At 40.2% G+C, this 72089-nt stretch overlaps 2 protein-coding genes across 2 annotated transcripts; both read right to left on the bottom strand.

Annotated features, from left to right (window-relative positions):
• Positions 1-5093: 5093 nt before the first annotated feature.
• Positions 5094-50221, bottom strand: PGGT1B (protein geranylgeranyltransferase type I subunit beta; the record flags this gene model as incomplete). The annotated part of the gene is given in 10 exon segments (XM_082013323.1): positions 5094-5140; positions 5143-5274; positions 10066-10174; positions 10445-10629; positions 12206-12251; positions 18607-18739; positions 20967-21118; positions 30028-30095; positions 41575-41693; positions 50070-50221. Coding segments are annotated over 10 exon segments (1143 nt in total).
• A 325-nt stretch (positions 50222-50546) lies between these two features.
• On the bottom strand, positions 50547-60197 carry CCDC112 (coiled-coil domain containing 112; the record flags this gene model as incomplete). Its single annotated transcript, XM_082013103.1, has 10 exons — positions 50547-50577; positions 50659-50777; positions 51395-51490; positions 52215-52631; positions 53363-53753; positions 54349-54424; positions 55769-55858; positions 57678-57799; positions 59558-59673; positions 60147-60197. The coding sequence occupies 10 exons, from the start codon at positions 60195-60197 to the stop codon at positions 50547-50549; spliced, it is 1509 nt and encodes a 502-aa protein (XP_081869229.1).
• Between the last annotated feature and the right edge of the window lie 11892 nt (positions 60198-72089).

Raw genomic sequence — 72089 nt, forward strand, 5'->3', positions numbered from 1 at the left:
GCTGTCCCTGTGTCACTCCTGACAGTTGCTGGTCTAAGCTGCTGCGGAAGAGCAGCCCTGACACAAGTTCTCTGGGCAGTAGGTTTACACAGATGCCTTTCAGCACGATGCTCCTCCACAACGAGTCTGAAGTTAAAGGAGGCTGTAACAGTATAATAAGCAGTATGGAGGTCAGGTCCAGGATTAAAATGAAATTTTGTAAAGTGAGCCTATTTTAGTAAGGGATGGTCACAATTTAAAGAAGGTTGCTAAAAGAAGACTTCTGGACAGCATAACAGCAAATAAATATAGCCCTGTGCTTAGGGAAACCTTTAAATTATCCAAAGGCAGCATGCAATTTCAACAGCAGTCCTGCACATTCAGCTTTTTAGGCAGCATAAGCACCACTCCTTTCCCACGAGCACTCAAGAAGGCTGACGAACAACAGAAAGCTGTGCCTTGACTTCTATTCTGTCATTTTCACGTCAAGTTGTCCTTTTGCAGGTTTCCCATAAAAAGATAAGGTGGGATCCTTCCTCCCAGGGTGAGGCAGAGCCTCTACCCCATGTGCTGTAGCAGAGATCTGGATGTAACCCCAGGGATGGCTCTTGCAGAAATAGCTTCATGAAACCCCCTGTGCTCTCGCAGACCGCGAGCACGTGAGCCGCTTGGTTTGACCGGTGCACAGGGTAGCGCCTGGTCCTTGTACCAGAGCCTGGCTCTCATCACCGTTACGAGTTAACACGGAAGCCACCTTCACACACACACGACTAAAACTGTCTAAACACAGGTTTCCACATGCGTATCTCCCTCCTTTCATTTGTGAATTTAACATAAACAACCTAATCTGGCACGTTGAAAGCTCTTTCCTTACCAAAAACCATTTCCCCTCCTGTGCACATTTTTAAATTCTCCAAGTGAGAGGTTGCAGATTGTTCTCACACAGACTTTCTCTTCCTTGATGAACTTCCCGTTTTTACTGAGAGGTAGGACTGTTTCCTTCCTCGGGACCCTGCTTGTTCTCCAGTGATAATGGCCACTTCTGTCCAGTCCCAATCCCAAGTACAGAGCCTGTACCTACAGATGGACATCTTAAAGCATGTCTTCACAATGCAGTTGTCAAGTAAGGCACTTTGCCAGTGCCTCAAAAACAAAGCAGTAGTGCTGGGATTTGCTGCCTTTGGTGGGTTCAGCTTGAAAACTGTTGGAGGTTGTCACTTCTGTGCCCTTGGGAAGATGCTGTGTGGGCATCACCCAGAACATATGACTAGTTTGCAAAAAAACCCCACCCCACAAGAGCTACAGCTCACAAGGAATAGTAGGAGTATTCCTGCTTCCCAAAGCATCAGTTCATTGATTTTTATTAAATTCAGAAACTGATCACGCAAATAGAGACCAGGAAGACAAAGGTTTTAACATGGTGGGCTTAAAGTATAAATCTACGACATCTATTACTCATCAGAGTAATTTAATATTCATTTAGTATAAAAATTGTATTTTCTTCTCTTTTACCCAGTGCTTGTCTAAACGGAGACCACTTATTAAGTGGTCTCTACGTGCAACAGTAGAACAAGACCTTTTCAGAACAACAGCAGTATCTAACACCAACCTAAACAGACCAATATTCTCATTTAACTGATTAATTTTGGAGACATTTTCCATTTAGTTGCAGCAATAGGATCTGCTTACGTGGAGGTCTCTCTCCTTCTCATGTCCTGACATCTTCTACATCCACAGGGGCATCAATAGTGGGGTTCTTCCAGAATGCAAGAAGACGGGCTGTCCAAAAAGGCACTGACTTTGGAAATCATTGTTCCTTTCCCCCTACACAAGGCAACCCCAAACTGAATGTCTGAGGACTCTCTACAAAGATGAAATTTATTTTTTTTTATGGACACTGTTGTTTCTATGGGGGATTTCATTATTGATACTGGCTTCCATGGAGAACAGCATATTTGATGTAGCTTCTTCAGCTCCTCTCGGGTTGTCTTTGCTACAGAGCATTAGAGCATCGAGCAAGGTAGATTTAGTATGTGCTTCAACATACATAGTCCAGGTATTTCTCCAATGCCTAATTTACTCATCAGTTTTTTTCACAGCTGATGATTGTTCCATTTAGAAAAAAAATTCTCAAGATGAAAAGTTCATAAATATGAACATACTTCTGTATGTTGAACATTCTTCCAAAATGGTGTTAACGTATCTGCCTGCAGCTATGTACAAATCAAGATGCAGTGAAAGCCCTAATGACAATGTTTAAAACCTCAGTCCTCAAATCCTATTGAAAGGATACATTTAACTTCCTTTGTTCAACAAGACAACTCAAAGCTGTTTTTCTGGAAGAGGAGGTAGAACCACAGACATAGTTTGTGAGCCTTTCAGATAAGGTAGGGGCACCCAGCTGGCATACATTCGTCAGCCTGAGCCAACATCAGCAAGCTTTGAGTGCTGCTGAAGATTGCAGAAGGCATTAATTTTATAAATACATTCTTGATAAACAGCAAGAATTATGGAGCAGGTCTGTTGTACAACAGCATTGCTGGAACAGCAACAGGTTGTGGCAGTGTAGCCATTCTGCATAGTGCAAGCCCTGACAGCCAAGATTTTTTACATCCTCAAGCACATGGTGAAGCCATTTCATTTATTATTTAGGTTCAGCCTCAGCAATGTAAAGCTCTGTGGTCAACACAGAATTATTACAGGTGGATAATAATAATGTGGTTTGCTGCTTCTAGCTACGTTTAAGCCTCACAGCTCACATTTAATTTTTAGCTGCATTTGAACGTCTCAGTTTTAAAAGAAATTTTAGGTTATGGACTCCTTATCTGCGAAACTGTTGTCCGTCGCTTTTTCATTTAACATTTTTCTAGTCAGAAGACATGATAACCACAAAAATGGGAGAAGCAATGTAATCTAACTACACAGTCAGAATCGAAATGTCTGCTACACAGGAACATTAATGTTCACCATTTGTTTGCTTGACATCAACTGGGGCATTAAGAATGGCAAATCATGCATGCAGAGTTGGTTAGTAGCACAGATTTTTGTCAACTTAAAAAAGATTAAAGATTTCAAATCAATTAAAGTAATTAGATTCTCAGTGTGGGGTGAAGGCATACACATTTTGCTGGCTTCAGAACAAACTTTGGGAGTTAATGGGAAACAAATATGCCTCCTGCAGCCTTTCGAAACGGGTAACTCTGCTGTCAACATTCAGCTTGAAAAAAATGTTATTTAGCTTGGAAAAAACCCCAAAAGTTGTACAATAACTGGGAGCCAAAGAAATGTGAAATGTAAAATCTGTATAAACAACCCAAGGTAGCTTACAAATACAGAAAAAAAGCAAGAAATATGAGCTGTTTTTTGAAGCAGAACACTGTTAAATTACTTTCCATGAGAAATTAACTTGTTATTCACAGAACGTTTCACTGTTGTCCCCTTAATTCTGCTTCTCTATCCTGATGTCCCTCACAGATAAGAACCTGGTCACAGATAGGGAAATTCAGGAGTCATTTTAGGACTCAGTTTAGGATTTTGCAAGTACAGATTTGCCCCAAGACAGTCAAATACATCATTTCTCACGAAGCCAAGCAAGAAAGTATCAATATGTAGGCTGTTTCCCAGCAGAGACTTAGAGCACCTTCAACTCTTCTGAAATCCAAAGCTGCCTCTTCTAACAGGGGATGTAGTAAACACTAAAAAACTCGTAGACAGTTCTCCAACAAGGCAAAGAGACATGGGTAAGGATGGGTAGCTACAATTACATCTCATCTTCATTCTACTACTCCTCTACTCTTTTCTCTTGCACTGCATTGTAAAACTAGAATCACAGTTATTCCTGAAGCTCTTTTTGCTGACTGAAAGGGTGTATATTCTGCCTCTTTGGGCTCAGCAGTGACAAATGGATTGCTTAATCTGGCTTGAGAGGTCTTCAGTTTTCTGTGTTTGGAAGTCCTTTATAAAGCAGAATGACTGGCAAGTAGAAAGACATCCTGGTGTCTACTGCATGCCTGAAAGGCACAGACTGACCTGCCACAAATGCAACAGCTTGCCAAGTTATCTGCTTTGATTCTGAGCAGCATTTCAAGCATAGGAAGTAAGCTGCCACTACTACTAAATGAGCTAAGAATGTTCACATCTCTCTAACAGTGAACCACTGCCACTTAGCTTAAAGCCCAACATTTCATTCTTTACACAGAATGGTTAAGAAACTTGGAATTATTTCACACTAAATATAGGGATATGTATTTTAATACATATTATAAATGCATTATGGAATACATGGGGGAAATATGTATTAAAAATAATCAGTGCAGTTGTACAGTTTTAATGTATTGCAAAGGTTGGATTTCAGAAACAGCTTCTACTGCTACTCTCGCACACAGCTACTCTTCCAAAAGTCTGTGTTGAGTATCTCTTACTGCCATACATCAATACAGCACACTCTCATTGAATTTCACATGAAGAGAATATTTCAGGATGAAAACTCTTTGTCTGGCTAACGATCCACTGCATCTCTGTAGATGCTACTCAGAACAATTATGAAATCCATTTAGTAAGACCACACAACTTTAAAAGTCCAGTATATTGAATAAAATAATTTTATTTGTTTGCTGTTTTTTTTTAACAAAGTTTATGGAATCTGAAAGTAGACGATAGAAGATAACTTTTAACTGAGACTTAATATGGGAGATTCTCTACCCAAAAATATGTCAAACACTAAGATCATAAAGAACTCCAAAGTTCTGTGCTATACTGTATGATACGTGAACGGGTTTTGAAAATACTTTCCCATTATATATTTTGACACAGTATGCACAAATTTAAAAAAATAAAATAAAAGTGAAGTTTAAACGCCTCAAGGGATTTCTTAGCAGTAAAGCCATCTGAAGAGCCATTTACAATCTGCGGTGACAAACTTCTATATAATCAAAATATTCCCTATTTTTAACAATGCAGAATAACCTGCTGAAGGCAACTCCCTATCGAAATGATGCCAGCAACACAGATCTGATTGTGTGACTCCAGCACTTAAAAAAGCACATTGGTTATACATGGCTTTTAACCTTGGGCTACAATTATGCTACCAGAACTAAATTCAAGTTTAAAATCAGTCATGTAGAGAGGTGTGTGTTGTCTGAACACTGTTTAGAGTCCTTGTTTTCCAGATTTGATGAAGGTGGTGAAGGCGCTCTGAGGTCCTTGTGCTTACATTCAGGGCGGGATGAACTTTGCGGATACCAGATTCTCCGATTAACGACAAACCGCAGATCCCAAAGTAGGCATGTAAAGCATCTGAAAGAAGAATGGGAAAGGAAAAAGAAAGTTATGTCAGGCTGAAACAGCCAAGTGTTCCTGGATTCCAACACCCCTGAATAATTACAGCCAAGGTAAACAAACAGGTGCTACATTTTAAACTTGAGTTTTAACAGAAGAAATAAATTTCTGCCCAAAGCCACCAGCGTGAACTGATAGTCTGCAGTCTCTAAAACTAGATTCTAGTTTTGTTTTACAACAATTCTTGTCCACTACTTTATTTCCTCTGAGTGCTCATACCAAACAGCAAAAGAATTTGAGCACCTGGAAACAATTTCTGTCTACAAAGCAAATTTTTTTTGTCAAACATGAAAGAATTTTTTGGCTGATTACTTGATGAACAGCTGACTACTGAAACACCAAAATTAGTGCCAATAGCTGCCAAACAGCAAGATTTAGAAGTATGAAAGAAGTCATTAATTTATCTAGCTTCCTCCCTTCCTGAGAGAATACCCCAAGGATAGGAATTCATGAGGTGGCTTGATAAGCTGTAGCAGATGGCTGCCACCAAAAAGGGATGCTCTTATTCCCCTGTCCCATGCTGTTCCTGCTGCCTACCTTCTACCAGCACTACAGCTTGGTGAACACCCTCCATGACCTAAAGCAATTGAAAAAACATGGAAGAAAGTTAACCCAAGTAGAAGAAAATGGACAGTTTTCTTACATTTTAGTGAATTCAACTGGATTGCAGGTTTTGATATATACCAAAGCTAGTGCAAAAAGGAGAAAGGACATGCCAGCCGTACTTGGGGAAGGCTGAGAGGAAAAGAAGTGAGCCTGCCTCCTCCGGGCAGCAGCAAGCCATTAGATTGGATTATCTGCCCTTGAAAGCACAGGCTAAAGATGGAAAGAGGATGTGAACTTAATGTCTCCTTACAAACTCTCAACACTTAGTAATCTTCCAGACGTGTCAGTAGATTCAATCCTAAAATGATGTTACAAGAAGGTATCTGGATAGAGAGACTGTGAAAGAAGGCTTCTGCTTATCAGCATTAACATGCAGACAAAAGCATGCTGAGCAGATACTTTCTGCAGGGTCAGCACAGGTTGTATGTCAGGCAAGGAGACCTCAACTTCAGGAAATACAGTATATTAACCCCTGTGGGCAGCTGCACTGATACCCACTAAAAAACATATACAAACCTAATTTCCTGTACATGGCTATTTGCTGGGTTTAACCATAAAGTTCAACAGTTGGGCAAATCCATGCTAACTCAATACTTGTTAGTTCTAGCCAACACACATATATGCAGCTTGTGTACTCCTTTGTTTCAAGCTATGAAATACACTGAGTTTTTCAAGGTCCAAAAACATAGAACCAAACATTTTGTTTCATAAGTAACTCACAAATACAGAATGCAGCATGCAACCTCACAACTGCTGCCTTAAAAAAGTAACAAAGTAACGTGTGCTTATGCTTCTACCAGATCAAATCTCACTTCAGTGTTTTACATGTAGTAATTGTGCACACTCATTTTCACCCTCTCACTCTTCTATGTTAAATCTTTTGATCTTTCTCTTGCATAACTGTAATTCACATGTGCTTCCAACTCTCTTATATTGCATATCATTTAAAGATAACAAGTGAGATGCATGAGAGTTGCAGCACAACCTCCTGGGGCATGCAGCAGTACACCTAGCAATTTCAAAGAAAAAATTATTTAAATATAGTCATGAGTTGTGCACAAGTCTGGAAAAAACCCCAAGTGGCTTAGGTATGTGTTCTAGGCAAATGTTGTGGATTAACCCCAGTGGGCAGCTAAGCACCTCACAGCCGCTTGCTCGCTTCCCCCCCTCTACCCACAGTGGGAGAAGAGGAAAGGAAGAGTAAAAGTGAGGAAACTCGTAGGTCGAGATAACGACAGTTTATAGGGAAAGAAAAAGCTGTGGGTGCAAGCAAAGCAAAATAAGGAATTTGTTCACTACGTCCCACTGGCAGGCAGGTGGGTGTTCAGCCACTTCCCGGAAAGCAGAGCTTTGTCATGCATAATGGTCAGCTGGAAGACAAACGCTGTAACTCCAAACGTCCCCCACTTCCTCCTTCTTCTCCCAGCTGTTACTGCTGCGCATAATGCCGTGTGGTATGGGGTACCCCTGTGGTCAGTGGGGGTCAGTTGTCCCGCCTGTGCCCCATCCCAGCTTCTTGCACACCCCCAGTCTGCTCGCTTAGCAGGGCAGCATCGGAAACAGAAAAGACCTTTACACTGTGTACGCACTGCTCCACAACAGCTAGAACATCAGTGTGTTATCAACACTGTTTTGGTCACAAATCCAACACACAGCACCATACAGGCTTCAAAGCAGAAAATGAACTCCACACTTAATGTGGTTTAATGTTTGCAACAAGTAGTATTAACACAAGGTAGCAGATCTAACCGCTTAACATGAAAGACCTGGAAAAAAAGATACTTATCAGTCACTTGTAAACAATGAACAGAACAAATACAATAGGTGTTCAGTTCTGTTTTGAAGTATGAATCTCCCTAAGCCAGTGTCCATGCCTGCTTTATAAAACAGTAATAATCCTACTACTACAATGATATTCAGAAGATTTTTCAGATAAAAGCCTTTCCTGTATTTGACAACCTGTAGATCACTCTAAACAAAACAACAGTCACGTCCTCATTCACTTTGTTATGCTCATGTTTTCAGAGGATTACTGGCATTTAAGAGTCTTTTGACTTTTGAAATTTATATACAAAGGCAAGAAAGTTTTCTAAGCTCACTGCTCAATAAGGACATTGGTCCAAACACTATTTTAAAGCAAGAAAAAGTGTTAAATAATGCTACTGGTCTCCAGAACCAACAATGTATTGATGTCTGTTAGCATGGGAACATCAGGGCTACAAAAAAATATTTCCCTGAATCATCAGTAGTGAAAAGTTACTTGCAACTTCTGAAGTCCATATAATATATAGATTATCACAAGCAGGTTTCTGCAATTTCTTCTAGTTTTCTTCCTAAGAATGTTATTGCAAAGACAAGTTGACTATCCAAATTTAAACAGAGCTTTTATAAAGCAGGACCTACAGAAATGCAAATTCTGAATTTATCTTGGACAGCATCTTTGAAAAAAATGACATTCTTAATTTGCAAATATTTACTGGAATATTCTGTCACATCTGAGTTTTGCAACAAAACCAAATTGAGGCCACTGTTATCAGCTTTACAAATGCCAAATGTTTCCACGAGGGTGAATCATTTCTGTCCATATTCAGCCTCAAGAGAACTATTAACTCATTTGCAAGATTACCCATACCGCTCTCATCACCTTCACATTTTGCATTTACACTGGAGTCAAGAGGACTGTGTACATTTAACCAACAGCAGGCTTTTGAGAACAATGGAGCTGCACAGATGCTTCATGTTAGTAAAGTGTAAAATCTATATTGTAGAAACATACAACAATAAAAAGACAGCTTGCCTTTCAGATACTAGACTGAGCTTTTAGGAAGCTCAGCTGTGTATGTATGACAATGAAATCACAGTTCCATAGAAACAATCTTTGCAATGCTGCATTTATAGTGATTCTTCACATTACAACTGCATGAACTTTTTACTCTTTCCTTCAAAACGTGAACACAGACTTATGTCACCATCTGCCTGAGGAAAGAATGCTGCAATAAGCCCACCTACCACAACAAAACAAAAGAGACCGTAAAAGCTTACTTTATAGGAAACAGCAGTATTCAGGCTGGAACACCACACAAATCAAAGGAAAACAGCTTTATTAGTAGTCTTGCCTTTCTCACATCTTATCTCAAACAATCACAGCTATGCTAAAAGGTTAAGGAACTTTGCACATGACTGGGTTTTTAAACAGATTTTTTAATTTCTAGCTCACTAACTAAATAGTTTGTCAAGATAAACAGAAATATTTCCTCCAAGTAATACTGACTGATCTATATAATGCAGAATAAATACAGCTAAGTCCTCAGGAATCCTAAGCTGGTTTTCAAGGCAGTGATGAGGGGAGCACATCTATCACAAGCACTGTGTTTTCAGTGTGGGTCCACCTTGAAGAATTCTCAACTGTTGTTCAAAATGAAATGATGAAAGGACAAAGTATCAGGCACTGATTCTGAGCAGACTCGTTCTTTATCATGACTAAATTTTTATTGTATTTGGTCAGTTTATAGATTGTTTATCTTTCCTGTAGAAAATGCCACTGGGCAATGCTACTGGCACGAAGTTCGTTTTCACAAGTTTGCAACACCTTCGTTGAATTCTAGCATCTTTTAAAATTATTTCAAATTAAAAGATTATAGCATCCACTTCCGAAAGGATAATAGTTAGTTTTCAGATATCCTGCATGTAACTGCTATGTGTAACTGCAGTCTGTAAACTTTGACTCTTTTTACATACATCAGTGACTTCTGAATAAGCTTAAAGGATTCCTTTGTTAAGGTCAAATGTTTTGAAATATTTCACTCAGATGATTTACAGAAGATACCTACTGCACAATATTGCCTTTAACTAGAACAGTTAAAACATATATCGAAGGGTTTGCCCAGCTCGAAATAGACAGTGATACTCTTTTAGCAATAGTGTAAACAACAACAGTTCATTTGCTCTGTGGCTGAACAATGAAAAACTATACCTTCCTTTTTCCACTTAAATCATGAAAATTTCCTATTTTAAGGTTTCTTTCTTTCCATTTGTTGAAGGAGACTGAGGAGAAAAGTTCCTTTACACTTCTCAGACATCTGACTGCTGGAATGTGTTTCTAGCTTAGAACACACTCATTGTAATTTTGAAAGGTAAATTTACCTGGATGGCTATCTGGCCACTTGGCAAATCCACCAACAAGGCGATCTTGAGTTGACAGGATGTAATTTCGGTTTTTCTCAAAATTTGTATATTGGAATATGTTCAAGAGCTGAAAAGAAATTACACCATTACAGTAATATACTAAATCTTAGCATATTTTTAACACTAAAATATAGTGCCTATTTATGAGATAAGCAGTGATAGCAATCTGGTAAACCTCCATATCCTACATTTTTGCAAGATGAAAGACCTTTATAGCGATCTGTGCATATTCATGCACTTGTGCCAAATATGTAACTGTTTTAAGCTAAGAAAAGGTATGATGCTTAAAGAAATCAAAACAAACCAACAACTATCCTGTAGCTGTTCTGTATACTACCTTCAGTGTTGCTCCCACCCAGAAGGAATAGCAAGTGTCTACAGGTTTGTTGGGTCGTCCATGGTAGCCATTCTGTTGTCTCATTATACACCACCTTCTTATTCTGTTCAGTTCTTTTTCTGAAAAAACTTCCTCCAGTTTACCCATCAAATACAGCGATGCAATACCACAGAATGTAGAGCCACCTGTGAAGAGAGGGTTGTTTCTGCAATGTTTTGATACCCAGATCTTCACTGAAGCCTGTATGATCTCAGTCAGAACTTTAACTAGGGCAGTAACAATTAAATCAATGGGTTTTTAAAAGTATGAAAGTGTTACTTTTAAGTCTAAAATCCAAATAAATAAAACCACTTTAGTTCAACACATATGTCAAAGGGGAAAAAAACTCAACCCAACTCTTGCACAAATAAACCTGAATTCATTTTCTTAGAGCTGGATTGCCTCAACGATGTGCAATTTACATTACACAGCAGTCCCAAAATAAGTAAATTGCAATGCAACAGAAAACATTTCTTCATATGTAACTTAAAAAAGACAGCTATTGAGATGCCAGCAGAGTGAAGCAGAGATGCCAAAGCCAGTCTCAGACACAATCCCCCAGAGGCCATAAACATACAGAATTGTCTGATGAACAGAAAGCCAAAAAAAAAAAAAAAGGTTTGGTTAATACTGTGAAAAGACTGCCAGACTCTCATCATTGCAATATACACAAATTACTCTTCTAAGGAATTTTTTGTTGTCAGGGAAACTCCATGGTAAAATTTGGAACTAGAAGAGAAATTTATGTTCTTTGTCTGTGTATCATGGCCATCACTTTTTAAAGCCCATCAAAACTCATTCTGAGTCTATTACCTGATATGATAAATTTACAGCCTGTGAAAGGCTGTAAGAAAGCTGTTGATACAAGACTGCGGGCCCAAAGTTCCTTACACTATTCTAGTGCTAGAAGACCCCAGGTACTCTAAGGTTATTTTCATTCTGATGCCGAAACCCAGCAGGTGAAGGATGCTGAAGTAATGCTACCTGTTATCACTAGCATTCTACAGTAACTTAGTTAAAATATACCCCTAGGTATTTAAAAAAATTAGTTAAGTTTTTCAACTTTATCCATCCTGCAGGAAGAAAACAGATGGAATCCTCTCAAAACTCAATACTAAGGATAAAGCTAGAAAACATTCAATAGATTTCATATCAGTCACACAAAAGTCAATAGCTTCTCTGTGACAAGCAGACCACTACTTCATAGCACAGAAACAGTTTGCCTAAAAATGTTAGTCCCTTGGGAATTCCTATCTTTACAACTACCAACTGTTCACAAAAACTAACTGCTACTTCAAGATTTGAATCCCCAATGGATGCTGTAATCTATCAGCGGAAATGTTTCTAGGTTTTGTGAAAAGCTGCTGAAATTGGAGATTATCATGTGCATTGCACAAAATCTCTTGCAGATAAATCCACAGAGTAGCAATGGTACATGTGGAAAAAGTTGCTCTGTCAGCAGAGATAAGAACTACAGCCAACACATTCAACAAAACATTCATGAGGTAAGATTAATGGAGTGCATATAGTAAGAACCCGTCTGGTCTGATATTAAGCTGGAACTAAGGGAAGAAGACAGATGATACTCTGGAAGCATGTTTTGGATTTGCTCCTCCTCATCCCACTTTCTTAAAATCAGAAAAGAAGGAAAGGCATGACATACTCCACACCTCTTACAGTCTTTTCAAGCCCAGTCTTAAAAATAGGTTTTTAACATCTTACCGTGAGATTCCAGTCCAGCTCCCTGTGCCAGGCCGTTATCATAAGACTGAAGAAAAAAAAACCCACAAACCAGTTACTTTAGAACCACATCACTTTCACAGACAATGCAATTTCTCAGTTTACTAGCAAAATTATCATCAGATCATAACCACCATTTAACCTGATTAAATTCTGAACCTACGCCTCAAAAAGCTCTTGGCACAAAACAGTTAACAAATCATCCTTGTTTCAATGCAGGCAGCTTTTATGACTTTCATGGACTTAATTTTAGTTGCTATGTATGTTGAAAGTCTGAAAATGGGTAAACATGTCTTTGCCAAGCAGGGAAAGCATGTGATGGAGATAATCATTAAAGAAAAAAAAAACCCCAAAAACCATTTTTGTCTTTTTAAAACGAGAAAACGGGTATGAAATTCCAAACAAAATGAAATGGATAAATTAAATCTGTCTCTATCCCAAAAGCTGCTTAAAATACAAAAAGGCAAAATGCAAGGTACTACTGTGTATACAATACTCAAGTACAAGAAATTCTTTAGGAAGAAGCAAGGACCTCAGGCTTTAAAAAACCTGAAGACCCTGGGAGGAGAAGAGGACACCAAAAGTGACAACATAATAAAGCGTATTATTGGACTAAACTTAACCTGCCCTATAAAATATTACTGTTAAAAAATGCCTTAACAATGTCGAAAAATCACTTTGTTAAGTGAAAGAAAAAGGCAAAGCTCAAGTCTGATGAATGAAGCACCAAGAATATTATAGAACAGGTCTGTTACCAGCAATCTAGATGCAGATGATACTGTATATATAGGAATCTTTCTTCCCTAAAAATTCATTAGCTCATTTTGCATGATAAGAAATAAGAGATCACACTAAGTTATTCATAAAATGGAAAATGTTTATTCTACAAGGGTTCACAGAATACTTACTAAATTACCACTGGACAAATACCAAAACTATTCAGTAGGAAAAAAAAATTAAGTTTAACTTTTCAAATAAAATTACACATTCTACGTCTTCTATATTAACTGCTCAATTAATAATTGGTTCAAAATTTGATCAGACCGTTAGAAAGCAAATTTAACTTGCCAGCTCCCCACCCTCCTCCAATTACTCATGTGTTCTCCAAAACATTTAACTACGTAGGTAGTAGATAGAGGACACTTTGACAGACCACTAATGACTCCCATAACCCTAACCAAAGAACAGCTACAGGAGCTAGCATTTCTTTAGGAATGACCTATGGATTATTACGTGGATCTGTTCTCAAGGCTGACATTGAGAAGAAAAAAGGAAACAGAAGCAGACACAGAAGCTACATGAAAACTGTATTCCTCAGTTTTTGAGTTGTTGCTACAAGTTGAAGCAACTAAAAAGATTAATATCTGATACATACAATTCAAGCTGCAGCTTGACCTTCTAAAGTTTGAACCAGTCAATTTTAAGTAATCTCTAGGAACATCTGAATGTTAAAACATACAGTGTAAACTCTTCACACTGTCTTTTAAGAACACAATGCAAATGTGTTACCACACTCCACAGACCCACTAATTGCTAAGCAAAGGCAAGCTGATTAGCAAAGCTATGCTGGCAAAGCTAATTAACTCTACAAACAGTAATTGTAAGAGGAGGTGGTTTGCTTTATGTATGACAAAGTAATTAGCTACGGAGAAAAGCTGTTAAGTGGGCATCCCAGACAGTGTACTATGTTGGGCTGTACAATTAGCTTGAAATTTTAATAGACAATAGTTGACCTTTGTCTGACTGGTGCCTATTTACTTACAGACAGCAGCTGCTCTCTGGGGACTCATGGGCATTAAAGTAGGGAAATATTTTTGTTTCTTTGTCCTTTTGAAAAGTCCCAGGAAATTATATGCGAAAGAGGCTCTAGGTTACTGCAACATAAAAACTGCATAATTAAACACTATCCCCAGGAAATGTGTAAATCCAATTGGGTACAATCTTTGCTTCACAGTCTGAAAGTTTCACAACCAGCTTAATTGTATCAATGGACTCATATACCTGCATTTCAAGAGGACTCTACTACACTAAAAGCAGCAGATGCTATCCTTAAGCTTCTTGCAATATTGCTACTTAAAAAACAAATTTGTGGTAAACCAAGCAATGCTGCAAAAGGCAGTGTATTTTAGAGTCTGTGGAAGTCATTCAAAATTTCAGCATGTGTCTGTTGTTTTTCTGACTTTTGAATGTGAAAGCCAAAAATCAACCTATGCTGGTAAAAATTGTGTGACTGGAACCTGACTATTTCACTGACAATAAAACTGATGCAGAATTATTTTTGTGACCAGTATTATATAAGCACTTTTCAGTAAAGAGATACAAAGAGGGCTATCCGTTCTGTATGAAGATTCAATTCTTTTTAACACACTTCCTATTCCAAACCAAGGAACACCATTACAATCTTCTGCTGTTCTTGACATGCCTAACGAGAATAAAACCTAAAAAAAAGAATAAATTCCAAAGAATAAGCTAAAAAATCCAAAAGCTTATTACAAAGATTACTGTATTTAACCAGCCGTGTTACTCTCCATCGAGATTAGTTGCACTTCACATGTATTCCAATTTGAATAACTGAAAAAAGTTTGTGAACTATAACTTGCTTCATCTATGCACAAATGAGGACATATAATACTAAAACAAAACCACACCATCCTGTCACAGAAGTTTACTACTGAGCAATGCGGTCTCTTTTGTTTTATAATTAATGGAAGCACCAGAATGAGGTGATTTTGTAGCAAAACAGGATTAAGCATTTGCAAGAAAGTCTATACCAATTCACTGTATCATTAGTTACACAAGGAATAACAAATGAAATAATCTCAAATAGAGTTTACTTTGAATTGTAATATATAGAGGTTATTTTTAGCACTATCTACAAAACCTTAACAGGAGAAATCAAGCTAACATTCTTGGACACCACATTTCACATTTGCTGTATTTAAGAAATACACTTTAAGAAAATACTTGGTTCATGTGATAGGTAATCAAATTGGAATACATCTCAAGAAGGATCATGGAAAGAGATAAATGCGAGGAAGGAACAATCACCACTGTGAAATGACTTTCACAAAGGGCTACTCCCCTAGCGTTTGAGACTTCTACAGACATCTTTGACTCTACCATGTGACCAAGCGGGACACAAAAGATTTTGTCTATTTGCCTAGAAGTGCCTGACACTTTGCAACCTCATTAGTGCACTGAAATACGGGTCTGACCAAACAGTGGCACACTCAGAAAACCCAGATAAAACTAGTGTACATGTGCATACCAACTCTGCAGTGAATTAACAGTACACCAACATTTTAAAAGAAGTTCTACTGAACACAGAGTATAGTCAAGCTACCAATTCACAGTAAACCTGGGCAAAAATACAGCATCTCTCGTTACATGTTAGTACATGCTAAGACAACTACTGCATACAGAAAACTGTTTACAGGATCTCTTTAAGCTACTTTCTGAGGTAGGAAAAGACACTGTCTCGATGATAAGCCACAGTGTCTTCTGGACTTCAGCTATGCCCAGAGCCCAGTTTTACTTCACTGGTCAACTGAAGCCCTTCCAAGAGGTCTTGTCCTGTTCAGGCTTCAATTTTTTTACATTTTTTTTTAAAGTGGTGTCAATTTTCCCAGTAGGAACATAAGAATTGGAATTTGCAGGTACAAGGATTAGGGCTAAGCAAACTATAAATTTCTTCAAGATCACTGCATACAGTAAATCTCCAGTGCCATTTCAAAGCTTCAAACTTCCAAAAAATCTCCACTTGCCTGTTCTATCAATGCCTCATATGATGCTCTCTAGTTTTTGTCTTGCAGATAATTGCTCCTTGCTCATTTCATCTTTTCATTGCTACTTATAACTTTACATACCTCTGTCACGCTCCACTTAATCATGTCATTTCCAGAATGAAGAGTCCTAGTATATCAACCTTTTACACAAGCTGGTTTGTATTTCTGATGATTCAACTCCATTTTCTCTGTACGCTTCCTAGCTCCACCATACCCTCTGGGATCTAAACTGCCCTCAAGTGTGCAAAATGCTAACAGTTGATGTGATGTATAGAACAACACTATGAGGATTCTGCTCTTTGGTTTTGTTCTCTATTCTTTCTTAATATTTGATTCTCCCATTGTATCTCTGCTCAGCTATCTGATTTAAGGCTAATCTCAGTAAAGACAAAGGTCCAGCAAGGATCAGAGGATGAAGAACCCTCCTGACCTAATCAGTGAAAAGTGAGCTCCCTGACTTGGTTGCTCCCTCAGACAGTGAAAGGAGAATGGATAAATCATTGTCCCTGGGTGAAATCCACGGAGAGGATTCAGCAGGTATATTCTTACCCTGGAAACCCCTGCTAATTCAAGTGGCTACTAACTACTGGGGTACAGGGGCACCTATGGGATACAGGGGAAGAAAATTCTGGGATTATATAAAACCTGTTAGGGGGTGTTTTCTGGGGAATGCAGGTGTATGCACAACTTATTATGGGATGGCTAGGGAAAGGACCAAGCAGACTGGGGAGGAACAAGCAAGGCAAAACAGAACGAAAAAGGGGATAAAAGGTACTAGTAGAGTGTGAACAGACTGCTGGTCCATATGCTTGTATGACTGAGCTCTGCCCTTGATCATCTTGATCGGTCCAAGATTTATTAAAACCTATTTTTAGCTATCTTCTGCAGACATGCACTAGCTGTCCTGAGTGTGCACGCATATGAATGCTAGCAAACTTTAGGCCCAAATAGCTGTTGGGTAAGACAGGCGGTCTGAGTACCAGCAACTGGAGTGGGACCACGAATCTCAGGGGCTTGTAGGCTGACCTGACGTAAGTGGGGGAGAAGACACAGGTCGTAGGGGACAGTTGGTGGATGGACTATCACCACCAAGCACAGCATCAAGGCTTTCTCTTTTTTTCCACTTCACCACCCACCAGCAAGTAGGCTGGGGATGGGGAGAAGTTGAGAGGGGACACAGCCAGGACAGCTGAATCCAACAGGCCAAAGGGATATTCCATGTGTTGTAACCTCATGCTCAGCAATAAAACTGGGGTAGCAGAAGAAGAAGGGGTGGGGAGGAGGGCGGTGTCTGCCAAGGTGGCTGATGCCTGGAGACTGGCTGGGCATCAGTGTGCCTGTGGGAGGTGGCGAGTGACTGATTTGCCTTTGCATCACTTGTTATTTTCGTCTTTTCTTCACTTTCTTTACCTTGATCTATGAGTTTTCTTGCCTTTGCTCTGCCTATTCTCTCCCCTGTCCTGCTGAGGGGTGTTGGGAGGAGTAAGCACACTAGAAACATATTAAAAGGCTTTAAAAGCAATGTAGGTGTGATACTATAAAGTTTTGTTCATACTTTCAATTCCAGTATGCAGGCTAATGTCTGCATTTCATATATGAAAGCACTACATATAAATTAGACTGATTTCAAATTTTTTAAAAAAAAGAACATATGAAGACAATTATGTTCCTAACCAGTCTATGGCAGAGTGCAAGAAACCTTCTTATGATGTACAGTAAGAAATGCTTATGCATCTACGTACCTCCTTAAAAAAATAAACAAAAAATAAAAACCAATTTGGTCTGAAGCAGGAGATCAAGTCTTTTTTAGACTTGGTTCGCACTTAAATTTTACAATCTCACTGCTGGCAGCAACTACTAAGACACTGGTTTACAACAAAAGCTGCATGTCCTCATAAATTCAGCTCTTTTTTTATGGACCAGAGTAGTTTTCAAGATTACTCAGCTTCTTTGAAAAACATTTATTTTAATCTTGGAAAATTAAACTAATTTAAACTAATGAAAACATCATGAAAAAACCTGAAAACTCTTTTGCTCAAACCAAGTACGAAGACAGCTTGCACAGACACTGAAAAAATTATGTATATACTAGTATTGTCATTCATTCCAAAAATCTAATAAATAAATAATGAAGTGCATATCTGGAAACACTTATTAAGCTTGAACTGATGTAAATAATTAGTTTTTCCTTTGATTCTGTATATCATTTTAAAAGCAGGACTACAGTTCATTGAAATGTGAGAATTTTATTGATGCAGTGCTTTATTCAGACACCTTTTCCTAAGTTATAGGAACATCAGGCCCCAGTTTTCAAAAACTGGCTTGCAATTCTAAATTCAGTTTTAAAGAAAAAAGATCAGGTTTAAGTGGCAGTGAACAAACACACTAAATGGAATTATCTTGCTAGCACACACGTTACAATGAAAATAAAAATGCAAAAAACAATGTACTTTTTCATTTTCAACTTTCTAAAGTAGTAACAGAAAGAAAAAAATTACCACAGCATTTCAATTTGGATGGAGGTTCTTTTTAGTCATAGTTAAGAAATGAAGCCAGTAACTTTAAAATGCAGTAAGAAATAACACTGCGCATACTCACCATACTTCTTCTAATGTAGTCTATTGCTTTTTTCATATCCATGCCTGACCAGTTATTGAGCATGTAGCAGATGCAGGAAGCACAGTACACAAACCTCATATCATTCTCACTTCCCTCCAGCACTGCACAGAAACTGAAAGAAAAGTTTCCGTCATTATACACTTGTATAGCCTGTTGTATCAGAAAACATGATAAGCAGTTCAAGGAATTGCATCATTTTTCCGTCAAAAATTAGTGACTTCTATTTACAGTGTTCACATAATCCAAAGATATGCTAGATTTTCTTTTTAGAAGATGTGATTCTAACTAAGCCAAGCAAAATGAATAGAACTATTGACATTTAGGGGCTTTACTGCTTTATTGCTTTATTTCCAGCAATGTAATGACACTGGTCTTTAATTATTCAAAGATGTTAATGCTTACAGTTTTTCACCTATCACAGTATGTACTGATGTATGAGTTACCATTTTAACACTTACTGTTTTGGGCAGAATTTTTTGCCTTCCTAGAAATCTTAATAGCTCACAAGGCTTTCATTCCTGACTGCAACTTCAGGATCAGTTTCTCATGTATGTGCAAATGCAATTGTCATTACTACCAGTTCTAATACAGCTGATGAAAATTACCTACAATCCATTTTTTTATTTCTTATGGCTATAATCTTTCCAAACTATATGAACATTTTGAAGTTGCTGTATCTGGGTTACCTAGGTACAATCCTGTGCTCTCTTAGAGACTCTTAAAATGAAGATGGAGGCTGTGATTTGCTGCCTGACAAGCCTCCATTCGGTTCAAAGAGCTGGTTAGTATATTTTGATGACTTAATCACTTGCAAGAAGCCAGCACAATAGAATATTTTGATGAGTCCTCCTGACAAATCTCTTCTAAAAAAGAAAAAAAAAAAGGTATTTCTGACTTTACAGTCTTCTATGCACAACTATCACCACTATGACACTCCCTCTTTGACCTTGCAATTCAAGTATGTACCTCATTATCTTCTTGCATAGAAAAGCCTCCAACATTTACTGGGAGATACTTTCATCTCTCCTAACCCCAATGACGACAGGCCCTGCTCTCTGCAGCTCAGAGAATATAAAACACAGGGTCATGTATGTATCAGTCTGTACATTAAAACCACACACGATACAAACATTTAGAAGAGGTTAATGGCATGAAGCTTATTACTGTAATCAGGCAAGATGACAAGTAACCACTTCAAGATGCTAGTGGGTTGGGAGAAACTCTCTCCTTTCACATGTATTTTTAAAACAAAAATCATCCAGCATATAATAGGAATGCTTGGAGCAATGGAACAGGCACAAGCACCGCCACATGCTTCAAAAAACTGCAAACTATAGCAGATCAACAAATACATGTATATGTATCTGTACACATACATTAGGACTTGGCCCATTAAGGTCAATCTGCTGTTATAAAATCACAGAAAACTGTACATCATTCTGGAACTTTGTGGGTTTTTTTTCTTTCTAGAAACACATGCAACACTGCATTTTTTATAGTGGTGTTATGAAAAAAAGTTTCAATTATAGAAGATGTCTAGGTGATACACAGCCGATTTAACGAAAACAAAACCTTTCTTAACGCGTAAAGGATAACAGCAATTTCTTTGTGAAGTAAATGATAATTCCTTCAGGAACATTTCTATAATTCTGCATTTCTTAAAGTACTCTTTCAAAAATGACATTTGGTAAGATTTAACTACATAGACAGATCATGTGCTCTAGCAGAAGTTTCCATTAGCTACCAGCTTCAGTCTGCATTGAAAAAAACAACCACCACCACCAAGAAGATGATCAAAGAGTATATACAATCTATCAAAAAATGGACAGATCTCACAATGAAGTGTAGTAATATTATAGTCGTATTACAAGTAATATACAGGCTAATTCATCGATAGTGATATCTTGCATCTCTCAAAACTAAATAAAGCCCATCCTCCCACAAAGCAGATAAAACATCATCATAGTAGTAGTGTTCCAGGGTCCTGCAAAAAAGAGAGAATATAAACACAGAAATCCTCACTTATTTGAAGGACAGAGCAAAAAAACTATCCTCAAGACATAAACCATTACATTAATTTTCCAGTAATAAGTATTTACAGTTTTAAGCAAGTATCATCATTCTCCAATACAAAAACAAACCTATACACAAAGTGCTCTTTGGTCCTGTACACTGGCATGTGTTCTATGACTGACACTGATTACTCACCAAAGTATTTTCTAACAGAAAGAGAAAATTACATAACTAATTTAATAAAAAACATGTTTCTTATGTTTTATTCCACATCTGGGTTTTCTATTAACCTTCAAGAGACTTGTAGAATATAAAATATCTTTTACCTTCCATCCTCCAGCTGGAGAGCTTTCAGTCCTGCCAGTATGGCATCTTTATTTACTCGACTTAAATCATCTCCGAGAATAACCAGACATGACAGACCTGTGTAAGTCATTGCTATGTGGCCACTATCATAGGGATGAGATATACCTGGACCCTAGAAAAAAGGGGTGAAAAGTAATAATATTGTAACATCATAAGACCTTATATTACAGTCAAGCATTCATTTAAAATATAATAAAAACTAAGAGGTAAACAAAGTTCTCGTCCCTTCACTCATTATGGTTGAACTGAAGGCATCCTACCCAGCTCTTCTAATCAAAGTAAGCTACTGCACAGCTACCCTTGTAAACAGTTGGTCAGTAAGAAGCTTAGGAAAAAAGCTTTGCCAAGAGTGATACTTATGCAAGAGTTAAACAAAAAGATGGGATGTGCTCAACTGTATCTAAGTGTACACACCACTGGGCATTAGCTTCCTGGCAGCTGGGATAAACACTGCTGAAGAGCCAAACCTCTAGAGCAAAAGGACAGTCTTCAACAGATTAGATTGTAAAGTCTTCAACAAAAACTTTACAAGCTAATGATCTACAAGTAGAAAGCAGTGGCAGGCATTATTAGTAATGTCTCTGTCATTGAAACAATATCAAATTAGCCTCTCGTGTACTTTCACCTCTACTTTAAAACAATAATTAGAGCTTAAACAAAGTATTTACATAGCAAATAATGTCAAATGAGAAGCTAAAATGAGAGTTAAATGCTGACTAGTCACATGACGCATATCACAATAATGGGTGGGGGACTGATAGAGCTGCAGTAAAATTACTATTTTTCCTCATGATATTTTAAAGGCATATCCTGCCCTGTACCACTTCATGAAAACAGAAACCACGTGTAACAAGATGACTTTGGATACTTGGAATGGTTCAGACTGGAGCAACTGGAAGACAACTATTTTAAAAAGGATAAAAGCCATTTCAATACTGAGTAGCAGAGACACAGTTTTAAAATCACATTTTACTAGCATTATTGGCTAGTCAGTTGCCATTTTCATTTTGCAATTCACCCTAAAAACACATGCAAAAAACAGCAGAAAACCAAATTTAAGATTATGTTATGTGTAATTGGTATTTTTCAGGCAAGTCAAGCTTATTTCCAATGTCAAAAAGCTTTGCTTCTAATAAGAAACTGGGAGAAAAATACTTATTACCCACTAGACAGCAAGGGACTGTTCTCACTCTAGGGAATCAAACACAGTTGTGAAAGGGAGGCAGAAAACAAGGTGAAAGTGGCTGCAGCAGCACTGAAAAAGTTCGAGCTATGCTGAGGGAAGAGGAATAAGAGAGTGAGCGCTGCGAGTTAAGCCTCCTCTCCCTCATTTCCAGCCCTGGACTCTTGGTTGAGAGAGGGAACCGATCCCAACAGCTCCCACTCCTGCCCATCACCATCTCCTGCCCTGTGTGTGCATCCCCCAGTCATGCACACACAATCACAGAGTGGTGGAGGCTGGCTGGGACCTCTGGAGGTCCTCTGGTCCAAACCCCTGCTCAAGCAGGGTCACCTAGAGTTGGGTGCACAGGACCATGTCCTGACAGCTTTTGAAAATCTCTAGGGATGGAGACTCCACCACCCCTCTGGCAACCTCTGACAGTACTTGATCACCCTCACAGTAAAAAAGTGTTTCCTGATGTTCAGAGGGACCCTCCTGTGTTTCAGTGTGTGCCCACTGCCTCTAGTCCTGTCACTGGGCACCACTGAAAAGAGCCTGGCTCTGTCCTCTTGCACCCTCCCTGCAGGTATTTATACATTGATGAGATACCCCTGAGCCCTCTCTTCTCCAGCTGAACAGTCCCAGCTGCCTCAGCCTTTCACCTTCCTGGGAGATGCACCAGTCCCAGACAGACTTACCCATGGGGAACCCCACAGATGGAGGACAGCTGTGACCTCAAACAGCTTAGAAAAAGCTACTGCAGTCATGAAGCATATTTTTCTAACTTGAGTGGATGACAGGCTCTAATCCCAGAAGGAATAACTTGGCCTATCATGCCAATTTTAGGAATCTTAAATCTAACAGAACCAAAAATCTTCCTTTCAGACTACCTTCCCCTTAAAAAACTTATTATAAGCAGCTTAACTCTTATGATGCATCAATTTATTTCAAATGCAGAATTCTGTTCCAAAAATCCAGACATACAGGGTGATACAAATTCGCCTGGATGCAGAGAAGTATTGAGTTTAATGTAATTGATTAATTTACTTTGAAGCAAAGCAAGTATCTATTCTAAAAAGCCAAATTTCAACTACTTCTTGCCCTAAAAGGGTTCTCAATGTTCCAGATCTGTAGCTAAAGCTTCTCAAATTTGTCAAAGTAAGACAAACACTAGTAAAAAAAAAATACCTGGAACAGTTCTCCGACATTAGGACCAACTGCTTACAAAACATCCCAGCAGTTCCTGTCAGCAACTATGAAGAAAACCACATTTCCAGACATCTATATAACTGAAGTTAAACTGGAATGAGAGGAACACTTAATTACTTCCTACTTGGAATAACCTAGGGCAGGGGAAGTGCAGAAGATGCCTCTGCTCATTTCACACAAATACACTGAAAATGTTGGAATCTGTAAATCAATGTTCACTGTTCACCACTGCTGTTTACACACTTTTACAGGTAATTCATCTCCAAATCAATACTGACACCAGGAATAACTGAGCAGTAATAGATATAGTGAAAGAATTCAACTTTACATTTGAAAATATTATTCCCAGAGGAAGATTACATTCACTAAGCAAGGAAGGTTTACTCTAAAGATATTCAGACTTGCTTTTCAAAACCGTATTTATGAAAACTCTACCCAAGTTTTCATACTATTACAAACGTGCTTGGGCATTCAGGAAATCTTCTAAGGCATCTATAGTTCTCAAACAACATTCTCCTTCTAGTGACAATTTTCACTACATAAAGTAACTGAAAATGCTGCTTCACAAGATTTAAAAATTTTTTTAAATTGTACTTTTCTATACACATACTAATTCCATAGTGCCTGTAAAGCTTTGGTAGACTACTAACATGTTTAAATGACTGGGGCCTTATTTTTTAGTGAATTCTATATTTTAGTATTTCCGTTACACTATTACTCACTGCAGTAAAAACAGGCTGCAGACAAAGTGTTACAAGCACATATACTGTATGCTCATCAAATTAAGTAATACCATCCTCCCCAAACAAATCATATCAATCAATACAGCACCTGGACAATGTACAAATTCCATCTGTACTTCCTTTTCTATGCAAACATTTCAACATGTAGCTGTAGCACACTGCTTTTCCAAATACAGGGTTTCAGCAACACCAGAGCTGTATAAAATTTTGCAAGACTGGTGGTTTTAATGAAGAGGACAAGCTATACTTATATGATGCATATAAACCAAACAATAGTGTCTGCTGTTTGTACATAAAATCATGAAGTTCACAGCTAAATAGTACTGCCATTTGCTTCTGTCCTTGAACAAAAACCAAATATTTAGGTACAAGTAATGCAGAAAAGGTTGTTAGGGTATGTGATTTTGAAATGTCATTATGTGAGGAATCAAGGAGATAGTCTCAGCATTCAAGAACAGCTGCTTGTAGGTCACACATTTCTCTTATCACAGAATTATCATGTGGCAAGTAATTAAATTCTTTATACAATAAGTTGGTATACTGCTAGACATCTTGATATGTAACTACTAAAAAAGGAGTTGGACAGAGGGTCCAACATACTGGTATGCAGCCAATGTCTTGCAAACATTTGTTTTATGGCCAAAAATCTCTACCAATATGTCCAATATTTCAATAAAATTAAATGAAATACAGAAGGATCAGAATCAAATATGAGATCATACAGGAATTACTACAAGGCATATTCACAGAGGCCAACATGATGTTTCATATGTATAATTACTGTAGGATTTTGGAAGCTTTTAAGAGCCTAACAGATCTTTGTCCACCATATGTGGTTTTAAAAAAATAAATAAAGGAGATAAAATTATCCACCAGAACAGTAACAGAAGAATAATACATGCTGTAAGCTAACCATAATTGTTCAAATTGTAAGTGTGCTGGAATTCACTTTATCTTCTTGGCTCCATGCAATTAGTTCAAGCTCACTGTGATACTACTTATCAAAGTTTATGTTGTACCTGTACACACCAATACATATGTGACACACGAATGCAACAAAACACCTGAGGCCAAGTAACAGGACATTTCTGAGGGGACAACAACCAGAGTAACTGGTCATTTCAGACCAAAAAAACCCCAAAATACCCAAGAAAATAATACTTTTTTTGCACAAAATTGTGAATTCATAAAATTTGTAAAAACTGGCCCTGTGACAATTTGATATCACAAAGTCGGACTGGAACGGCTTCTCCAAGTGCAAAAGATTACAGCAAGTCTCAAAGGTTTCATGACATAATTCTAATACCTTTAAAATTTGCATGGTTGGGAAGAAGTGTTGCTAGACTGCCTCTACTATGAAGGACCAAGTAATTCAGATGTTGTGTACAAGTTTCTCCCAAATTTATCAAAGACACGATAGTCAAAGCACCTGATTTTTAACTAGCATCTTCAGACTTGGTAAAAAGAAGTTCCTTCTTAAGTTCTGTATTATGAACAAAGCCTGCTTTTAGAGAAATGTAACTATTTCTGCCGCACAGACACTGCAGACTAAAGCAACAGCAGCAACTAAGCAAACTGTGAGCCTAAAGCACAAAAAACCACTGCTGCCACCACCTCAAACTGTGAGCTTCAGGGGCCAAGGACACAGAGATAAACAGAATGAAGTTATGTTAAGAATGGCTGAAGTTACATCTCAAAAACTAGCAACAAGAAAGCTGTTGAACTGTGGATGGATTGTTAAGCACTGGTGAGGCTGCACCTCGCATACGGTGTTCAATTTTGGGCCCCTCGCTACAGGAAGGACATTGAGGTGCTGGAGCATGTCCAGAGAAGGGCAAGGGAGCTGGTGAGAGGTCTGGAGAACAAGTCTTATGAGGAGCAGCTGAAGGAACTGGGATTTAGTCTGGAGAAGAGGAGGCTGAGGGGAGACCTTATCACTCTCTACAACTACCTGAAAGGGGGTTGTGGCGATGTGGGTGTTGGTCTCTTCTCTGAAGTAACAAGTGATAGGATGAGAGAAAATGGCCTCAAGTTGCTCCAGGGGAGGTTTAGATTGGACATTAGGAAAAATTTCTTCAGCAAAAGGGTTCTCAAGCATTGGAAGAGGCTGCCCAGGGAAGTGGTGGAGTCACCATTATTGGAGGTGTTCAAAAAACATGTAGATGTGGCACTTTGGGACATGGTTTAGTGGGCATGATGGTGTTGGGTTGACAGTTGGACTTGATCTTAGAGGTCTTTCACAACCTTAATGATTCTATGATTCTAAGCACTTAGACTAAGCAACCAGAAGAAATACACTTAATCCAGTAAGGTTAGGTCTACATGCAGGAGTAATACAATCAGGAGTGGGTCTGGAGGGCAGAACAGTAGGTGCTGCGGTACCAGTGCTCACATTGTATACATTTCACAACTTGTGCCAGCTGCAGTTTGGCTCCGTGGACTAACGGAGTTGTTCATTCAGTTGGTTCAGTTCCATACAAAAGGAGCCCAGTCTGTGTGTCTTGCTCTTTAGGAGCAAGTACATTAAACTGCTCTTATAAAGTACTCTCTACTGATCTGAACTAATACACTGGTGCAGACATACTCTGAGAAGACAACAGTGGGGATACAGCCAGGTCCTGTTCTCTCTATAAACTTCACCTTTTGTGATAACTAGTTTGTAGGTCACACAGGAAACAGATTAACTTGGATCTCAGTGACAAGAGTAAAGCAGTTCTGCTCTGTGGGCGTTACCATCATGGTCTCCACAACCTGAGCCTTCCTTAAAAGAATTAACACTTAAAGATGCAAGGTGAGGGGAAGCTTTCAAACATTTAAAACTGGTTCAGTGATGTGATAATGTTCCCTATCACATCATCCAGAACAGCTATTTAAACATAACTCATGGTCACCAACAATTCCTGCTGACCCCTGCAAAGAGGGCTAAGAAACTCTCTCTGCTGCAAAAACACTCCAAACACTAATAAAGAATCTACTAAGCATATTCCTACACAGGCAGAGTCACACTTTCAAAAAACTTTATTCTCACACCTGGCATCAGTGTTACAAACACAGATTGTTTCAGCCTTGAGAAAATATAATTCTGTGTTGGGAACACAAAGCATATCTTTTTTTCCCCCAAAGTGAAAAGCATATGGTATTTACTGCAATCTTACATAAAAGTTCCAGGTATTGGCTTTCAATCTAGCCCCCAAAACTGATTTGTAACTCTTTAAGGAGACTGAAAAGACCTAGGCACATCTGAAATTCCAAGGAGACTGTTCATCCCCTAAAAAGCTATCTTATAATCCAGTAATATCAAATTCTCTTTAAATGCAGTGATAGAAGCAGCACTCTTAGGGTTCATTTACAGTTAAGATTGTTAAAGCTTGTTAAGACTGTGTGTGGTGAATTGGTCAAGTGGGTATGGTTTGCTTCACTTTTGCTACAGCCTCAAAGAGCTGCATAGACACTACCATCAAACACTGAAAGGGCAACAGCTTAAAAAAACCCACAACTCCAAACCAAAACCAAATGAGCTGGTAACATTTAGTAAAGTTGGAAATTCCAACATATCCCTTGCTTTTTTCTATTATTTTGAAAGGTCCCTAGTGACAGAAGAGATTTGGCTACCTCCAGTATGGCACTTTCTCAGAGTTCAAGAATGAAATCACTGTAGTGGCATGTAATAAATAGTAACTGTCAATGCAAATACAAAACACTTACAGGCTTTTTCAAAAATTATTTTTCAAAACATAGATTTAACAGAACATTTTTAAATGATGAATAAAGAAAAATGACAAGACCTTAAACATAGTTCAAAGTCACCACAGTGGATTTCCAAGTCTTTCTTTCTCTGAGTTATTTCAGAACATTTTAGGGTAACAGTGCTGGAAATACTTTAAACCTCTGTATGCCAAAAAATTGAGCAGATATGATGACTCTAATGCAGATGCAATAAAAAAAAGTATTGCAATGCTTGAGCAATAAGCACATCCATCTGCAACCAGTTTTCTAGAGATGATGACCTTGTAAGCTAATTTCCACAGGTTACATAATTCCACCCCTCTGTCCCGTCTGCAGATCAGCTAAAACATTATAAGACACTGATAGGCTGCAACACACGTCCTGAAAAGAGAGTATTTAAGTGTAAATCATGTACTATTGGAAGTTGAGAGTTAAATTAAAACACCAGAAAATGCTGGGAAGGGATAATGACACTTTGCCAATCTTACAGACTTTTTGTCTTCAGGGGCTTTTGCAAGATCTCAGAACTACATCCAGAACTCACTCTTGAAGTTGTATACACTGGGGAGGATTTGAAAGGGGTTCCCACAAGCATGCACTGATTTAACGTACTATACCAAATGGCACTGACCCAAAGCTTTGAGGAAACATGACTGATACATTTTTATTAACTCAGTTTGGTAAAATTATGGCTTCATCCATTTTATAATGCTGTTATGCCACAATAATAGCATGACAACCTCAACTTCTTTAGGTGACTTATCAATCACCTTCCTTATGAGTAAACCCACTCTTTTTCTTATACTACTATACCGAAACTATTGACTACTATTTTGTGTTTAAATTTTATTTTCAAAAAAGTATCTCAGCAAGTCACCACTGTAGATCCCAAATTGTTTTAGTTTTTAAGCAGAAGTTTTCCTTTTTTCCTTCAAGCTCAGCAGGTTGTTTGGATTGCCACTAAGAGTAATTCAAATTAAAACAGATGATGAATGCATCTTGCTACTACAGTCCAAGATCACTGCAGATACCATCTATAGTGTATAACAGGGTAATTACCCAAACAAAACAAGAGACAAATTACCTTGCCTGTCACATGCTGCTGTAGTACCCAGTGTAGAGATATAAAAAACCCTTTTCACAATTATTTTACCCTTGTTAGAAAGAACAACCTCTGACTATTACTGCTATGAGTACTTGACTGACTTGCAATGCAATGAGGCATGTGGTGTTATTACTCCACTGTACATTAACATTCCCACAAGTTATTCAGAAGCATAAAGTTATGCTGTTAAGAATAAATAAAAATAAGGCCACAACAGGCTGCTGTACTACCTTTATACTCAAGTTAGTTTGCCAGAATTTTTACACTAAGGACTGTCATTGAGTATTCAGATGTCCATGCTTGCTTTCAATTTCAGATCCCAAGATTAATTCATTAATTTATATTTAAAATCTTGCTATCTGTCCACTACAAAAATGAAAGACACTGTGAGAATTTAGTGCTCTTCACTCTCAAACACAGGACAGAAATACTGTTACCTCCTTCACAGTCCTTCCTGCACACTGGCATCTGCTTCCCTCTTTCAACCGTATCAGACCTTCTGCATCATCTTCAGCATCCTCTGCTAACCTCCTTTCTCTCTTGCATTAAGGGCACTTTCTTTTCATATACAGATTTAACCCTCTTGAACCTTAGTTCCATGGGCTTCAAAGCATCCTCTCTTACAGTCACAACAAACTGCGATGAGCAGATCCTAGCCTATGTTTGAGTGAATACCAGATGCAATCAAATAGGCATGTTCCATCACAGGAAGAGGAACACCGAAGAACAGCATGTGCTGCACCACTTAATACAGAGCTATTCTGCCCTGCTCTACCAGGTGAATATTCTTGAGTTAGTTTCCCTACTTCAGTAACAGATCAGAGAAGGGGGAGAGTGCACTGAGACAAGCCACAATTTGTACGTCCATTTCTTCACTGTCCTGGAAACTCAAGTGGAACCATTTTAGTATGTTTCTTATGCATGTTTCTCAAAAGCTCTGCAAACATTTCAGTGTATTAACAGTGCAAAAATTCCTGCCTTCCAGATACTCCATAATTATGCAGTTAATATAAAAAAAGACGTAAGATCATTTATCGCCTAATTGAAAATACTTCACACACACACATTTAACTGACCTTGGAGGGATTGAATGGCATCCCTAAATAGGAAGAGCCTCTGAATCCACAGCGATCCAAGTTTGATCCTGGAAAAGATAAAAAAAAAAGACTGAACTAACTTGCTTTGCTGAAACACTCATTATAAACCTTAATTCTCTAGTCAAGACCAAGACCTGTTACTTCAACACTATTCACAGTATTACTAGAGTTTGCATGTGTCTCTTAGTATGTTCCCAACCTCAGTTTTGTTATCATTCTGATTAATCAAAAAAACAAAACAAAGAAAACAACAAGTAAACTTGATCCTGCTGTAATGACAAAGCAACATATTTTTTTCATTTGGTAGAAATATAGTGTTCATATCAGCACAGAATTGTCTTCCATGCTCACCAAAAAAAAAAAAAAAAAGAAAAAAAAAAGGACTGCTCCCCTGGAAAAGTGCCCAGAACTAACAGATTTTTTTTCCTTCTCTGGATTCCTGCCTGGTAAAACTGTCAGTTGCCAAGCAGAATTGTTTTAAGATACTTTGCAACATGTACAAGGACAAACAGTTTGCAGTTTTAAGCCAGCACTGATCTAACTCAATACTGTCAGAGTGAAACAGTTAAAATAATGTGAAAGGCAACTTTTTAATTGTAGCCATTTTTCTCTCACCCAAAACACAAAAAAACTGTAGCTATCAAACATTTCTGTTAGTAATTCAGTATAATATGTTTTAAAAGTGTCATAGTACCCGGGCATGCAGCATACAGAAGTGTGCACCACACACTGTCTAGAGCTAAGTACAGGTTTGCAGGCCTCATCTGCTTGTGCATGGCAAAAAGTTAATTACCTTACTCCTCAGTCTCTGAAAGTAAAAGCCTAATGAGTGCCACAGTTCAACAGCACTTGGGTGTTCTTAAATTCTCTCCCCCTTTTTTTCCCCAGCTCTTCAGCTGTTAATCTAAAAATCCCATGGATTTAAGGGTAAATTGCACCAGACTAACCAACCAAGAACAGTTATAAAGCTAAAAGTCCTAAAAAACATCATTATGCAACGTGGTCTACCAGTTCTGGTGTCATTTATCAGCACATCAACTTCTAATTTTAAATACATACTGCATGTACGCAACGTATAAACTAGAAGCTTTTACCAGTCTAAATACTTCAACGTGGTTAAAATATGCAAGTTTCTCTACCAGACAATTCTTTGGATGTAATTTACATGGAGTGAACTATTATTTAACAGAAAAAAACCCACCTGCAATTCTCCACTTTCTCCACCTTTCAATCAAAAGTATTTTTCAATAATTCTACAGGTGTAATGAAAGCCATTTCAGCCTGCATTAAAAACTAGCATGCAGTAGTCATACCCACAAAGAGAAAACAGAAAGAGTATCTGTATTTGTAGACAAAAAAATGCATAACTTGTATTTCGTTACACTCTACATCTTCACAGCAGACAATGTTTGTCTGTTAGCTCCTAGAGTCAAAGACTTGCATTTCATGTTGCAACAGGGTCTGGAAAGCACAGTAAATATCAGTCTTAAGGACTAATCTAAGGTCCTGAAGGAGACTGCCCAAAAAGCATCACAATTTGAAAAATTACACAATGTGAATGAATCAGTGAGAACGAGAATTCCTACATCTTAAATACCAGTTTTCCTAGGTGACATTGTCAAAAAATCGCCATTCACTTTGTCCACTTTCAGTAAAAATAAATCTGTGTCTTAAGTCCTTAAGTAAACTACAAAATTCACTTTGAAATGGCACTAAAGTGGAAACTCTTCATCCAGAAAACAGTTGCCAGCCTACTAGCACACAGCTGCTCTGGACTGCTGCAAATGAAAACGTGCTACAATGAGGACAGCTCTGAAGTCAAAGAGAGCTCAGTTGCTAGTTGTTAGATGGAAGGATTCATTCCAGAAAGACTGATCCCCATCATCATTTGTTATCAAGGTAGAAACAGCAGTATGAAACCCAAGTGCAGTGTGCTGTTAGTGGGTCCCTTTGACCGGCTTCTGACTTGACAGATACTATGAAAAAGAGAGATTAAAAATAAGTACATGAATGAAATCAGGTTCTATTATTCCCTTTGGCTGTTCAATTATTGTGTAATATTTTAAAACTTTTCTTGTACTACTAAACTGCTACCAACTAAAAACCAGCATTGGTCGTTTTAAAATGTTGGATTTTTAACTGTATTGCTATCATTGATTTAAAATCTATTGTAACTCTTTGTCAATGACTTCTGATCTCCCATCCTAGACTTTACACACTGGCTTCTAGGAGAAACAGAAGAACAGCATAGCCCTTCAATGTCTTTAACTACTGCATAGTCTTTAAAGGGAACTTTATCCCCTCCTCCAAACAAAAACAACCTTTGTCATTAAACATGCATGCAAAAGATGCTTCCTAAACCTTCAGCATTACAACTGAATTGCTAAATTTCTAGTTACAATTCTTGAATTAAAAAATAGAAAGCTGAGCTGAAGTGTTAAAGTGTTAAAACAGGAAGTGAAAACACCTCATTTCTAGCCAGATTACTCTGGCACACTGATGTAATGTCTCAATTTTTTTTTTAACACACAAGTTCAAAACCTAAAATGGAAACCAAAGGGAAATTAGGGAAAATCCACTGTCTTTCAGTCTAGGCACATCAACCCACCTTCTGTGACGTAGGTTTTACTATTTTATTGCGAAGTACTTGTACTTCTTATGTAATAGCTTAGTAGTGCTAATCAAACTCTTGCTTACTTTGTTGAACCATAGACAGCCTGTCAGAATCAGAAATAGAATTAGAAATTAAACATATCCCAATTAAAAGGATATGATTGCAGTTTATGTTCCTTGTAAAAAAAATTGCTGGAGTGTCCAGTTCAGCTCCAGCACAGTCTGCTGAAGCATCAAGTGTAACTGCATTTATGAAATGGTACCACCTAGTGTTCATTTTCAGAGTTCAGCATACTCAACCACTTTCTGAAAGCTTAAGACAAAGCAAAAATAAACTTTTCATCAACCACTGTATGACTATTGCAAGCTAAACAAAACACGCGAAGAAAAACTTTTCACATTTGACAACAGAACTAAAGAAAATTGACCTTTTACCAAACAAAGAGACTCCATGCTTAAATCAAGAGCTGAGACTTTCCCATGAAGAAAACCATGTTACATATGTGTTTGTAAGCCAGAAAGTCCTTAAGACGTGTAACAGAGCTCCAAGTGATGACCACAGATGGCTTATCCTGAGAGCTCTTTTGTTACAGACAGGACATTTTTGTTATTTATATTTTATGACTTGTCTTGCATGGAATTCATGTTTCTGCTCAAGAAACTCATGATCAGAAAGCTCACATTAACAATGATCTCAAAAACAGACATTTTATCCATTTTTTCAGTACTGACACACAAGCAGAAAGAAGCACTATTACAAGTCTAAATTTAGACTTTGACAGAAGGAAGTTTTAGGTCCCTGATGTAGTGTAATAGTTTTCAGACTGCTATGCATGGGTCCTGGCGCTACACACCCACAAAGGCAACATGTCTCAGGTCTCTTTTTGGTGTCATTTCTTAGTACCGCAAAGCCAGCGAAGCATCCAGCTGTCAAAAAGTACAGTCATCTTCTGCTCTCCCTTACTGGGCTGGTGCTAGCAATCCCAGCCAACACAGTTCACCAGCGCAAAACAAAGCTAATCTGTTAGCACGCTCTTCTGCCACTTCCACAAGCTAAACCAGCTCTCAAGCTGGGTCAAACAAGTGCCAGTGTTGCTATGGGGGAGAGTGGTAGATGAATATAGCCAAGGATGTGCCTCCACTGTCTGTCTGTAATTAGATTACTTGAGTACAAAGCTCTGGATTCACACTCTTTCAAAACTGCTGAAAGGTTTTTAAATGTGACCTGTAAGAAACTTGGATACATCTTTTTCACATTGCTAACAGTTGCACTTTAAGATAGTTAAAATAATTTTGAAATTCTGTCTAGGAGCTGCTTTATGAGAGAAAAACAGTAAAACTCTGACATGACAAGACTCAGGAATAAGCAGTTGAAACAGGGTTTTTTGCAAACCTTTTCCCAATTTCACTAACACTTTAAAAAGTGTATCTTCATCTAAACACACAGAATTTCTGAAAAGCCTTGTAAAAGAGCACCACCCTCCTCAAAATGAAAAAAGAGAAAGGAAGAAGTTATTTTTTCCCCAAGACTTCAACTTCTTTCTAAAAGGAAACACAGTGAGGTCTTTCTGCAGTGAACACACAAACAAAAACATGTATTAGCCATGCACCTAAGCAGAGCATTTACTGAAAGGAAAAGTTAACAGTGGCCAAAATCTAGGGAACATAAAGCCAAACTATTTTGCAAGAGTTACAGAAGACGGGGGCCCTTTAAATAAGCAGAAGACAGCAATGAGACCAAGCAATCAGCTAAGGATGCTAGGTTTCTGTGTGAAGGTCTGCTCCAGTGTGTGGCAAGCCATTCTCTCATAATTAGAATTGGTACCGAGTCAGTCTCTAAAACACTTGAGCTGAAATTATGTATGTACCTAAAGGACATACTTGTTTGAACTCACTAGAGTTGAACCTAGGGGTGGCGTGCCAGAGTTGAAATCGATAGCCCAGCTCAGGTGCATCTACACCAATGCACGCAGCATGGGCACCAAACAGGAGGAGCTGGAAACCATTGTACAGCAGGACAGCTATGATGTAGTTGCCATCACAGAAACATGGTGGGATACTTCTCATGACTGGAGTGCTGCAATGGATGGCTATAAGCTCTTCCGAAGGGATAGGCAGGGAAAGAGAGGTGGTGGGGTGGCTCTGTATGTTAGGGAGTGTTTTGATTGCATAGAAATAAATGATTGTGAAAACCAAGTCGAGTGCTTATGGGTAAGGATGAGGGGGAAGGCCAATGAGGCAGATATCCTGCTGGGAGTCTGTTACAGACCACCCAACCAGGACGAAGAGACAGATGAGACATTCTATAAGCGACTGGCAGAAGTCTCGCATTCGCTGGCCATTGTTCTTGTGGGGGACTTCAACCTACTGGACATCTGGTGGAAGTATAACACGGCAGAGAGGAAACAATCTGGGAGGTTCCTGGAGTGTGTGGAGGATAACTTCCTGACACAGCTGGTGAGTGAGCCCACCAGGGGAGGTGCCTTGCTGGACCTGCTGTTTACAAACAGAGAAGGACTGGTGAGAGATGTGGTGGTCAGAGGCCGTCTTCGGCTTAGCAACCACGACATGATAGAATTCTCAGTTGTGACTGAAGTAAGGAGAAGGGTCAGTGAAACTGCTACCATGGACTTCCGGAGGGCAAACTTTGGCCTGTTCAGGTCACTGGTTGAGAGAGTCCCTTGAGAGACAGTCCTGAAGGACAAAGGGGTCCAGGAAGGTTGGACAGTCTTCAAGAAGGAAATCTTAAAGGCGCAGGAGCAGGCAGTCCCCATGTGCTGTAGGAAGAGTTGGTGGGGAAGGCGACCAGCCTGGCTGAACAGGGAGATTTTGCTGGGACTCAGGGAAAAGAGGAGAGTTTATCACCTCTGGAAGAAGGGGCAGGCAACTCACGAAGAGTACAAGGATCTCGTTAGGTCAAGCAGGGACAAAATTAGAAAGGCAAAAGCCCAGCTAGAGCTCAGTCTGGCCACAGTCATAAAGGATAATAAAAAAATGGTTTTACAAATATATTAACAACATGAAGAGAGGCAAGGAGAATCTCCATCCCCTACTGGATATGGCGGGGAACATTGTCTCCAAGGACAAGGATAAGGCTGAGGTGCTTAAAGCCTTCTTTGCCTCAGTCTTTAATAGCCAGTCCAGGTATCCACAGGATATTCAGCCCCCTGAGCTGGAAGATGGGGATGGAGAGCACAATATACTCCTCATAATCCAGGAGGAAGCAGTCAAGGACATGCTAAACGACCTGGACACCCACAAGTCTATGGGGCCTGATGGGATCCACTCAAGAGTACTGAGAGAGCTGGCGAAGGAGCTTTCCAAGCTTTTATCAGCAGTCCTGGTTAACAGGGGAGGTCCCAGAAGACTGGAGGCTTGCCAATGTGACACCCGTCTACAAGAAAGGCTGGAAGGAGGATCCTGGGAACTACAGGCCTGTCAGCCTGACCCCTGTATCAGGGAAGATCATGGAGCAGTTGGTCTTGAGAGTGCTCACAGGGCATGTGCAGGACAACCAAGGGATCAGGCCCAGCCAGCATGGGTTCATGAAAGGCAGGTCCTGCTTGACCAGCCTGATCTCCTTCTATGACCAGGTGACCCGCCTAGTGGATGACAGAAAGGCTGTGGATGTTGTCTACCTGGACTTTAGTAAAGCCTTTGACAGCATCTCCCACAGCATTCTCCTGGAGAAACTGGTGCCTCGTGGCTTGGACGGGTTTACTCTTCGCTGGGTGAAGAACTGGCTGGATGGCCGAGCCCAGAGAGTTGCAGTGAATGGTGTTATATCCGGCTGGTGGCTGGTCACAAGCGATGTTCCCCAGGACTCGGTTCTGGGGCCGGTCTTGTTCAATATCTTTATAGATGATCTGGATGAGGGAATCAAGTGCTCCCTCAGTAAGTCTGCAGATGATACCAAGCTGGGTGGGAATGTTGATCTGCTGGAGGGTAGGAGGGCTCTGCAGAGGGATCTGGACAGGCTGGATCGATGGGCAGAGGTCAACTGTATGAGGTTTAATAAGGCCAAGTGCAGGGTCCTGCACTTTGGCCACAACAACCCCATGCAACGCTACAGGCTTGGGGAGGAGTGGCTGGAGAGCTGCCCGGCGGAAAGGGACCTGGGGGTGCTGGTTGACAGCCGGCTGAATATGAGCCGGCAGTGTGCCCAGGTGGCCAAGAAGGCCAACAGCATCCTGGCCTGTATCAGAAATAGTGTGGCCAGCAGGAGCAGGGAAGTGATTGTGCCCCTGTACTCGGCACTGGTGAGGCCGCACCTCGAATACTATGTTCAGTTTTGGGCCACTCACTACAAGAAGGATGCTGAGGTGCTGGAGCGTGTCCAGAGGAGGACAATGAAGCTGGTGAGGGGTCTGGAACACAAGTCTTACGAGGAGCGGCTGAGGGAACTGGGGTTGTTTAGTCTGGAGAAGAGGAGGCTGAGGGGAGACCTTATCGCTCTCTACAACTACCTGAAAGGGGGTTATGGCGATGAGGGTGTTGGCCTCTTCTCCCAAGTAACTAGTGATAGGATGAGACGAAATGGCCTCAAGTTGCACCAGGGGAGGTTTAGATTGGATATTAGGAAAAATTTCTTCCCTGAGAGGGTGGTCAGGCATTGGAACAGGCTGCCCAGGGAGGTGGTGGAGTCGCCATCTCTGGAAGCGTTCAAAAAACGTGTGGATGTGGCACTTCAGGACATGGTTTAGGGAACATGGTGGCGCTGGATTAATGGTTGGACTTGATGATCTTGAAGGTCCTTTCCAACCTAGTGATTCTGTGTGATTCTGTGAATCACAGTTACAATAAAACCACAGAAAAATACAGTCTATCCTGACAGACCATAGCTTCCTTCGGTGCATTTCAGTTAGGCTCACAGTGTATATATTTGCTTTCTTACTCAGCAAGATCAACATCTCACCACTTTGCATTCATGAGCTTTAGTTTCACATAAAAATTTCAAGGGCTACAAACCTTGGAACTGAAGCTTTCATTAGCCATCAGACATATCACATACCAGTAAACACAAACACGTTACCTAAAACTATCACAGTATATTGTGAGAGTCTCGCTAAGAAGTATTCTAAAACATGAAATTCTGAATACCAGAACCATAAACATCACCCCCTTCCTCCTTCTTCCCCTGAGATTTCACTGCTGAACATAGTGTCAGATGGCATGGCGTATCCCTCGGGTCAGCTGGGGTCAGCTGGGCTGGCTGCATCCCCTGGCTGTATCTGCAGGGGGAGAAGGGGTGCAGACGACAAAAAAGACAGCCTTGACCGCTGTGCAGGCACTGCTCAGCAATAGTTGAAACACTGGTGTGTTACCAACACTGTTTTAGTCAGAAACCCAAAACACAGCAGCATACGGGCTACTATGGAAGAAATCTATCCCAGGCAGTATACCTACTATAATAGTTATCGATAAAAATAAACAGATACTAAGTTTGCAGAGCATCAACTCTTCTGTGCCCCATCCATGAGAAAAATGATTGTAAGGAAGCAGTAGTTCTCAAAATAATTTGAATTTGCCATCTTAAAAAAGTGCTCTAAATAAAAATCAGCTTAAGTGCTATGGATATGGAATCTTTGGAGGGACAAACAAGAACAGCAGAGAAACTTATTTTTCTGATAAGATTACAGGAATTCTCTTTTTACTCATTTTAGGAGTTCAACCAGTGACACTATCAAAAACAAACCCCAAGATTTTGTAAAAATACATTCCAATTTAAAAATGAAAGTTTTAAACAGGTTTTCAGTCCCAGAACCAAAATTACTGAAGACTTATATCAAGTATGAGACAGTTACTTAAGGTAAGATTATTGGAATTCGTAATTCCAGAAACTACATCATAAAACAGTGTTATAGTTTAAATGCTTAAAAATCAGTTTTCCACTGAAACAAGGATCTAAAACAATTATAAGGTTTTAGCATGTGTAACTAATCAACTGTAAGTTTTGCAAATTTCTTAATATATGTACTTTCTGGAAGGTTATTGATTACGTGATTAGTTTAACTTTTATATAGATTTCTTTAGCCTAATAACTATATGATTATGTTTAACGGCCTATTCTCATAGTCCTTAGGCTGTATTTGCTTCAATGCTAACATTGTAACTATGTGTAAGCAGTTAATCATGAGGAAAGCAGGCCTCGTAAAAATTAAAACACAAGTAGAAATGGAGAAGACAGGTGAAGAGAACCAATAGAAGAGTTAAGAGCAAGGACTGAGAGATTAAAGAGAAGATACCTTAACCTTGAGCATAAGAGACAGACTGGCAGGAATGCTCTAACAAAGATGGTAAGAAGAAACCGCTTGGCTGAAAACAGAAGGGGTGAACATCCAAGGAGAAGAAATTATCCTCAGCAGACCCGTGACCATAAAAGGGAAAAAAGAGTAGGGGGCTGACTCCCCAAACGACCACCGACGACCACCCGAGACCCCCGCGCATGCGTAGTGTAGTTTTGCAACGCCAGCATTACGTAACTGTAGTTGATAAGCAAGGAGGCGGTGATTTCTTGGAAAATGTGTGAATATTCGTGTCTTTAAGGTACATAAAGGATGAACTTTCGTTTCAGCGCACGCATGTTAGGAGGAGGTATCCCCCATGCGTCCAGTGCTGCAATAAAGATGTCTGCTGAATAACACTTTGATGTTATTGCATTTAAATTTCTTTTAACTTTTTTTGAATCACCACTGAAAGAGATTTATCAGCACACATGTAAAAAAAGCTGCAGTTGAATGTTTCTTTAAAAGCAAAGTGTTTTGGTTTTTTTTTCACCTGGAAGGATTTTGATACATCAAGCTAGCAACTGTTCTCTTTAACAAGAGATGCACAAGCATTTTGAAACCATAAACTTCACTGCTGCAGCGTTCCAGAGTTTACCTATTTGTTCAAACAGACCAAAAGAGGGAGTCACAGCTCTACTGCTAGGAGGCTGCCAATTAACAAATGTTGCACACACCCGGGATTAAAAAGCAGAAAGTCAACACATTGTATTAAAAGTAGACATCACAGGAGGCTATACATTCCCTTCTGCAAATTTAGTCATCCAATATTCAAACTTGCTGCTGTTGTTACCATTTACATTTTGCATCATCTATTGTCCATTAGATGAAATAAAAATGGAATAAAAATAATGCTGAAGTTTCAGGGGTCAAGCGATCAGATAGTGTTATTACCAAAAGCATAAGAGCATTAAGAACAAAGTTTTTACAATGCGATACAAAAAAACCCAGAGGATTGGAGGGACATTTGTTCTTCTGGTGAAAAAGAGAGATTTATTACTTAAAAGTACAGAATGCATCGCCAAAACTGCCCTCCCCAAAACTACTCTCCTGTAGTTCTATGATGGAATGATAGAAAAAGAAGGAGCGCATCTCAGCAGTGCCCTGGACTGTTAGCCTCCACCTCTGCATACTGAGATTATTTATAACTGCCCTCCCGGGGAGGCTCTTGGCAATGGGACTATTCCAAACACTGGCTAGGTAGAACCACCCTCCTGCCCGAGAATTACTTCATCCTATGAAAGACAAACAAACAAAATAGTCTATGCTAATCTCTCTTGCAAACTTCACTGTTCTTCAGAATACACTCCTGAAGACTGGGATAAAGATCAGAAAGTGAGCAACTCCTAAAACAAAGCATGTACACCCTGAAAAGTTTTTAATGCTAAGGGACAGTAACCTTCTCAGGATTAAAAAGGCTGTGGTAATAATTATGTGATCCAAACCCCTAATTTTCTAGACTCAGTCCTAGAATACAACACAAGAAGAAACCAATCTATTAGAACTAATGTCTGGGGTGGATCTGATGATTTGTAAGTCTTCAGAATAAGAAAAGGGAACTTTTTTTAACTCTAAAAATCAAGCATCAGCAATCTTGACTTCCATAAGCTTACTTAAGAAAAATGCTTTTATTTCATAAAACTGCTTTTAAGGAAGAGACCTAATTTGTAGCGTATAATCAGAATAGATATTATACGGAAATGCACAATTTTATTTCTACAACCATCGAATATACAAAGTACATGTTCATGATTTTACAGATGGGCACCTGGAATGACCTTTTCTCTAGAGACCAGCCTGGAGCTATCCCCACACCAGCACTTAACATGCCAGCACCTCATAAAGCACCAGTGCTTCGCCCACATCTCCCTCCCTTCCACACCCTCTACTGCTATTAGCCATTCACCTGCACTGCCACAGAAAAAATTGCCAATACCACCCATCCCACGGAAACAGCACCTCCCTGGCTTCTGTCAAGTCACCAGGAACGGGACACGTCCTCTGTGCTTCCTCCCCAGCTTGGATCTGCTATGCACCTTCCAATCTGAGGATAGCTGGGACACAGCAACAGCACAACTCCTAAAAATCTTAGGTAAATTTAACCTTCACAGATCTCAGGAACAGATTTTTCATTTTAAAGCAGGAACTGTGTTTATCCCTTTTGCTTCTTAACCTTCCACCTCTCATTTTCGAAAAGATGTTCCAAATAACCACACCTGTGCTCAGAGCTCCTGGCATAGCTACAATTACTGGCAGTCAATATAATCACTGTTAGACTTGTAATACTTACATAATATATGCATTTCTTTTAGAACCAAGTGAAACATTCCTCTGAGATGCTTAAATGTGCAACTTCATTACTATTCTATACTGTCTTCTCTTCAAATTAATTTCATAGCTTCACCTTGTATACATAAAAAAGCTAAACTAATTGCTGCTTCTAGCTTTACTGCTTTAGAGGGATCTATTTCTAGGATTTGCTTGACATTGCTATCTGAAATTATGAGGACAGCACTTCAGGAAGGTCAACCTTGTATTTTATGAAAACCAAGAGCCATCCACTAGTCCCCAGGTGAAAAGCAAAAGTAAGAATGTTAATATCAATAAAAAAAACTAAAAACTCACTCACTGTCTTCTGTGGGAAGGACCTGCAGGGAATAAATCCATTCTATTATATCATCTTTGTTCACCACATCTAAGGAATCCAACATATCCAGACCAGAGAGTGCGAAAAATGCAATTGTCAACCTAAAAGAAAAAGATAAGACTTACACTTCCCACCATAAATATCATGGGGAAATTAACAAACGGTTGCAGAAACAGAAATATCTATGAATTCTCAGCCTTTGACAGTGGTGCAACACATAGAGCCCAGCTCAGAAAGCATGAAATTTATCTACTGGACAAAATTATGTTCTTTGTACTGTAAACATTTCTCTGTCTCAACAAGGCTTTTCATATATGCCACCCCTCCTTTTATACAGTAAGGATATGCCAATTCAGACATTAACCTAAGGGCCCGCTTACCTGAAAAAAAACCAACCTACAAAGTAAACTAGGTTATTAACATACGGAGTACTAGTTCCCTGTGATGATTTCTTACATGAACAACCCCCTAAATATGCAGTAAGTGCAAGGTAAGGCTGAAGTGCAGTAAGCTGCCTCTCGTTGTGTCCCAAACCCAATTTCAGATGCTTAGAAATTAGGTGTCAAACAGCAAGGCCTCCTTTGTAACCAATGTATAATAGGCACACAGGATGAATTATCATCTAGTGGTACTTATTTCTTGTCCTTTGGTATAAAGGAGCCTAGATGACTAACTTATTTAAACATCTAAAATTAAGCACATCAAATTGAAGTACCCAATACAGGAGTGCAATAGCTAGCATGCTGTATCTCTTTCTTGCCCACGAAAGCAACAGCACTGGGTTAGGAATTGGAGATAGCTTGCTATGAGAGAACATGTTCATGTAATGGTACCTTGGAAGTTCTGACTCAGATTAAAATTAGCTGGATATACGTTTTGCCACCCACACTTGCATGTGCCTATCCTTCTAGAAATTCTTGCTCTCCTTTCACCAGATAAGATGATGAATTGTGAAACAGCTGCTATGCAGGCAGAAACCAGTTTAGCATGCTAAGGAAAACCAAAAGTTAATGCCAGCGTTCCTCAGGAGACTAAGTTATAATTTGCAGTTACCTCACAAACTGGTGAGCCACACTGGCCACCAGTAGAAGGCACCTCTGAAGATGAGGAGACAGATGTGGACAGACGCCTCTACAGCCACTTAATTTCTGTATGTCATTCTGCATCACAACCACAAACAGTAATATCAAAGAAAAAATGGTGATGTGAGTCAGCCCAAAGCACACCTCCAAAAGAATTCTAATTAAAACACAGCAATCAAATGATGACACAGCAGACACTGATCTCAAAAAAATGGCACAATCTCAAAGGGTGACATTCCTACCAGTGGGCTGACCAGTTGCTATAGTCATCATGTGGCCATTCACAAGCAGAATTTAAGTCAACAACTTCTGCTTCAAAACTGTTACCATCTAGGATTACATAGCACAAGCAGTGGCCACAACTCAATTGAATAATGGTGACCTGTTAAGCTGAGGTGACTTGACTTTACACTTTTACTTTGACCCTCAACTTTTGCATTGCTTTTCATATCACTCTTCCAAACAAAAGGTTTTGACCTATGAAAATTAACCTGAAGAGCACCACAAAGGAATTCCAGCCAGTCCAGACAGTATGTCAGCTTCACTGGGGGCCCAACTAAAACGCCTCTATACAAACATACACAGCATAGGGAATAAACAAGAGGAGTTAGAGATGTGTGGATGCCTGGAGGGCTATCATCTTATTGGCATCACAGAGACATGGTGGGATGGTTCCTATGACTGGAGAGTTGGAATGGAAGGATACAGGCTCTTTAGGAAAACGAGGCAGGGGGGATGAGGAGAGGGTGTCACCCTCTACGTTGATGACTAGGCGGAGTGGATGGAGCTCTGCCTGGGGACAGATGAGGAGACGACTGAGAGTTATGGGTCAGGATTAAACGGAGGGCAGGGACGGGTGACACTATATGGGGGGTCTGTTACAGGCCACCTGACCAGGAATACTGAGCAGATGAGGCCCTCTGTAGACAGATAGGAGCAGCAACCTCATGTTCACAAGCCCTGGTCCTCATGGGGGACTTCAACCACCCTGATATCTGTTGTAGGGACAAGACAGCAGGGCATAAGCAATCCAGGAGGTTACTGGAATGCACTGATAATAACTTCCTTCTCCAAGTGACAGAGGAGCCAACGTGGAGAGGTACTATGCTGGACCTGGTTCTCGCCAACAAGGAGGCGCTGGTGGGGAATGTGAAGACGAAGGGCAGCCTTGGCTGCAGTGACCATGAAGTTTAAGATCCTTAGGGATCAACCATGGTGAAGTTCAAGATCTGTAGGGCAGCAAGCTCACTACCCTGGAACTCGGGAAAGCAGACTTTGGCCTCTTCAGGGATGTGCTTGGTACAGTATCATGGGATAAAGCCCTGGAGCGAAGAAGGGCCCAAGAAAGCTGGTTAATATTCAAGGATCACCTCCTCCCAGCTCAGGACCAATGCATCCCAAAAAAGAGGCAGTCAGGCAAAAATGCCTGGAGGCCTGCATGGATGAACAAGGAGCTCCTGGACAAACTCAAACACAAAAAGGAAGCCTGCAGAGAGTGGAAGTAAGTATAGGTAGCCTGGGATAAATACCAAGAAACTGTCTGAGCAGCCAGGGATCACGTTAGGAAAGCTAAAGAACTGATAGAATTAAATGTGGCCAGGGATGCTAAGGGCAACAAAAAAAGCTTCTACTTGTGTGTTGGTGATAAAAGGAAGACTAAGGAAAATGTAGGCCCTCTCTGGAAGAAATCAGGAGACCTGCTTACCTGGGATATGGAGAAGGCTGAGGTACTCAATGACTCTTCTGCCTCAGTCTTCACCAGCAAGTGTTGAAGCCACACCGCTCGTTGCAAAAGGCAAAGGCAGGGACAGGGAGAATGAATAACCACCCACTGTAGGAGAAGATCAGGTTTGAGACCATCTAAGGAACCTGAAGGGGCAAATGTCAATGGGACTTGATGAGATGCATCCCAGAGTCCTGAGGGAACTGGTGGATGAAGTTGCTAATCCACTACCAATCATATTCAAGAAGCCATGGTAGTCCGGTGAAGTTCCCACTGACTGGAAAAGAGGATACATAACCTACATTTTTAAAAAGGAAATAAAGGAAGACCCAGGGGTCTACAGGCCCGTCAGTCTCCCCTCTGTGCCCAGCAAGATCATGGAGCAGATCCTCCTGGAAACTATGCTAATGCCCATAGAAAATAAGGAGATGATTGGTGGCAGCCAACATGGTTTCACTAAGGGCAAATTGTGCTTGACAAATTTGGTCACCTTCTACGATGGGGTTACAGTGTTGGTGGATAAGGGAAGAGCAACCGATATCATCTACCTGGACTTGTGCAAAGCATTTGAGACCGTCCTGCATGACATCCTTGTCTCTAAACTGGAGAGATATGGATTTGATGGATGGACTGCTTGGCAGACAAGGAATTGGCCAGATGGTCATACTCAAAGAGTTGCAGTTAACAGCTCGATGTTCAAGTGGAGACCAGTGACAAGTGGCATTCTTCAGGGGTCAGTGTTGGGACTGGTGCTGTTTAACATCTTTGTCAGTGACATGGACAGTGGGACAGAGTACACCCTCAACAAGTTTGCAAATGACACAGATGACACCAAGCTGTGTGGTGTGGTTGACATGCCGGAAGGAAGGGATGCCATTCAGAGGGACCTTGACAGGCTTGAGAGGTGGGTGTGTGCAAATCTCATGAAGTTCAACAAGGCCAAGGCCTGATCTAGTTGAAGATGTCCCTGCTCATTACAGAGAGGTGGACTAGATGACCTTAAAAGGTCCCTTTCAACCCAAAGATTCTATGAAAGTTCCTACACATGGGTCTGGGCAATCCGAAGTACAAATACAGGCGGTGCGGAGAATGGATTGAGAGCAGCCGTGCTGAGAAAGACTTAGGCATGTTGATTGATGAGAAGGTCAACATGACCTGGCAATGTGGGCTTGCAGCACAGAAAGCCAACAGTATCCTGGTCTGCAACAAAAGAATGATGGCCAGCAGGTCAAGGGAGTCGATACTCCCTCCTCTACTCTGCTCTGGTGAGACCCCACCTGGAGTCACTGCGTTCAGCTCTGGGGCTCTCAACATAAGAAGGACATGGATCTGTTGGAATGAGTCCAGAGGTGGGCCACAAAGATGATCAGAGGGCTGGAGCACCTCTCTTATAAAGAAAGGCTCAGAGAATTGGGGTTGTTCAGCCTGGAGAAGAGGAAGCTCCAGGGAGACCTTACTGCAGCCTTCCAGTCCTTAAAGGGGGCTTCTAAGAAAGATGAGGACACACTTTTTAACAGGGCCTGTTGCAACAGGACAAGGGGTAATGGTTTTAGACTAAAAGAGGGTAGATTTAGACTAGCTATAAGGAAGACATTTTTCACAGTGAGGGTGGTGAAACACTGGAAGAGGTTGTGGATGCCTCATCCCTGGAAACATCTAAGGCCAGGTTGGATGGGGCTTTGAGCAACCTGGTCTAGTGGAAGGTGTACCTGTGCATTGCAGGGGGGCTGGACTAGATCACCTTTAAAGGTCCCTTCCAACTCAAACCATTCTGAGTTTATAATCTGCTTGGATATTGAACAGCAACATGCCCTCTTAAAAAAAGCCCTTCATGAAACTCTAAAGTCCTTGCAAAAAAAACCAACCAACCAACCAAACAAACAATCAAACACAGAATACCATACAGTTCCTTTACGGCAAGTATTCCTTGCAAAAAGAAACTGTAAACTTACTCTGTAATCACTGGATTCTAAAATATGTCTCTATTATTATTACAAATAAAGTTTTTGAGTATAGAGAGACAAAAAAATTATGTTGCACACAAAGGTATTTCTACACATAACAAGAGTTATCTTCTAAGCCATCTGATAACTAAAAAAAAAGTCTTTCAAAGTGCAAAATTAACACTTCAAGGCTTATATCAAGTTTTGCCATTGATCAGATCCATGTAACTCAAAATCTGACTGGATAATAACCCACCATTTAAAGCAAAACCACTACTTTTATAAAAAAAAGACTAGTTTATTGTTCAGTTACAGTAAATTATTTGTTTGGAACCTTGCATATACTTTCTGATTTTCACAAACATTAAGTTTGACAGTCTTTTACTGAAACTAACAATATTTTCACACTGAGTTACCCAGCTAAGCTACTTCCAATGAGGCACAAACAACATGCCAACTCCAGCACTAGAAACTGCTGCAAACTAGGTCCAAAACCACAAGGCTATACATACAAGACAGACAATAAATCTCAGTTAAAAATATATATATCAGATAAATGAATGCAAGACGTGGTTTTACATGTAGTTATGTTTCCGTCTACTTATTTAGAGATGATTTTCTGTGTTAATAGTACCAGCATGACCAAGGAACAGCCCGTTCAGTGTGCTGGAATTAACATATGGTGGGCAAGAACATCTGGCACCACTGGACTTAGACAGGTCCTGATACAGACATCTAGATACTGCATCCTTACTCCATACGCTATCCTGCTTCACTGAAAATTAACAGACAAATGTTCCAAGACGAACAAAGACAACTCGTCAGCACCTTAGCTGACACACAGATGAACTGTAAAAACTTTACATACAGCAATTTCCACAGAAGGCAGCCTTTGGTAAGACAACCCCCAAGTTTGGCATCACTTCTCTATCTCTTCTTCATGTCTTCTACCACTTTAGTTACTGCATGTGTATTAATTTAGAATGTCAAGCATCAAAGCTTGACAGCTGAAATGTATTTGTTAAGTGACCTACTGAAAGCTTACAAAACAGGTATCATTCATCTTAAGGTGCCCTCCAAGACAAGCAAGTAAAGACATTTCTGATGATACAGCTCTTCATGTCCAGGCATGGACAAAGACTACAGTTTCTCAGCAGAATTCAGAACGCATTTGAAGTGACTGATTTGAGAAACTGAATAAGCATGCTACAAAGAGCGCCATGAAGTACCACAACCTGAAAGACTTCAGAGACTAAAAGAACTGCATTCTCCTGCAAAACCTCACAGTACTGACTGATGACGTATGAAACACTATCAACCAGATTACTTAAAAACTACTGTTGCTGATGCTGCATGCAATAACTACAGACAAAAATAATTATGAAGGCTTTGATACAGTAAGTTAAGAACATTAAATCAAATTTGTTTATTGTTATGCCTACTCCTTTACTGTTTGACAAACTAGAGCTTAAGTTAGAATGGACCACACTGTGTGGAAAATTTCACCCTCTACCGCCCTGCCTGGTGACAACAAATGCGGTTGTTTCTGCTACAGTGCACTGAACCAAAACCAACTCACTGCCAATTGTTTTTTTTTTTTTTATTTACAAGTCTCTCTTTATTTAGTTGAGTTTCCCCATCTAATTCACCATGGAACCACACAAATGCAGGAAAAAAGTAACAGCATTTCTTTCTACAGCAGTACCAGCTCAGGACACTTACTGAACTCAGTGACCTTGAATTTGTCAAAAACGACAAACTTAGTACCCTCAAGATCAAACTGGGGAAGATGCATTTATGGCTCAATTCTCTGCTTAAAACTTGTTAACAGACACATATGTACATCTGCAGAACAACTGATCTAAACATCTGTGTAAAAGAACTGAAATACCTGTGGCTGAGTAAAAACTTCAAATTCAAAAAATGCATGAAATTAGGTGACTTCTAATTGAAGGCGTAAACTGTGCTCATTAGCCAAAAATTAAGGCATTCTGAAATAGTTGCAAATTGAATGTTCCGATTTTCAGAAAACAGTGTTTCTTCAGTGTCGCATAGCCATTATGTACAATACACTGGGCACTGGTTATTTAATGTATTGTGACTACTATGACCACACGTGAAATTTAAGCTAAGATAGCTCATTAATTTTTCAAGAATTCTCAAAACAATTAGCATTATCATTAACATTATTCAGTAAGATTGAGGAAGACCCCATGTGAACTAGAGCCTCTGTTTCAGCTCAGTGGCAAAGTGCAACAGCTGGGCAATATAAACCAAAGAACAGAAATGTCTATGTTGTCAAGAACCTCTGGAGATCACTGGTCCCATCTTCTGGAGAACATGGGACGTTAGATGAGATGACCCAGGACTCTGACAAGCCCAGTCTTCAAGGGAGACTCCATGACTTCACTGGGCAACCTATTCGTGGTTAACTGCTCTAACCGTGAACATTTTTCCTACATTCAGACAGTTTTCCCTCACGCAACTCATTCCCATAGCCTCCTGCCCCATCACTGTGGTCCTTTGTGAAGAGTGCACCGCCATCTTTCTCTGTAACTAGTTTCTTGGTAAGGGAAGACTGTGATCAGATCTTCCCTCCTCTAGGCTGAACAAACCCCACTTCTTTAGCCTTTCTCCATACGTCGGCTGGCTCAGGTTAGCCCTTTGCGTTATGATTCTAGTATGTCTGCATGTTATTGTAACTTTAATGCCTAAAAAGAGTTAAAAGTGTAGCATGCCTAGTCATCCTCTTGCTGTCATTTAAAATGACTGCCAAATTACAGTGAAACACCATCTAATTCTTAAAGAATACATGATTTATATCCCTGAAATAGATTCCTAATTTTTCTTTTGAATATAAAGTTACGTGTTCTTCCACACAGAGTTCAGTGCTATCCGTACTAGTCCTTACATGTTTTCGCCAAGTGTTTGCACTCTCAACTGCAATAAAGTTTGATTTAGCAGGAAGACTTGATCAAAGACATTCTTCACGGCATGACTTGCACAGTATTACAAAGTGAAAAGCATCTGATGATTTTATTGGTTGAGTAAAATATCGATACGCAGTAGCACGTCTCCAAGTTTTTATCAAGTGCAGCTTGACAATCAAATTATTGATCCTCTTGCACCTCAGATGTAACTGACCACCTTACATGAGGACTTTTAAAAATGTGAAATAAATGCATTCTCAAGGCATTACATGGACAAGCGTCCCTCTAATGCGAAGTGAGAAACATACTTCACTAGTATGTTAACTCTTATACTAGCTAATGAAGACTGAAGTTATTTCTGTTACATAAACGAGAGGCTTCTGCATGCTGACTTTCAGCTACAAAAGGCTTAAGTAATTTTTTTAAAATCGGCTTCCAGGGTGGATTAAAAGATTGAAACACAGGACTGAAAATAGATTAAAAGGATCAACAAGCCTCCCGTCGTGGATATCGAGGAGTTTAAGCGACCACAGAATAAACCGCTACATCAACTCCGCGGGAAGCCGGGCCGGGCGGGCAGCTCTCCAGGAAGGAGTTCCCGTCAACGCGACTGCCCGCCGGAGAAGGAAGAGCCGCCGCCTCCTCGAGAAGGGCGGGAGTCACTGGGCGAAATGCAACGGGGTCTGTTCCGCCTTCCCACCGCCAAGACCCCAGCCGCCAGCCGAAGGCCGGCACGGCGCCGGCCCCGGGGCGCGCAGGCGGCCGGCCCGCCCGCGGCAGGAGGAGCCCGGTCGGCTACCTGCTGGTCTCCAGGGACGAGTAGCGCTCGGGCAGGATCTGGAGGCAGCGCTGGAAGAAGCGCACATGCCGTTCCCGCAGGAAATCCAGCCGCTCCGCCTCCCCCGAGCACGGCGCCGCCGCCGTCTCCGTCTCCGCCGTCGCCTGCGCCATCTTACAGCCGCCCGCGCCCGGCGCGCACGCACTCCGTCACGCGCGGCGGCCGCTCCGCCCCGCCCCCTCCGCGGCTACGTCAAGCCAGCAGGCCCCGCCCCGGGGGCGGTGCGCCGTTAACGTGGGGCGAGCGGCAGCCTGGCGGGAAAGGCGCTTTTAGTGCAAAGGCATGGCGCCACGCGAACTCATGACAGATAGCGTTTCGAATCCCGGCGCTCAAAAAGCACGCAAGTAATATACGTCATTGTGACAACTTCTGAGGGCTGCTGGCCGCTTCACAGGCAAGGAAGTCATCATCCTGCGGCGCAGACAGGCAGGCGCGCATCTATAACCCTTGTCTCCAGGCTGGGGTAGCTCTAAAAACAAGGCAAAAAAGCACAGAGAGCTCAGATATTACTATTTTTGTCATGCTGCACGTCCATCGCTCTTCTCCTTACCGGTGAGGAATACGTAAAAGTGGTTCTGCAGCTGTGGGTGCGGTCTCCCTCGTGCGTTCCTTCCAGCCCTTAGTAGGTCTGTACAACCTGGACCGGTCTCTGGTTACGTGAATATCAACCTCAAAAGTAAGACAGAGAAAAAAAATTGGTCTTTTTCATCGATCAAAGAATGAGTTGCATACAGTCGTTACGTCTTCAACATACAAATACGTGCAGAGTAAACGAAAGACAGCTGGCTAGCCAGAAGGAGATGCTTCCCTCCGAACTATCCCAGGAAATGGCAGAAACACGAAATCTGTAAGACGCACAACCACTGTTCACTCTCATTAAGTGTTAGTAATTTAAAAGGTTAAACTGTTAAGAACCCAGACAACATTCCCAAAACTCCTCTGTAAGCCAGCCTACCTGTATAATTAATGGTAGAAAAACATTTGAAAAATAAAAACCACCACCCATATTGCATATCACTTGTATGAGCTATAGGCTCTTCTGGAATAAATAGTGCAGGCAGGTAAATACTCTCTTGCCCTTTTTTTTTTTTTTCTTTTTTTAAACACAAGAACAACTATGCCTGCTGCATTTTTGTCTCCTGATAATAAGCACAACTTACTTTTTTTTTTCATTTATCAACCATTTAGATAAATAAAAATAATGGCTTTTTAGATCAATGAGGAAAGTTTTTTTAAACAGTCTAGCTGCACACACCTCAGATTAAAACAAAAAAATGGTAAATTACCTTCTTTCTTAACTTTGCCAACCTTTTTTCTGTTTCTTGTTTCTCTGCTGCTTTAGCTTGTTTTTGTAGAATCTTTAGTTCCAGTTTACGTAGGTCCTGAAACATATAATGAATGGAAAAGCAAACTTTTCTTCGGAAGTAAAACAAATTGTATGAAAATATATATGCAGCCTTTTCACAGATAAGTTTTGAGATTATTCTGTCATGGTACAGAATAAAGCAACACTAGGTAGCTACTTGCTGTAGCTTGTCCTACACAAATTATAGTTACACAGTTTTGGGAGGAAAAAAAAAAGGAAAATAGTAGTTTAATTTCTCTTTCTAAAAATGAAATGTACTGTGAATGCTAACAATAACATCGGTTCTCCAGTAGTCAGATTTGCATTGATATTGGGATTTAACCTGACCTTGCCGTTACTGAAACCTGCAGGATATTCAAATATCGCTTTTTATTTCATATCCGCATACAACAATCAGGTCTTCTGATGTTTTCTATAGTGCGGAAAGCAATGCAGCCCAAGCTATTTTTCCCAAATGTTTCCACATTGAAGTTAAAAGCAAAAACCACTTAGGTATGTAGAAAGAAATACAGGCTTGAACAACCCTGTAGGACATAGATATTGAGGAAAAGGAACATCTTTGTCTAAAATAAAAGTTTCATACTGTTTCTTTTATGTAACAGATGCTGTTATTCATAGTGAAACAAAAACAGATTTAAATGAATGAAACTTGGATTTTAAAAAGTGTTTAACAGATTACATTGTAGGAGGAAGTAGGTGAATTAAAAAAAACATGCATAAATGGAGACGTAATTACGCACACGCTCTTGAAACTTAGTAATTTCTTCTGCAGCAATTCTCTTCCTTTCTTCCTTTTCAGCTTCCTCCCTCTTCTCCTTTTCAAGCTTTTCAAGTTCCTCCTTTTCTTTCTTCTGCAATGTATACCTTTCCAACAGTAGCTTCAAGTGGCATTGGCGCTGGCGTTCTTTTTGTTGTTTTTTCTCCTTCCTCTCTTCTAGTTTTAGTTGTGATGCTTGTTCCATTGCAAGTGCTATTGCTTTCTCTTTCTTCCATGCTTCAATTGCTGCTTGTTGTCTTCTTTGTTTTGCTGCTGCTTTTTGCTTCTGAGCTTCTTCACGCTCTAGCCATTCTTCCTTGAGCATTTTTTCTGATTTCTCTTTCTCCTTCAAGTTTCCTTCTTTTTCTTGCTGCTGCTTTTCTTTCCACTTCTTAATTGACTGCAAGCGAACAGCAGGAGAAAAAAAAAAAGTTTTCATGAAAATTTTACACATTTCCCTTGACTCGGTCTGATGAAAACACGCGCTCTAAGGATACAAACTGCAGGTAGGAATTAAAAGTCTACTAAAGGCAAAATTTAAGGGAAAGAAGCACCTATGTCTCCTTTCTCACAATTTTTTTTCCTATTTTATGGATCACATAGGCAGGTTTAATACTGCTAAATTTATTTTAAGTTATAGCATTCATATTAACTTTGTGTAGTTATGAATCTTGGTGTAATATACTTTTTTTAATGTAAACATATTTCAGGTCTTAATTTTTTTCTTCAAATTAACAATTCCACCTACTATCTTATAATTCCATTTTTATGGAATGGGACATTCTTAGGGACAGATATAATATGAACTGCAAGTTCAGGTAGGATCACTTACTGCTCTGGGATTGGCATCTAACTTGCTGGACCACTGCCATCAAAAGCATTAATAATACCCTTTGGCAATACACAACTCTCTTTGATGTGTTGTTAGGTCTACACTTATTGGTTATTCTTTAAGACAAATACTTTTGGCAAGTTGAGGACGGTAAAGGCTTCAGTCACATAGCATCAACTATAACAGAAATCCACCTAGCAATACCACCAGAGAGGCAAATACAAAAATAAGAAATGCGTGCATTTTAAAAGTAAGTACTTGTTCTTAAAGGTATGAAAGCCCGAGAGGGGTTATTTTACCTCTTTCTTTCTTTTGTGTAAAATTAGAAATTCTTGATACCATTTATCATGCTGTTCAATGTCTTCTTTTGTTCTTCCATAGAGATACTCAACAGCTTCATCAATGTAAGACAGCCTTCCTTTGTGTTTTGTCCATACTTTCAGAAAATTTTGATGATCATAATCATCCCAGCCTCCTAGTGGCCCTCCTGTTCGCTGAAGAAATCTTTCAAACTCTACTACTTCTTCAGGTTGATGATTTTCCAATGTTTTATCAACCGAGACCCTGGCTGATGGTAATTGCAAAACTTTTTTGGTTGTTGAGCTGCCTAATGCCCACAGTTCCACTTTTCTCTCGAAGACACTAAGCTCATTAATGGCAGTTTTTTCCTCCTTCAAAAGCTGTTCATAACTGAAAAAAGAACAAACACTGAAATGTAAAAAAAAAAATCCAGTATTCATTGTTCATTGACTGAAAATGAATTTTGTAATTGTTCAATGCCATACAAAAGCTATTCTTCAATGATTAAGAACTGAAATGGTAATACAGATGACAGCATGGTTGTAATGATCCCATAATAAAGCACAACACTATCAGAATTAAGTTACCCTTTTAGTGAAAGCACACATTGTGGCACTCAAACAACTAACTCAATCCCCTCCTGACACCAGTAAAGGGAAAGGGGAAAAAAACCCCACCATTCACTTAAAAACCAAAACAGCAGCAACAACAAAAAACCCACAATCTCTTCTGCAGCCTTTCTCTGAAAAGCCTTTTCATAGGCAAAACATTGTTACATTGGATCACTCCGATAGCTGTATAAACAGCCTCTCTAAAAGGCTGTTTATGGAGATTCTAATGTTGATAGCTTGAGTTTTGATTTACATACCACAGGAATCACTAGCAAACAAGTAAATCAAAAGAATAGTTTACTTGATTAATGCAAAGTTTTCCTTGTGTTTTATGAAAGCACTTTTTCTTGTAGCTGAAGCATCTATAAACATACATTTGCCTCTGTTCCTCTTTAAAAGCATTAATTGCATTTTCAACTTCTTCCATCATTTCCTTGAGCTTGTCAACAACTAAAAAGGAAAAGAAGCAAAGAGCATATCACTTCAGAAGTCTACAGTATTTACCAGTAATTCAGCACTATCCAGAAATGTAGGCACTTGCAGAGGCTTCTGGGACACTTTTATTTCAGTGTACAAAAAATCATGCATTTCCATCTCAAACAGCCTTAAAAGACAGACTGTCATTTATTCAAAAGGTGTGATTTCACACTGATTTAGCTAAGTGGATATGCAAATCACAGCATAAATGTTTATTTCCATTAAACAAGTCTCATTCTGAGTAACCTTCAACTGATTCATAGAATGAGACAGCCTTATCCTAAAGAGTTTCCACTTTTGTTTTTTGTAACAATGCAGCTAGTGACTTAAGAAGCACACTCAAATCTTTGGTTTACACCAGGCTGTATCAATCCTTTTTAACTTACAGGTCAGTACTTCTATAAAGATGACAAAGAAATATCAAAGTAGCACTTTATCCTGTACTGTCAGCATGCTGTAGTCCTGATATGGAGAAAGATGGTAAGACAGCTGTCTAGAGAAGATCTACTTTGCAATGGTAGAAAAAAGTATTAGAATCTGTTTGACACCAGCACAACATCTCTGTGGACACATATTGAACAGATAGTTTAACTAACCTGGCTTTAAAAAATAATAAACTAAATTGGTACAGTTATATCATCTAAAACTCTTAGTTCAGCTTTCATGCCTTGTTCTTGGTATCTTTGCTGACAGCTTAAGAAAATAATGCATCTTTTATAGAACAGACACTGAATAAATTAAATGAGATGCATTTTATCTAGCAGCAGAAAGCCCTCAGCTAGTAAGAAGGCTTCAACATGAGCTCCACATGATGTAGTAGAGTATCACAGGAGAATGGTTCTTTCAGTGCCCGTTTCACAAAAAGTTCAAACATCCAAACTGAACGAGTTGTTTCAGCATTTTCTACAGAATATTCCAACTTACACTTCAAGCCATGTGGATGGCTAGAAATGAGTTCCCTGTAGAACCTACTCTGTGATCTTTTACCAGATGAAATGGAGCTATATCTAAACAGCACTAGAATACTAACTTTATTTTACATAAGGCAAAGAATTACATATAAAAATACCTGGCTTTCAACAGCCTGAAAAAACAAACTCACACTACTTCTAAGAGAGTAAGTTTTTCTGTTTCCACACAGAACTGCATGATCTTTCACCATTTCATACATTTCTGCATTCTTCCCTTCCCAGATTCCTGGAAAAGCAGACAGACTGGAGGAGGAGTATCCCAAGTCTGCAGGAGAATAACAAGCCCAACTATGCAAGAAACCTGTCTATAGAGGAAAATGTTTTTAAATGGGTCATGATGACTTACATTCTGGTGTAGGCTTCACATCTTTTAATTGTTGCTGAAGTTTCTTCACATTATTTTGTATTTTTGATAGCCGCTGCACGATTTTAGCTTCTGTTAAACAAAATGAGGTGCTGATAGTTCTAACAGTTTCTTTGTGCATTAAATTCAATACAAGAACAATGAAGTATCCAAAATAAACTGGGGACATCTAAGCAGGACACAAATTCTCTTTGATTGAAACTTCCATAATACTAAGCATTTTAACATGACTGTAACTGCATGTAGCTGACTGCACGGGCCATGTATCTCCCCACACAGTGTCAACAGATTTTAAAATCAGTAGCTCCTATTTCTAAAGGGTCAATGGCATAGTCATATCTAGATTAAATCATGTCTGTTTGGGTTTTTTTTCCCCAAATCTTGTATCAGGTAGCCAGAGTTTGGACAGTATTGCCTATGCAGATGATACCTCGTCTGGAATGTTGAGGGAGACTCTGACCTAGGCCTCAAAACACTCAGCAATGAAGAGAATACAAACCTGGAAAGTGTATGTGAATGTACTACTTCAATGATATTTATTTATTTATTTGCTGTATTAACTAAAGCAGAATCAATGTTTTCATGTACTCCAAGTATGCATGCACTTACTTGCTTTGTTACCACTCGGCTTCTCATGAGTCCATAAATACAATACTGATGAGTATGAAGTACTGGATACATCTTAGGTACAAAGGAACTGTATTTTCTATCCTAAAATACCTGGTTTAAGGAACGGCTAACAGGAACTGTATCTTCTATCCTAAAATACTTGGTTTAAGGAAGGGTTAACAGTGTCCAAGACCTAAATGTAACAAAATGCGGCTAAGACATGACCCTACTAGTTCCCACTGAGACCACAGAAAGTGGAAACGCACACAGATCATGCTGAAAGACCTGAACATAGTAAATGGGAAGTTTGAGGGTTGTAGTATACACCCTAAAAGATCATACTCTAACACTCCTTCACATCTCACATGTAGTGCCTTACGGTTCTCATCTTCATCCTCTTTATTATCTCACAACAGTATCTCCATCCATACTTCCATGCTTCCTTCTTACCCCTGGAAAATTTTCTGAACTTTTCAGCTTAGTTATTCCTTGGAAATATTTACATTTCTTACCAACTGCAAGATGTAAAGGATATGGTAAGTTTCCTTAATTAAAAGGCTCACATTAAAACACATACAAATTTGTAAAATAAGTATATTTTTAGTTGTCTGTACATGTCCTTTCCCTTCTTCAACTTACTTTGTTTTGATCTTCTATATCAGAAGGCATAGCATAATTTATTTGATTACTTTTGAAAGAATCTAGGCACTGTGACCAGGGAATCACTTTTTTCCTGAAGCATTTAATTAGTCTGTCAGTGGAACAGATATTGTAGGACAGACTGTGTATACCATCTCACAGCACTATTTAGACTATGAACATTCATTATCCACAAATTTGAAAGATGGAAAACACAGAACTGTTCAAAAGTATATTTAAAAGCAGCAAATCAGCGTGTGAAAACTTATGTTGTGGTAAGTATATATTTATTGTACCTTAGCTAGACTACATTAGATTTTGCAACACACACAGAAAATGGATTCCAAGTTTCTAAAACAGTAACTTCCCACTGAAGGTGTTGTGGGTGGTACCTGCTACATTCAAGATTAAAAGAAAACAGTTAATAACACAGAAGGCCCAAAGTGTTCATACTTCTGAATATTTCATATGAATTGTGGAAGTTTTCTTTATAAGCTGTATATGTGGTGAAATACCACACTTTTATTAGCATCTACCTTCCACCTGAACGAATCTCTCTGTACTACTGATTATTAAGCCATTTAAACAACAGCAGAGTAAAAAACAAAAGGCAAACAAAAAACCCAAATAAAATCCCACTTACTTTCGGTTTTCCTGCTGACAGTCATGCTACGCTCCAGTTCCTCCAGTATGCTGTATTCTACCCTGAAATCAGTCTTCCTATTGTAAAGATGTCCATTTTTGTCTTTTTCTACATTTACAAGCCTGGGAAAAAAGGTTGCCACACTGAGTCAGATACAAATACTTAGCAAAGCCCCAAGATTTTCCAAGGTTAGTATCCAGCTCAGGTTGTGTCAACAGGACTGTCTTAGATTTTATACAAATAACTGGTTTGTTCCTACAGCCATTTCCAAGGAAAATCTTTCTGCAGTTTTAAGACTATGCACCAAAGTAACACAAGAACTTGAACAAGAGAAAGAAGTTAACAAGGAAATTACCTCGCTGACAGGCTGCGGTTCACACACTGAAATGTGCTGAAATTTTATCTGTATGCTCAGTATCAGGGAGCCTTAGGTGAATTTTCATTGGAAAGCACAGGGACAGAAGCAGGCTGTATTAATGCAGTTGCACACATAGAGGGAGCCCCAGCACAGACAAAATATGTACGTTCCCTCAGCCTTAACACTAGTAACAGTACTACTGCAACTGAAGAGTCAAATTCAAGTTCATTAGCATTTAAATAGCTTAAGATATTAAAGCTGCTACCTTACTTACTGATCTATGTATAGTACAGAGAGCTATAGGTGACTTTTGCTTTCTTACTAAGGTCAGAAGCTTTAGAGTGCAACTCAGAACGTGGTATGCTTTGCCTTACTACAACCAGGCAGTATACTAGCGTTTTGACCTAAAGAATAGCACATAAAAGGACTGCAGATATTGTAGTCCTGCACACATCTGTAAAGTTTGGTGCCACCACGTTCGAGATCAGAAAAGCAGGACACTGGTGCCACAATACAGAGACATCTGGTACGATTCTCAACATTAAGCAACACTACCAACAGCCCAGGAAACTCCATCCCTCAATAGCAGCTTGGTTCTTCAGCAGACTATTGCTGCTATATGCTTCAAATCCATATGCGGTGCAGTTTATGGTTGACAATTTAAATGTTTGCTGTCCACTAACCCAAGCACCAAATCTCTCCACACAGTGCACTAGAAGCCTTCAGAACAACTACAGGACAGTGCGCTGTAAATGTCGTGCCTTATTTGAGGCTGCTTGGGAACATCTACATTACCCAGCAGCCAATTTCTGAGCCACAACCCAGGGTCCAGAAAAGCAAGGAGGAGCCAATTCAGTCAGACAGTGTAAAGCACTGCTGTGAGACTTGTCACTGTTCATTCAGGATTCACAACTACAAACCTCTCCTTCAGCTGGGTGGCTACATCAGCTCTTCCTCATAAAGCTCACCCCTTCAAGAAACCTCCCTGTTCTTTCAGCTGCCAGTGTAGCTGTTACAGCACTTACTCAAGATGTGGGGAAACAGATTTCAATCACTTCTGTGTCTGAGTTGTCTTGAACCCCCATTTTCTGAAGCAGTGGCCTAGATATCCTAGATGAAGTGCTTTCAATCTTCTCTGAGGAAGCTGTTGTAATGCTGCTGCAATTCCCCTTTTGTTGGTATGTCTTAAGGGCTTTAGGTGCTTGGAAGGGTAAGCACAGCCAAGTAGGAAAACTGAGAACTCAGTTATGCCACACACACTTTCTTTTTTGTACACCTAGTGCAGCAATAGCTTGCTAAAGAACATGACTGACCAAAGTCCAAATGGTAATTAGAACAACAGGGCATTTTGAAGCTCATGAGCCTATCCTGAACTACTGGAACAACCACAATAATCTGCCAGAGGTCCTGAAAAGGAAGTCTTAGCCTAAAGGTTTCATTACCATAAATTCTTACCTTAAACCTTGAGTTATGTTACCTCCAGAATAGCATGAAAATATACCTGATGAAGTGTTTAACTTACTGATTTTTTAGTTTTTCTGCAGTTCTTATGAATTCAACTTTCTTAGCTTGTTCAGCTTTCATCTTCCAGTTCTCAAATTGTCGACCAGCACCTGCAGTACTGGAACAGCTGTCATTCTGTACATAACAAAATCAAGCATTATTCAAAAAGTGTTTATTTTTTAAATGCTCATTGGTTATTTTTAAACAGATAACACCACAGTGCAGAGTAACAGCACTACTTCAGTTTTATACTGGCACAATTAAACTAATTTTAAGTCACTAGGCAGATGACCTGCGTTTCATCAAGAAAAGCACCAGCTTAACTTCTACAATCTGCTTAATAACCCTTGCGAATTGCCTTCATAGCAACCCCGAACATCCTTAACACAACCACTGCGAGGAATGCAGACTGTGAAACTGCCTGTTCAGTTTACGAAGCATTCTGAGGCCAGCCCGGCAAACCCACACTGCTTCCTACAGGTTTCTTTTTAACGTTTAATCCCTACACCTTAGATAAGGCTGGAACTCCTCCCGGCGGGCCCGCTGAGAGGGGCTCCCCCCGGCCGGCGGGAAAGGACGGCGGGCCCGCGCCGCGGCAAGGCCTTTACCTGTTGCTGCCCGGCGGCCGCCGCGGCTACTGCCATTGCCAGAGCAGCCATCTTGGCGGCGGCCCCCACTGCCGCCCCGCCCCGCCGGCGGCGCTGAGGGGCGGCCCGCGCCGCGCCCCGCGAGCCGGCAGTTTAAGCCTCCCGAAATCCTGGGATTTGGACCGAAAGAAGGCGGGGTACCTGCGCGGAGGGTCTGCCCCGTGTCGTCTGAGCCAAACGGTGTGAGACGTGCCGCCGATTTGGAGGGGGAAAGGTGCCGTCCAGAGCGCCCGCAGCTGTGAAAGCGCTGCGGGTGTGCGCACGAGATGGTGAGCGTTTGGACAAGACAACGGCCTCGAAAGGCCTCAAACTATTCCCTGACGCTGTTTGAGCCCCCCGCGTTGTTCTGAGGGGCTGGGCCTATAGGCTGGGCATCGCAAGCTGGCGTCCCGTCAGGGCGAGGTGCTGAAGACCCGGTGGACAGTGGTGGCCTGACCTGTGGGCTGTTTAGGAGTCCTGTATGTGGAGATCCATCAAACGTATGGCAGCAAGTGGCACTTGCTGTGGGAGAGCGGTGTGTCCTGCTCTTCTCTCAGTGGCTGGTGTTAGTTGGGAAGAGCCATGTACATTTGTAATTTGACTATGACTGATTCACCGAATTCCATATATGATTTAACACTTTTTTTTTTTCCTTTCTCAAGTCATGGAATGTGCTTGTAACTGGCTCCTGTTTAATTTCTGTCAGCATTTATGGTTTTGTATTCATTGCTTCCTTCAGGAAGACCAGAATACATCCTCATTATCTTAACAGAAAAGAGTTTCACATTGTTCTATATATTTTTGTGTCTCTCAAGATCCTGTTTTTCACTCACATATACCAATCAAACTTTTAATGAGTTGCCAATTAACATTTCTGCAGAACAGAAGTAATCTATTCATGCAGTGGCTTTGCTAGCTAAAGAGATTTTATGAACTGATGTTTTCCCAGCTGCGGGACACAAAAGCGTTCACAGATGCTAACCAAATGGCCTAAGCTGAAGACGTTTTATTGCCTAATTGATGTTTTTAAGAGCACTTTCCTGATACATTTTTCTTCTTTATATTTTATGACTGTGCTTACATTTGATTTCTTTGTATTTGCTGAATAGGAATTAACAAGTAAAGGAGAACATTTCAAAACCTGAAAATAGTCACCAGCATAAATTAAGGAGGATTGTTCTCACAGATTGCTACCTGAAATGGCATGTAAAAATATTCTCTCCACAGCAGTCTTCCAAAGTCTTCTTTGCCTTTTTCTTCACTATTGGATGTAAGAGAAAAAAGTGTGTCTTCTAGAACATGTATTTGCTTCCTTGTATTTGCTTGTATTTCTTGTATTTGCTTTCCTTTGGTGACTGTCAGCCCTTCCAAGGTTTCTATTATTAGGATCACAAAACTGATAGCTGGTCAGGGATTGCTCCACAGCAAGCACCTGTCTTCAGCAAGCATTTTAACAAGGTGGCTCTGGTCATAGTGTAATTCAGATACTGTTCAGTAGTTCACCAGTTTCTAGATGGTGAATCTATATTACTGTTTGCTGCACACTTTCCTCCTGAGTTACTCAGAATCCTGAGGACTTTACAAAGATGCCCTGGAAACTATGTGTGGAGGTATTTCAGGTATCAAAGCAGAGCTAGGCTTGGCTAGTTCTGGCTCTAAGCACCGGAGCGGTGCGTCAGTCATCAAGTTGTGATGCTAGTATAAAGATGAATCCTGGCTTTCAGCTAGGCTGGGAGGTTACTTCAGTCCCTCTATGGAGCAGGACCATTCTAAGCTATGACATGCCTGTGATGGGTTAGCCTTGACTGGCCACAAGGTGCTCACCAAGCCACTCTATCACTCTTCCTCCTGAGCAGGACGGGGGAGAGAATAAGATGAAAAACTGATGGGTTGAGATAAAGTCAGTTTAATGAACAAAAGCAAAGGCCATACTCAGAAGCAAAGGAAAGCAAAAAGATTTATTCTCTACTTCTCATAAACAGGTGATGTCCAGGCACTTCGTGGGAAGTAGGGGCCCAGTACACATAGTGGTTGCTTTAGAAGACAAAACACCTTAATAACAAATGCTCCCCCACCCCCTTCTGTTAGCTCTTATTGCCGAGCATGACTTCATATGATATGGATTATCCCTTTGGTCATTTTGGGTCATCTGTCCCATTTATGTCCCCTTACAACCTGTTGCCCACCCCCAACCCACTGGCCTTTGTGGTGATTGTTGGAGAGACAGCCCTGATGCTGTGCGAGCACTGATCAGCAATAGCCCAAACACCAGAATGGTATGAATGCTGTTCTAGCTACAAACACAAAGCACAGGTCTGTGTGGACCATAGTGGGAAATGACAACTCCATCCAGGCCAGACCAAATACAATGCCACAACTTTTGGGTGGCCTCTGTGTACTTTTTGTAAACAGGTAATCTTAGATCCAGAAGAAATTGACTAGATAAGTTCATAGTGTAATTACATCCCGATCTCTCCCACATTCCCTCTTTCTCAGCTTAGTTTGGTGTTTGAAGTTAGGAAATCCCTGACTTCTGTGTGTGTTTTGCTTCATAAAAGCTTTCAAAATTTTGCATAAAAATAAAGCACAGAAGTACACCGAGAAAAAATAAAGCTGTTAAAATTCAAAGCAATATTTGAATATTTGAACAATAAAGCCCAAATAGCAGGAAAAATACTGTTAAGCTGGAAGATGCAAAAGAATTGATCACAGATACTTATCTTTACAGAAGAGGCATTATCTGTCACAGTATTGCTTCAGCAGTATCTCCCTTTTTCCCGAAATCCTTGAAGCCAAATAGAGAAGGACTGCACAATAACGTTGTATTCCCATCCATGAGATCCCTGAAGAAACCACTTATCTTACCAGGCGGCATAAGCATCCACTCACTGGATGTGGATTCCCAGAGTAAAGACTTCTCTAAGTAGGTGTTTCTCTCCAGGTGGACTCGGAGTGTTGGGTTTTTTTTATTTTTTATTGGTGCCTTATTTCTGAGTCCTCAACAAGAGTACGTTAGGGCAGTTGTAAAGTATCAAGCAGAAAAGACAGACAGTCTTAGAGAAACAAACTGGAAGCAGTTTAATAGACAAAAAGTAAATTAATGATCAGAAGAAATCAAAGTCTTTAAGCTATGGGTACAACTATTCACTTGTGAAGGCATTCATAAAATTGTCTAGGTATCCTAGACTATAAAAGCACACAGTTGCTGCTAAACAACATGGGCTTTCCTGGTATTTTTAGTTGTGAAAACAATGTCTCCACTCTACTTTAGTCTCAGACTCACAGGTCAGAATTAAACCAACTCAGGGCATCACCCAGAATATGAATAAAAAATGTAAGCAGGTACAAAACCCAAAAGGTATTACAGGTACATGGATGACGTGTTTATTCTGGGGCTCTGTAATAATGCACTCTGGGGGGAGGGATAAGCAGAGTAGGGAGGACACCTGGCAGCAGGTCCACTTGCTTTACCAGCAAGTGCAGTTGTGCAGATGCAAGCAGGGATGGTGCAGTTCTGCACTGTGAAGGCAGTCTGCTTTCATCTCTTCAGCTTTTTGTCCACCAGGTGTCATCTGAGAAGCACCTGATAGCTACTGAAGGCATCGCTTTTATATTTTTCCTTTCTAGAAACCAACAGCAAGCTTTTACTGTCTATAGTAACATAGCCTGCACTCAGCCCTTTGGCTGTCTCTATTCCTTTTTACGGGATGGTCTAATCTGGCCCCATGCTAGTGCCATCAACTCCCCTTCAGTTGATGAGAACAAAGAGTGGTCATCCCTTTTCCCTGTGAGACCTGTCCTGGAGTGCTAGCAGACCTGGCAGCCCAGACACACAAAGGTTTGTTGCTCTGCAGCCACAGCTCAGTGTCAGTGTCCCCCAGTACCTTGTTCGGCCAGTGCCTAACTTGCCCCAGAAATCGAGGAGCTCCACACTAGACAGTGGCAGTATAGAAGATCTCTTTTCTGTTCCCCAGAGGAGTGCCTATTCCACTCACCCTAACTCATTTTTGCATAAATCTGTGCTCTAGGTAGAAGAGACTTTGCATGGTGGCATGATGGTAAGGAACGGTAGCTTGACTTTCACATTTTGTTCTGTGCAGAAGACATCTCCAAAGAAACAAAAAGCACAAGATACAGAAAGAGGCCTGGAGTCAGTAGCTTAGTTTTAGTAAATGTTTGTAGGAGAATGTAGATGGTAGGAATAAAAAAAAAAAATCTATATTAATAATGTCCACAGGAATATCTACTCATCTACACTACCATATCCTTTCCTTTCTGTAAAACACAGCCTATATCTTTCAAGAAAATAAGTCTTTATTTGAACCATGATTGAAGTCTAGATTTCACAGTAAAAGTGAAGTGGAAGACCAAAAGGGAAATGAAAAAATTTGAACAAATCCATGTGACAAATCAGAGGGTCCCAACTGAACACGAGCACTTCTTTCTAGTGTTCTTGACTCTCTCCTGATTTATAACCATATAAATGACAACTGAATCTGACCTCTTAATAATTCATTCAATTCCTTCCTTTTTTCCTTCAGTTCTTTCCTTCTTTTTTTTCCATTCTCTAGAATTTCCTCATGTATATTCTCACCATCTCCCATTCTTGGCTCTTCTGTAATTCTCTCCCAGTTCATCTCACTTTCCTGTTATAAAAGGAAGAATAAAATGTTTCTTGCAACTGTACTTGAAACAAACAGAAAGAGATAACAGGCCTCCCAGTAAAACACAGAAGTTTCCTAAAGTGTTACTTAAGGTTTTCTTAAAATCATCCTGAATGTGATGAAGGTGATAGTCCTAAGTTCAAGTCCCAGTCTTCCAAAATACCTTCCTTCTTAGAGCTGGCAAGCAGAGGACAGAAATGTGCTCTGGCAAAATTACAGAAAGTTTTAGCCTTGGCCAAACCTCAACAGAGCAAAAAGTTGGATGGTCTTCCTGGTACACATTTGTATATTCAATCAACAACCTTCGCAGCTGCTTGTTTTTGAAACTGGCACACTGTATAGGTCACACTACTGACAGCATCAGCTATGCTGCGGCTTCAAGACCTTACTCGTCAGCTGTCTCTGCCACTTCTTTTTCATCATGAGTTTTTAATTTATCAACTCCTATGCTACTTTTCTGTAACTGGTTATTAATGCAGTCAACTGTGATCAATTTTCTTATGCCTTCCCTTTCATTGGCCTTTTCTGTGGCTTCTGCAAAAAACTGGCAGCCTACTTTGGGCTTTCAGGAGCTTTTCTTCCTCCTGTCACATCAAGGCCAAGAGTCTACTAACTCAAGCCACTGTCAGCAGCACTCCAAAAACCTCAAATAAGTCAGAGGCAGATAAATGAGAATGCATTACCAGCATAATGAAGGTTCTCTGGGGAAGTGTGCCCTGGAGAAAAGAGGGCATTTCCTAGGTGCATGAGGAAAATGGCTGGCTGGCAAAGCTGGCCTGTACTAGGAGCAAGTGTAAGGATATTTGTGCATGAAAGCAAAATTGCCATATGCAAATAAAGAGAATCACTTGGTCTGTTACAAGTGTATGGCCTGACATTGCTACAACTGGAAGTGTTTAAGAGTTTTGGCAATGATTTCATAGTGAGCACATTAAAGCTCTAAATTTTTGTGATGACTTTTATTTTTCTCAGTTTTAGTCCCTACAGCTCGCTATGGTAGCTGTGAGAGTTAAGTGATTAAATTAGGGATCAGAATTAAATTTTTAATCAGAATTAAAAAGCTATGTTTTTGAATGTTGTACTTTTTTTTTTTTGTAGTTACTGTAAGTCCTTATGCTTAAGCAGCTAACTGAGCATGTGTGTGACATGGGACTGTAACTGCACAAACCAGTACAGCAACACACATCACAGTCACAATTTTCACCTCCATTATTCTGGATGTATGGCTGAAAGATGCAAGACACACTCACTGCTAGTTTAAAATGGAAGCAAGTCTTTGTAGTTTAAAAGAGAAAACATAAAGTCCATTTACAGCAAAGAAGTCATATTGTGCAAATTCAGATTCATAAATAAATTTGAAATGGTGACAACAATTACTATTTTCGTGGCCACCATAAAGCTAGCCCAGTTTCACACATTATTGCAGATGTCAGTAGCACTCAGTTAAACATTGTGGGTTTCACAGATCTACTCTTGCAATGAAAACAAGCAGTTGGCTAGCAGGTTTTATTCACATTCACTGAGTATTCTTTGACCAACACCCATTTATCAAAGAGAAACACTTTTCAGACCATATTAAACATCACCTCTAATTTCACACCTGGCCTCAGAACAGTTTACTGTAAAACATGACAGTACCTGTGCAAGAATATATCTGTCTGTGCCAATATTAAGTCAAGTAAGTGTTTGGACAAAAGATACAGTAAATTTTTTGTGGGTGTAAAAGAGGATCTTGGTACTATTTTAGAGGAAAGGATATGGTGAAGACAGTCAACACATAGTCCTGTTCACTTGATCCTTAATGGTGTTGCCCATGTGGAGTATAGAATCTCAAAGTTGTGTGATGCTGGGATAAGTACTCCTGGTTTTTGTCCTCACCAAACACCTGCCCCAGTGAAGTCAGTAGAAATGTAGCTGTGTGAACAAGTTGACACAAACACCATTTGTGTCTAATACGGTGCTTTTTCCTAAGGTTTTGGACAGGTTTTTCAGGCTTGTAACGCTATCTTCAGGTTTTAGGTCTTCTTATGGTCAGGTCTCAACCACAAATACTACAGAAGCCACATTCACAAGCAGTGTGAGAGAAAACAGAGAGCTCAGGAAGCTGTGAAGCTCTTTGTTTACACTGTTGTCTTAATTTTTCATTTTCCTGGATTTTAAAACAATACTTAGAGCCAGAAGACCCCCAGTGGAGAAACTTTAGAAGCAGAAACAGATGAGACAACAGGGCACAGGGAGACTACCAGTTATGTATGCAGGGACAGATCTGAGAGCCTGTATACCATTCCTATAAAACTGTGTGTGTGGCAATACCTCTTGGCCCTCCATGACAGCAGTTTTGTGGTTCCCAGCATCTCCAGGAAGCTGAGAGTGTGATGGGAACCTGAAAGATACTCTGTGTAGATGATCTGCAGATGTGTTTGAAGACACTGATTCCTTATGTATTTGGCCAACAAGAAGCATAAAGTGACAAGGTTTTTTTTTTTCTTGGATTGCTGCTACTGCATAACTACTTTAGAAGGATCGTCATGGACGTTATTTATTTCTGTGTGCAGTAGAAGGAAATTAGAAAAGGTTTGAAATGAACCAAAAGTGAAATTAATCCAAGGTACATTACTAGTGCTCTTCGGTTGGAAACTTTCAGTGTCAGGCAAATGTTGTGCTAACAGGGGTTGAAAACACTATAATCAGTAAGTATCCCAAGGTCAAACTAGGATCAGTAATTAGATTATGTTCTTATAATTTTTATTCTTTCCTATTTGTTTTTTTTGCTTTTCTTGGGATATCAAATTTTTGTCCCTTTCAAAGTAGAAAATGAAAGCAGAGCACTTTTGATTAGTCCTTGCCTGTTGGCAGAGCAGCAAAATATCACTGTTATTTTCGCTGGAAATGCATGGGCTATGAAGATGTATGAAACAGGTCACCTGCATGTAGGTGAAGAATTTTTTTTACATGCATAATATGATATCAAAGATGCAAGGTGCAAGGCTGGAGGCATGGCTCACGCAATGGGCCTGGAGCAGTGACAGGTTCAGAAGATGTCATTCCTGCCTCCAGCACAGCCGCTCAGAGGACCTGAGGCAAGTCACAAAGGCACCACTCGTCCCTACGCTGGAACACGCACTCCGGTGTGTAGTGCTTGGGGACCTTGTGTGTATAGTGCTGCAGCATTGCCACACACCCTAGGAATGACAGTGTTGAGAATTGCATGTCGGCATTCGGTTAGCTCTTCATCTTGCGGCGGACAAGGTGACATAGTCACATCTGCATTTGTGCCTGTCCTGCTGTCAGCCACACCTGTAAAATATATGATTTAGAAAAAAAAAACCATGCAAAAATATGTAGAGTGTGTGTATAGTGTCCTGTCCTTCATAGGTAACATGGACTGAAAGCCTGCAGCTCACAACAGCCCTTAGATAATCCACAGAAGTACGTTTGGCTGAAAAAAAGAGCATTGAAGGGCACAACAGAGAAAGTGCTTTCTCCTCACAAACAAGCTCTTGTACCAGGCTGAGTCATACTTCAAGCAGTTGATAAAGAAATGCAGGAAACCATAAAATGAGCTTTTTTCCTTAGTGAAGCGTGTAAGTAAGGGTAATGCTGCTGATTATACCTGTAAGAGGAAATAGGCTGCCATACATACTTCTGGAAGATGAGAGGCGTGAGGAAGGTGAGAGGCCTGGCCATATGTTACAGAGTGCTCTGGCAGATTGGGGAAAAATATGTTGCACAGTATATTGCATAGTTTCGGAATAATACAAACAGGTGAGACTGTTAGTAGGGGAATTTGCAAGGATAATTTGTCATCAGACAGCCCAGGATAATTAGGTGGTTTTAGCTGTGTATAAGCATGGACCAAAACCTAAAGGTCAAGGTGAGATTACAAGTGGTTTAAATGCTGGTGAGAGTAGTATGCTCACAAAGCCAGCTGCCAAACAGATGTGGGATGGTGTAGGCTGTTCTGTAGCACTGCTGGTAATAACATCCACAGGTTTCCACTTTTTCCTGTGTTCCCCACGGGTGCTAGTCACAGGCACCAGCTATTTCCCATGTAAATATTCACAGGACGCTTCTGAACTCCACTGAGATGGAGTGGATCCCCAGAGATGAGGCAGCACAGATTGCTTAAAGCCTCTTTTGCCCCTACTGCTCTCCTGCTTGCCTTCTGGATGAGTGGTTACTTGAGTACCCCCAGGACAGGGAACCCACAAAGAGCTGTAGGACCCCAGGGCTTTTCTCTCGTGAAAAGGCACATGTCTGTAAAGTGGTGAACACACAGTCACTGCCCTATAAATAAACAAATGGTAGTTACTACCCAAAGAAAAAAAATATGGACTGGCACCCTTTACAGATGTTTACCTGAATCTATGTTGAGAGAGGTGTTAAACCCTGGACTATACAATAGTCCATTTGCTATCATATTCTAGATTGGTACATGATAAAGCTGGAAGAGATCTCTCAAGCTCAACATTCTCCTTGGAAACGATCTCTCTGCGCAACCACACCATTAAGCAAACTGTTACATGTTCTGACAGAACTTCTCAGGCAATTTTCTCCATTTCCAAGTGAAGTTAATCTTTTTTTTTTTTTTCACCAGTGTAATTTTTTTGTTTTATTGGAGAACTCCAATAGGACTGTGTGCTCTCTCTCTTCCATCCTGCCCCTTCTGACATCTGTCAAGAGCTCTTCCCACTAACTATGTTTTCTTTTAGGAAGAGCAAATCTGGATCCTGACCATTCCTGCAAGTCAGATTATGCTATCGAGTTGTGCCACCTTACTGAGAACCTTTAGTACCCCAATTGTACCCTGCAGGGCTGAGGATAATTAATATTTATGACAGGGTACTATGAGTTGTCTGATCGCTGCTATGCATAAAAGGAATTGTCCTTTTTTTCCCCCTAGGCCTCTGCTGACCTTTTTGGGGATGTGTGTGTTCATTTGCTGGTGTTCTTCTGTCACAGCAATACACTGAGCACACAAATGAATGCACCATTTACTAGGACCCAGGGATAACTCATGTGGCAAATGAGCATGTGATTAGGTACACTGACTCTCTGACGATGCTGATGTGAGGTGATTTGAAAAGTTCCCCCACTTGGAGAACTATAGAGAGATGCATGGCTTTAACATGATGTTTGTGTTGGAGGCATCTGTTAACACATCAGTGTATACATACTAGCATATCAGTACCTCTTCAAAACAAAAGCAATCCTTGTAACACTCTGCCTTTGGGCCTGTGACATTAGATCCTGCCATGCATTAAAGGTCACTTCATGTCTTCTCCTGGAGCCAGCTAAAATGCCCCAGAAGGATTTTCCTAATGCACCCATGTCCCAGGTGGCAAAGAGCTGACATCATGTCTCTTCCACTCCCCAGCTGCAGGCTTAGGGCAGATGGCTGGAGCTGAAGCTTGTTTGGAAGTGCAGGAGGCCACATACCTGGAAAGAGCTGAGTTTGATGGGCATCTGGCTTGATGAGTTACCCCCATGGATAACCTATAGACCAGCATCTGCTGTTCTCCTTTCCATCCTGCCCCGAGTTTCTTCTTGGGTGCAATCAATGTGATGTGAGCGTCTGACTGCCAGGTTATTTTTCACATCACTCCTATCAAGTTTACACTAATACAGGTTCCTGCAAGGGTAAAGGGGCAGGCACAGTGGGGTGTCTACAGCCAGGACATCAAAAGGAAATGCTGGGCCTTCAAATCTGACTCCAAGTGTCATGTCACAACTTAGTCTCAGAAATATCCAAATGAGAAGTGACCAAAATATATTTTAACCCTTTCATTTCATTCAGCTTTTACATAGCTGTTCTTTTATCGAATGAGATTTTACTTGGGTGGATGAAGCAGCAGATGCTGACAGTGCCCTACCACTGCTGCTGAACAACCTGCAAGAAATAAGAGCTGCTTGATGGCCATGGAGACACCCATTCAGACTGAGTCTGTGCTTGTCTGCTGTGCAACGTCAGATGCCGTCTCTGCCAGAATTAGATCCTAGTCCAAGTGCCAAATACCATAACCTGATACATGCGTAGATAACTTGACGTGGTTGAATAGGTCCCCCATAAAACAAATATTTGTAGACTCAGATTCCATGGTACTGAGGAATGTGTTACACAATCCACATCTCAGCACTTACTGCTAGCCTCAAGACACATTCTTTGGGAACCTACTGATACATACATATGTTCTGGTTTTAAACACTCTTGAAAATAGGCTTAGCTATCATTCCTTATCTAGCAGCTCCATCTTATCTGTCTTTATTGTACAATAACAAGGTGCTTTCCTTGTATTGCTATGTCTGGTGTGCCAGGAAGATGGAAATCCTCTCTATAAAGATGCCAGAGGAGCAAGGGGAGAAAAAGAAAGATGACTGCTTGGGTCAATTTCTTCCTTTCATTAGAGGAAAGAACAACAAGGGAATCTACATATGCTTGTGTAACTCCAGTGCAACTCCTGAGACTTAATGCACAGGAATTAATATTAATGTAAAACACAAACATCAAGTTCTTCCAAATGCTTCTTATCCTTAAGACCAAAATTTTGAAGGTTTCAATCATAGCGTTCTTTAGTGGGCTTGTTAGTGAATCAGGCCATACTTCTGAATACACACTTCTTCTGAGTGAGCCTCCAGCTGACCAAAAAGAAATTGCTTATGCAACAAAACAAAGGTGGTGTCTACAAGTATATGTCATACAAAATTGTACTGATTGGCCAAACCCCAGACCTATGTTGTAGCTAAATATACACTAAAATGTTAAATGCATTAAATGAGTCAACAACAGAAGGTATCGTCCCAGCAGGACAATGATATTAGGGTCATGTGAGGCAGTTTATAGGAGAAGACAAGGAGATGACACTTGCAGCACCCAGTGATCTAAGCATTCCCCTTCATGTGTGGGAAGCACCTGAGATGGCAGCTGCTGCCAGAGCTCACCAAAAAGCATCAAACCTACCTGTTTTCTGCCAGTAAATTCCATTTTCTCTCATGCTTCAGTCCTGAGGACATTTTCATTCTGACTGTACAGCGTCCATTGACTGATAGCCATGAACACTGTCTATGCAGTTCCCCCATGCTGTCCCAGCTTGGGGCAACCCTGCACACAGCTGGGGCAGTGACAAGACAGCTGGATGCCCAGAGATGGATTCCCTGAATATTCAGACATATTTCCTATACCAGATTGTAAAAGTAGGCACAAAGTACTCAAAAAATGGACAGACTGTCAAACTGCCCTTCTTGTCAAGTGTTTGCACCAAAC

This window comes from Phaethon aethereus, assembly GCF_964289735.1.
Source record: "Phaethon aethereus genome assembly, chromosome: Z".
Classification (NCBI taxonomy): domain Eukaryota; kingdom Metazoa; phylum Chordata; class Aves; order Phaethontiformes; family Phaethontidae; genus Phaethon; species Phaethon aethereus.